Source organism: Polyodon spathula, chromosome 1 (assembly GCF_017654505.1).
Source record: "Polyodon spathula isolate WHYD16114869_AA chromosome 1, ASM1765450v1, whole genome shotgun sequence".
Lineage (NCBI taxonomy): Eukaryota > Metazoa > Chordata > Actinopteri > Acipenseriformes > Polyodontidae > Polyodon > Polyodon spathula.
In genome coordinates, this window is record NC_054534.1 from 64,966,459 (window position 1) to 65,038,377 (window position 71,919).

Here is a 71,919-nt window from a genome sequence, read left to right on the forward strand (position 1 = left end):
TTTTGATGCTAATGATAAACAAAATGGACAGCCTTCTAGGTACAGTGACCCATTATGTACTGTAAAGTTACTGCAACTGATTCAAATCCTTGCTTAGTTTGTGTTTCAGGATTGAAACACAGCATTATTCATGGCTGTGTTCTGCACTTACTTCAGCGGATGGGGTTAGTGGCCACAGACCTGGTCTGATTGCCTGAGATGATTTGTTAAATTGAATAATAAATATCAGTAATTGATGAGTTTTACTGTGCATGTTAGCCAGCATGTGGAAATGTGCAAACATTCTAGCTACACTTGCAAGTGTACCTTGTGCATGTTTACTTTAAATGCACTGCTACACACATACACTAAGGCAGTTCTGAGCACCAGTAAACAGTAACAGGACAGTTTCCATGGTTACGCCTGACATTCACAAGGTGATAGATAGTCACCACTATGGGGTTTAACCTTCACTACACTGGTGTTAAAGACAATGCACAACACAATTAGGAGTCTGCTATAATTGCGAGAGTTCACTGGCTTCAAATGATTGGGCATTTATGCAACTAATTCAAGTTTTAGACCTATAGCCACGGCCAAAAGTTTTGCATCACCCTATAGTATTAACAGATATTGCTTCATAAAGTTCAACGAAACCTGCTGAATAATGTTACATTAACATAATTAATTACATACCACTTTGTAGTCTTGCATATACTTAATGAAAAACTGACAATTGAAAAATTTAACATTTCAAAAACAAACACAAAATACTACAGCACTATTATGGAGTCCGGTAGACTTTTGCGATATCATTTTGTAGTTTATTTGATTATACAATGTTAAATAAAAGATCCAAGTTATGTTTATAGGTAGTTTTTTGTTTTGTTTTTTTTCTTTAAAATGTATGTCTTAATTCCCAAATTCTAGGTAATGCAGAACTTTTGGTCATAGCTGTACAGTTGTTTCACAGATGTTTGTTTCCAAAGATTATTTGTTTAAATGTGTTTGAAGAAAAATCTACATGGTATGTTACTTGTTTGTAGTTAAAGCACAGTGCAGAAAGCCTCAATAAAGCTTCAGAAACAGCATACAATCACAGAGGTTAACATCCAAACTGTGCCAAAAACTCTTTATTTAAATACATTTAACAATACAGACATTTCTTAGTTTTTTCACAATTCCCCTAGCAAAGGCATACCTCAGGTACAGAACACCCACATCACATTACTGATATACTCAGAATAGACAGCTCTAAGTGCAAAATAATCAATCACTCCACTTTTGTTACACCTCCACCATTAGACAACATCTTGGTTACTTAATTGTGATTATAAAACTTAAAAGGCAGAAGCACACTTAGTCATGTATGTACAGACACTCAGTTGTGACAAGGTTGACAGTACAATCAACATAACCCACGTTTTAAGGGAAGACTTGTCAGGGTTTTTTTTTTTTTTTTTTTAATTATTTAAATGCTACATACAGTATAATGAAATATCATTACAATATCAAAGCATAGTAATTATCCTGTATGACTGGTTTTATCTTGTTATTAAAATTAGGTTTTATGATTGCTATGATTGCTACATGCAATACCATGCAACTACAACCTGTAGTCTAAGAGATGGAGGTACAAAGCAATCTTTTAATCCAATCTACCTGCACAAAGATAAAAAAACACCACCTACCGTTTATAGCCAACTACATCCTGCTTATGTTAACTGTCATATACACTACAGCATACTGTCATTTAATCTTTTTTTCTATAGAAAACATTTCTAAAAATGTGTTAAAATGGTCCTGCCCCGATGACATCATTAGAGTTTAAAAGCCTCGCCATAGGCTGACCACAAATTCAAAATGTGCTAGGGAATTCCAACATGAATTTGAAACACGTTTTAGCCACATGTCAGCAATGGACAATGAAAATTAGATGCTGCAGCTGACCAGAGAAGCAATTTCTTTGTACAGGACCAGATTGCTTTATTTGCATTTGAGATCTTTAAGATTCTCATTTTGAGTGCGTCTGTCAACTGCTGAACTCATCTACCCCGGCTGGATGATGAGTTGGGAGGTTTGTAATGTAAAATGATAGCATAATAGTGCTTTTTCTTTTGTGCGTTTCTTTCCATACTTGTGTAATTTGTGTACAAGCAAATGACCCAAAGGATAGCCTTGTGACAGGAAAAGAAAATATTAATGAAAATTTAAAAGTGTGTATTTAACAAACCTCCCAATAAATGAACGCCTCCTGTTCAACAAAGTTTGATACAGGCAAGCATCACAATCACATTTAACATCCAGAAATATCTTAAATGTTTTTATTAAATTTTTTAAAGCTATTGTTTTTTTAAACTATCACGTAAGCATCTTATCAGGGTCCACAACTAGGGTGAAGAGATTAGGGTTGTGCTATGTAGAGCCAAAAAAAATGCAATACACACATCTGAAAACCGGCTTAACAATACAATCACATTTCTGTATTTACAGATTGCAAAAATAAAGATACATTGCAATGCAACTAATGAAACTAGAGAGATGTGGAAAGAGTCTCTTTCATCTCAGTCTTACCAAAGAAGAAATACAACACACGCACACTTTGTAACAGCTTCACGACAAAGGTATTAAACTCCTGCAGCCTGAAATTATTTTCAAATTTCCCTGTTAGAAACAGACAGACGTTTGCTTTTAAGCAATACGGCCACAAAAGGGTTAAGTATTTTTGGTCCCGGGCTTACAACTTTCACACTGTTTAACCTGTGACCACAGCTGCAGTAATGCTAGACATCACGAGACCAGCTTGAACTCAAGTTAAAAGCAATGCCATCTTAGTTATACCAGGTTAATGATATCACGGCCACACTGTGCTAGCACAACATTGCAAACTGAAAACTTCGACCAGCTTACCATTTAAAAGAATAATGTATTTACAGAAATAAATCTTGCACTAAAACAGCATCAATTTTTGCCAGTGACAGAAAATATATAAATATCAATATATACATATATACAAATATGAGTGGCCTGTATGCAAAGCACTTTTTTTTTTTTTTAATTACTACAGTCAGGTTGCCAAGCAACCTTTTTTAAACAACATTTCAATATTTTTACTGTACATACTAAAAATCCTTCTGGTGATCTATTTGTTAAACCCTGTATTTCCTCTATTTTATACCAGCTCAATTTCAAAATAACAAATCATACTCTCTTCAAGCACTGTTTTATTTGTCGAAGAACAACTTTAATCTTTAGATAAATAACTGTGGCACAGAATCAGCTGAACTAGGTCGATAAACACCACTGGTTTCAATACTACTCAGGGCATGACAGGGCATGGTAAAAAAGATTTGCGGAGGTACTGTACTGCATGTACAAATCTTCTCATTTAGAATACCTGATGCACTGGTAAGTAGCTAGATGAATCTGCTTGTTAAGCAAGCTTTAGGTTAATCTTTATAATAAGCTTCTAGTAAAAGGAGCCGACAACCTTTTTGTAAAAAAGGGTTTAGCTGGCATTAGATTCTACTTTGAATATTAAAATGAATGTCATTTACACATTTAAATTCCTATAACTGTGGTGTCCTTTCTTTTTAGCAACAATTTCTGAAAACAAACAATTCACAATATATTAAACGTTATTTCCTTAGTATTTTTTGTGGCTGTATTTGTTCCCTTGTCCTCCGAGTACCTTTACTCAATGTATCTGCTCACCAATATAGTTAGCAAACAATATATTTTTCCTAGAATTGCATTTAAGGTCAACTATGCCCCATGGTTTCTCCTTACAGCATGGTGCACTGCATACTGATCATATTGCACATTGGTTGTTAGTGGTAACAATGGAACTGTTTTCATGCCCATCTTCCACTGGAGACAAAGCTGCGGCTGAATGAGAAGCTGACATCGGCATTCTTGTGTTTTCCCCAGGCACCAAACGGGACTACAATGATTGTGCTGTTGTCTTCTGAACCATACTGAAGGGCCTGTAAATAAAAACACAAAAATTGCTTAAAATTCCTAAGAAGTCCCAAAGAGCTAGTTACGGATTTCAGATGATCAGTCATTGGACAAAAGAACAATGGGCTAGATTTTTACATACAATTGTCGGTAGATTTGAAATTTAGTGTGTTTATTTTTACTTTTAGAATTATAACAAAAAAAAAAAAAAGAGCGAATAAAACAGGAACCCAGTCGTAATAGGAGTTAAGACTAATGACTATTGGTCGTCACCGCGGCCACGGAAACCATGAATTTGGACATTTGTTTCCGCTCAGCATGAAAATAGGAAAGGAGCAGTTCACGTCTTTTGAATTGGTTTCAGTGTAAAGTTAAAGTGGTTAGCAAAAATCACATAAAGGTAAATACTTACACAGAACTACAAAAGTGGCCAAATTAAGTTCTAAGCAACGAGCAGAGCAATATCTCAAACAATTTAATGAAAGCGCAGGGAGCAGCTTTAAGTAGAAACAAACTTCAAATTAACAGAAGTCTTTTGTGCAGAAAATATACCTCTGTATACACCTGATAATGCAAAACTTAAAGCGAGGGCGGTTTACAGTTCTGCAGAAGCATGAACCCCGATTTGCAGCTCTTACAGTCGTTCCTGTGAGTTGCTTAACCTGTCAACAGTGTAAATGCAGAACCATCCTTCTAATCCTTTAATATACTTGTAATATCAAAACCACAGATGTGTTTAAATAGACATTAACGAAAAGGATATAGTAAAATTCTCAATTTACAACCAGAACATTTATTTTAATCTACATTTCGGACAAGGTATATATGTTAAAATTAAAAGGTAAGCATATTCCTATTATATATTTTTTTTGTTTGTTTGTTTTTAAAAGTACTGTTAAAATAAAAAAATAAAAAAAAACAATTGATGTTTTCTTTTGACTAGAAGCATGTGTTAAAGAAAACAATTATATACACATGCTAAATACATTAAATATGGTTTACTTTGCACAAATACTACAATATTACAAAATATTACATTCATAAATATATCTAAGTTCAAATCTTTGTAGCCATGACCATTCCATGAAATGGTCTATTTTTAGCTGTGACTGTACTGTGATTCCTACATATTTTTACTGTGAAAAAAATCACATCCTTACTAATGCCCACTAAATAGGGAATGGCAGCTCAGCCACTAGTACAGTGGATAGCACACAACAGATAACCATGCATCTTTTGTTAACAAGCACATTCACAGCTCAGATAATTTATTTAGAAAGTGAACTGAGAATGATTACTTACTGAGACAAAGTCTAATTTCCTCAGTGTACCAAACAACTTGATGAATGACTCACACAGTTTAAGCCAAGGATATGAAATGTTTTTTTTTTCATATTTAAAAAAAACAAACAAAACAAAACAGTAGATCTTACCAAAACAAGAGACTAGTAGATTAAATTTATCTGGCAAGAACTTCAAGAGACTAATCCAAGAAGCACATAAAAGAAAGAACTGTTCAGTTTGCATTCATTCTGGTGGTTAGACTACGCTAAAGTAACACCAAGACCTTGTGCACACGTACTGCCCAAAGACAAACATCTGCTAAACTTCAGTGTAGAACTGCAAATCCAAGGTCACCACCAAATTCCTGTGGAATCTCTATACTGCATCAATCCCCATCATCATCACTTTGAAAATGAATTACCTATAACTAAAGAGACTGAACGCTTTTAATTCTGTTTTTAAACTTGGAAGCTTTAATATCCAAACAAGCCACCAGCATTTAATATTTGGCCATCTATTATTTTCTGAGGTTTAACTATCGAGACAAGTTATATTTTTCAGAGTTATTTCCCCCCCCCACTAGAATTCCTAATTTAGATGCAAGTTGTTCCATATTATGTTAAGCATTATTGGTGCATTGCACAGTTTAATCAGTTAACTGTTTAACTTATATGCAGTACAAATAAACTGAATTAGTTTACTGAAATGCTAGTTTTTGTATTTTTTTTTTTTTTTTAATTAAATGTGGCTTAGTAAACCTGTTTCTTGAGAAATTTGAGAGTATATTTCTATTTCACAGACAGAAAGAAAAAACACAAAAGCAGACAAATTGATAAGCTAGATCTGGATAGCATCAGTCAGCCTTGTCTCATACCTGTTCAGAGATCACCTGAGCAGCTTCAAACGGATCATGGCACTGGTTGATGACATCACAGATCTCCTGACTGTTCATGATGAAATTGATCCCGTCTGTCGTCAGCGCCAGGAAAGAATCATAAGAATGATGCAGCTGAAATTACAGAAAAGTAAAGAACCAGGTGTAAATAACTAATTTTGTTGTACCTTCTTTTCCAAAGGCTAGAATAACTATTTCGTCCCTTGAGTGATATGTATTGCCCTACATATCTTCAAATACACTGTTCAAAGCATCCATTTTTTAATAGTCGCCCCTTATGTTTTGTATTTCCCCCCCCCCGATTCCGATTTGGTTCTGCCCAATTGTTGCGTTTTAGTGAACTGTAAGCTTTCGGGACATGCTGCATCAATTCTAACATAACACTGAGACGGTCGAAAAGACACAAGACGGTGGTTGTGGTGAGGGGGGTTGAGATCCAAGCACTGCTCTGTACCCTTTTTAAATAAAGAAAGATGTAGTTTACTTGTTTGATAAAAAAATTTGCTTAGCACTTGTGAATAGACAAAATGTATTTTGGTTTTTTACAATACATAAAGCATTCCCATTACTATTACAATACTGTTCAAACATTCAAGTGTTGGAATGTACGTTAAAACCTTCTCTTATCAGACAAACATTATATTTGACTTACTTAAGCCCACCAACTTAGCTTGTTGTGTGGTGTGGAGACTAAATATAGAAGAGCTGTCACACCTTATTAAAGTCAGGGCTCCCCCAGTAGTCCTTGATCAGTCTATATTCATTGTTTATTTTGTGTTGTTGCTGTACACACACTCATGATGAGGTACAGCTAACTTTAGACTGTGACTGAAGCCAGCAGCATTTCCTACCCCATTGCTGACCCAAGCGTCTGGTGATATACCACAATGCAGGACTGTTGTGTGTCCTGCCCTTTTACCAACAGTTCACATTGTCCAGACTTACATTAACCCTTTTTGTCTCCGGCTCAGCAATGACTCCTTTGTGCTTCAAGTCAAAATCTCCGATACTCCGTGTCATAGCAAGCCTGCCATTGACATTTGGCTGGCCAAGGCTGTTCCAGGCCACAAAACCACCACTTTTCTTTATCCTAGGAGACAAAAGAAGACAGCGACAGAAGTTAGAAATAGAAGTGAATAAAGCAATACTATATGACAAAAAAAAGAACTGAAGGGTGTGCTGGTTAGCCATTTCTCTACCTTTCATTAGCTTCAATACTGTTTTCAATTAATAAGACCCATATCATACCCTCTCAAGGAAGTCCCTGGTTCATTATTACGAACCATTTGCTCCGAGAATTTAAACCGCTTCCTTCCTCCACCAGATCTGTGAGCTTGTTCTGTGAGCAGCACAATACTGTTACCAGCAGTCCAGATAAGCTGCATACCTACAATTTTTACACTTTACACAATCTGAATTACGCACTAAATTAAAATGTAATGTGTAAAAATACACATAGCAATTCTGCTGTACAGCTTGCCTACCACCCCCCCCCCCCTGCCCTAAAACATCCACTGACTACATTTCCCAGAATACAATGTCTTCATTTACTAGGAATTTGTACACAAGAAAAACCAACACAACAAACATTATCCAATCTCTGGCTAGCCCTGTTGTCTTTGCAGCCAATCACAGTAAGAATAAAAAATGCGCTGAACCGATAAACACACACACGTGGTTGCACAGTAGTTCAAAGTAACACTGCAGTTAAAATGGAAGGTTCTTTTTTAATTTAAAAGGATGCACAGTATATAAAATTGAGAGCAATGTTACATTTTACCCCCAAAAAACACATTTTACTCTCTCAGTGTTAAAATTAGAGGGTAAGTTACTCCCAGACCCAAAACCTTATCTAGAGCGCTGACTGGAGCTGACCATTTTTTTCAATGGGCTTGACACAAACAAGATTGACAATATTGTTAAAAGTTTTTAGTAACTACAACTTCAGTTGTAAAATAGTCAAAGACTGAAAACAGGACCCATGCAAATCAAGTGGAAGCAATGACCACTATTTAAATTTTTCACAGTTCAGGAGCAAGGGCTGTGTGGAGGAGCACCTTGCGAAACTGATAGTAGGAGCGAAGTGCTTTGTGACTTAGAGATTGATTTGAGATTACATGGTTTTCTCCTTGGGTCGCGGAGAGCCAAGTTCACGGAGGTGATATCGAACCGATTGGCCTCCAAAACTGGGAAGCAATCTACACTTCCCCCAAGGGGAATCTAGAGGTGAGAGAATGGGAAAAAGAAAGCGAGTTAGGATAGGTTTGGCCGGGGGTCCTCTTGGGCGTGCGGATAACCTTACTGGCGGAGGAAGAGGTCAGCGCAGCTGGGTCTCTAAGGTTGGGAAGTGAGCTTCACTCCACCCTCCCAGAGGGAGAATGCTGCAGAGGTGGAGCAGCAAAATAGAAAATAGCAGACTGGAGGAGGAATGGAGAATGGTAGAAAACAAAAAACGCAAGACAGAGAGCAAGTGCATGACTTGGGGTTTAAATAGGGGTTTAGCAGATATTACTGGCAGGATGGAATTTAGCAAATATTATTGGCAGGACGTAATGGCCCCGAACCACAAAAAGGTTACAAGAACATCAGGCTTGTACTGACGTGATTATCAATGAGCAGGACAGCAGACCAACAGGGTGTGGCTGAACATGTGAAATTAAGTCCACTATATGATTTAGTAAGGCAGTAAATGTTTATTCACTACAGGAAAAATACAAATCCTAAACTGTATAGTATTTTACAAAACGTTTAACCCAAAATGTACTGTTTTGAGGGTGTTGCATTAATTATCTCATCATAATTTATAGTATATTAACGCTCTCATCCACTGCAATTGAGCACATTACTATGTGATATTTACAACACAACTAGAAGCCACATGAACAACTCCTGCACATGCTGTGGAAGTTTAGGAAAAACAGCTTGGATTTTCCACTTTAAATTAATAAGATTTGTTTAAAATTCTCCTTTGTTTAAATTATATACCCCAGGAACGTGCAGTATATAATATGAAGTGTGATCATTACAGCATAATGTTTTGAACATACTAAATTAGTCATCCTGCCTTATCATAATGCCACAGTGGAAGATATGAGCCTGGTTTGCCTACATACCTTTCCTTCTCATCTTTCCGCTCAGGAGTGTGGTCCACCGTCAGCTTGCTGGCCTTCCCCTTCCTGGACAGCATGGCCCGGCTGTCGCCCACACTGGCTACGACCAGCTCGATCCCGTCACGCAGCAGGGCCACCGTCGCTGTGGTGCCAGCGCACAGCAGGGAGGCTACAAGCACCAGGAAACACACATGCGTCAGTGTACCACCCATGCTCAGACAACCCATCGCATACAATAAAACCTGGCATAGACATTTTGGTTTATTTAAATAAAAAGGGACATTTGGTTTTAAATCAGAACACTACATCTGCATGATTTCTACTGCTAAATAATTCATTACACGGCATGCATGTCTTGGTTAGAAAAGACAGGTTTACAACAAGGTTAAATGCAGAACTTAGGATCAGGTAAAAGACAACAGCAGCAAGCATTTGATTTGAAAGTTCCGTTTCTTATTTCTTCAGGCTTAAGCCAACACATTTTCAGAATTGTTGTATTCATGTTCAATAAGAACTGTATGTCTAAAAGATAATGAAAATTACTGGGACATGCATATCTTTGAAAAGGACACAAGCAGAATATTTTTATCCTTTTAGCATTGAGTTAAAAGCAGGCACATGTTGAAAAGAGTGGTGGTTCAGTCCAGAAATACTACATACATAAATGCACGCCAGATATTTATTAACCTCTGGTGTTTTTATATAGGTCAAGGTGTTATAACACGGAAATCTATTTTAGAATTATATTTACCACTACAAACAGTAAATCAAGGAGGGGGAGAACAGAAATCCACTGCGGTCTGCTACTAAAATGAGGTCAGAAGTGGTAATATCCACATCTTGAGGATTTATCCCAAGGACAAATCCACCACAGAAGTGACTTGATTTGAGACGTGTGCAGAAATACATAAGAACTGAGAGAAATTAACTACATCCACAATCTAAGTGCAAAAAAGGTGTTTGCTTCTGTTTTTTGTGCCAATATGGATGAGACTTCACATAAATCTAAAGGCAGGTGCTTAAATAGAACAGAAGACAGTCAAACTGAAGTCCTAATGCTCAAATTATTACAGGAGGAACTTTTGTTACCTTCACTGCACAACATTCTTGCCCAAAGCCAAGTAAAAGATCAAGCTAACTGACATGAAGCCATCTTGTTAAGTGGACCTAGATTGAAATGAGCAATTAATAATCGAAACAGGGTTTCTTTTGAAATAAGCACCCATAGTAAGTACTATACAATGTTAACAATGGCAATAACAGCGACACTCTCACTCAATAAATAAGAGAGAAAGATGAACAGGAAATAAAACAGGCTATCATCCAAGGGTAGCTTGGTTCTTTTTATAAGAGCAACAAACGATTAAAAAAATAAAGTGGATTGATGTCATAGAAACTGCCAATTGCCAATACTTCATTGCTTATTCATAAAGCTTTATACTCATCCTTTAAGAAATCACATTCTTCAGACGTATTCAAAATGTATAAAATGTGTGGGCACCAGGAACTGGAAGTAAAACACTTCAGAAAACAAAGGACTTCTTGGTACTGGTCTAACAGGGAAGGCAAGAATGGTTTGTGTGAATGTGTGGATTTACATGGCCTCTAAACTGTAAGGTATATTAATAGCAACACTAAATCATTTATTATTATTATTATTATTATTATTATTATTATTATTATTATTTGTTTATTTAGCAGACACCTTTATCCAAGGAGACTTACAGAGACTAGGGTGTGTGAACTGTGCATTGGCTGCAGAATCACTTACAACAGTGCCTCACCTGAAAGACAGAGCACAAGGAGTAAGTGACTTGCTCAGGGTCACACACTGAGTCAGTGAGTGAGCCAGGATTTGAACTGGGGACCTCCTGGTTACAGGACCCTTTCTCTTTTTAAAAAAAAAAAAAATCATTAAAGTGGGCTCAGAAAAAATGTATAAATCTGATTCTTCATAGACCTTAATTCACTCTATTTGTATTGCATGCAGTAATTTATTAATATAGGGTTAAAGAGCAGCAGTATTTAAAATAGTTAATTAATAAATGATTACACAGAAGAGCCCACCTAACAGTTATGAGGTATCAAAATGAGAAGACCTCTTGTTGTATGAAGATAGAGTCAAATATCACACAGTTCTCAATCAACTTTTTAAAAATGTATTTCTGGGTGCCAAACGAAAATGTGGGAAGGGTTATATGTATTTATATGAATTCATACGTGTAAATAAAAGCACAGCACTTGCCCTTTTTTCAATGTATCAGCAAGCATCTTAAATACACTGCTTAACCCTTTTCCAAGAAATAGAACCAATCTTCTGTTGTTGCCAGTGGCAGCCCTGGAATAGAGCCATCAGGCACTAGAAAGAAATAGCCAGGGGTATTCTCATTCTAGATCTGGCCTGTATTCATGCCCAAGTATTTTTACGGGTTTTTATAATAATATTTAGTTATATATGTGGCATGCTTAATTTCTAAAGAGTATTTTGTTGTTGCCTTTTTAGAAGCGTGTATGTGTCTATCATTTAATGCAGGTGACCGCAGCCATGTGGCGTACTTTGCATTGCATTTGGTTGTCTCATATTTATTCTTGCAATAGATCTTTGACAGGATGTCTGTGCAGCACTAACCCTGTTCAAAGCAGATGAAACACAGGTAAAAGTTAAGTGCTGCAGTGTAAATTAAAACTAGGACAGCAGCAGCAGTTTCTGCAGCAAGAAATAAAAAACAGCTTTAAGGCAGTTTCTAGAAAACGTGATCAGCTCGTCAAAAGCGTATCTAAAAAGTGTTAAGTAAATTAACATGACTATTTTTTAATGCAAAAAAAAAAAAAAAATAAAATAAAATAATAAGAAACATATCATTCCCTGACAGTTGATACTACAAAACTAGTTGTTTTTCACTCACTGCACAGTTTTTAGTGTCATCTCAATTAAAGTGTGAGAGAGAGAGAGAGAGAAGATGAGGAACCTTCCAGGAACCGCTGGACTCCTTCACCTGGGATAAAATTAAGCAGGTCTCCTTCCACTGAATCCCAGCAAATAAGTGTCCAGGGCCTCCAGTGACTGTAAGCTGGTCAGCAGCTCTGCCACAAATAACACGTACACAGAGGCAAATAGGACATTTCACGAAGGAACAGCGGCCACACATTAAATCACCTGCAACACCAGGGCCTACACCAATAAGAGCTCCAAAATGGGTTTTCTAGAAGTGTTTAGCACTTTTGAATATTTCCCATACATAGCACTACCCAGTGTTGCAAGATAAAATGTATCATGGTAAATGCCACAGTAACATAAACGATGGGAGTGTTAGCTAAAGTACCAAGTGTAGCTTCTATTAATACTTCTAACAATAAAAAAAACTATTCCAGTGAAAAAATGGACATTGACTGTCGAGTTTAAAATGTTTTGGGCTGCTCCTTTGAATGCATCTCTTTTGTAATAAAGCTTTAGTAAGCTCAATTGTTGTATGTTATCAACAGGGATCGTAGGAATCCATTTGTTGCGGAAAACCACAGATTTTTTATTCTGTTAGAGAATTTTTATGTTTGCAAAAAAAAAAATGCAAGGCTTTCTTTGGTTGTTTATAACCAAATTAATACACTTATCATATACAATCATTGACACAGGCAATTTTGCTTTAAATTTAGTAAACATACTTGTTCAATAAAACTGCTTCTGGTGAAAGAGACACACTCCCGTCACATTCATGCTGAAACATAGCTGCATTTTACTTCAGTGTGTTTTTACTACAACAAGCTGTTTAAAGATGCCAAAACCAATAAAAATCACCCCTAAAGATCAGGTCAATGAGTTTGGCAATACCCATCCAGGTGATAAAGACTAACTCGAGATAAAGTGATATAAATACTGTTTTTTTTTTGTTAAACAAATAACTGTTATTCAATAGTATTGTTTCTGTAGCTTATAATGTGACATGGGGGGGGGGGGGGGGGGCACTCAATTTTAGCCTTTTATTTTAATTGTGGAATATAATTAGTTTAAGAAAAATTGTCTTTTACTGTTGTGTTAAGACAGACACTGCAAAATTCTGTGCCTTGAAATGCTTGTTAGCACAGTTTGGACTGGGACTACTGTGAAAATGTTAATAAAAACACATAATGACAACACCATGTAACAATTTTTTTTTTTTTTTTTTTTTTTGTTCCTGGGTAGTAAGTGTTATTTCCTAATTGCTTATGCCTCAAAAGTATAGAACATGGCTATTATTCCCCACAAACTTTGCTTTTGTGACCAGGACAGTGATATTTCAAAATATCACTATTTCCAGTGGGAAAACGGGCAAATTTGTGTCTTTTCGTTCACATAAAGTCAGAAAAAAACAACATATGAATCCAAATTAACAGTATAATCGTAAATCTTGAAAAACTACTCACTTCTAAGTCTTTTGTAGTCATTTTTGTATTACTTTAGTATAAATACATGTTAATTTGGATTCATATGTTGTTTTTTTCTGACTTTATGTGAACAAAAAGACACAAATTTGCCCGTTTTCCCTTTGGAAATAGTGATATTTTGAAATATCACTGTCCTGGTCACAAAAGCAAGGTTTGTGGGGAATAATAGCCATGTTCTATACTTCTGAGGCATAAGCAATTAGGAAATAACACTTACTACCCAGGAACAAAAATTGTGCTACATAGTGCAATCAGATTAACTGATAATCTAATATTACATATTATTTTACAAGAGAAATTGTGTAGAATTATGACAGAACTGGTAAATGTTGTAATAAGTTCAATGGTCTGATGTGGGAGGTCCATAACAATACTGTATTGTTTTTGCTTTGTGTAACATTGCCTCATAATCCGCTGCCTTGGTCTTTGCCTAGCAACACTGTTTATTAAACAGACTTTATATTGCTTGTGGAAACTGCATAGATCTACTCATATATTCTTAGCTGAATGTATTAGAGAGTCATAATTGCACGCTGTATTGAAAAATATATTTGAACGTGAATTAAAAATAAAATGTACCGTTTTTGTAAATATTAATACATTTTCATATAAATTGGGTAATACAATGATTCATTTTAACGTATTACCAATAAAACATATCGATTGTAGATAGAAAATGTCCTTACAAAACAATGCAAATCACAATGGCTCCAATACTGCACCATCTACAGAGTGTCCATGGAAGTAACAGCAGTGCTTTTTTAAAAAAAAAAAAAAAAAAACTGTTACAATTTTAAAAGCTTTTTTTTTTTCCATAAATGTTAAATAAGCGCTAGAAATCATGGGACAACATAATGACCCATTTTATCTGGAATAGCCTTTAACTTGTGCCAAGAAAAAAAAGCCGCTTTGCTAATTACAGAGCTAGTAGTTTACAGTGAAATCGACTGCTGTGTGTGTCACAGTTTGTGTCTCAGCACTGTAGGGGTTATTTTTTTTTATTTTGAAGAGGAAATAGCTTCTCATCATTATTCATGCCCACTATGAGTAGATTATCTCGTGGTTTTCTTGTCAGTGAAGCTAACAGAAAATGTGCAACGAGCAAAAGAAAGAAGCCTCTTCATGTACTGCTAGCAGCACGTTTATAATCAAACAATATGAAATTACTGTACAACAAATGCGATATTTCCATTGTTTTGACTATTCTTTTATAATTATGTACAAATGCAATGTTAACACTTAGTATGGCAGGGGTTATTTTTTGCCAATACTTCACTAAAATGGCATGCAAACCTACAACTAACACATGGTTTTCAATGTAAATGCAGTGTTTGTACAAAAATATGATCATTATATTGTTTTATTATTTATCCAAACAATCTCCAATGTGTTCATTATTATACCTACCATTCGCAGAGAGGTTTATATGCTTTGCCAATGCTTTGTCTATTTCCAGGAATGCTTTGGTCAGCACCAGCTCCAAGTTATCTTCTTCAGCTATGCAATCCCTACAGTAGAAATATTAGAAGATACCATTTTTTGTATTAATGATTACGATACAATCAGTAACTTGGAAGTGACATATGAATACTTAGGCAATGAATGCTAAGGTTTACAATATTAAATTGTTGCATTAAAAAAAGTTTAAGAAAAGTCAAAAGGAAGAAAGAAAACAACCCTATTAATAACAGGAGTCATGCACAATGACTGACCACCTTGCACATCATTAATAAATCCATTAACATACAAGAACACCATTAACTTTACAAGGCAACATTCTTAACTTTACAAGCCAGCCAGAAAGAAGCACTGCAAGCATTTACAGTTCACCCCCAGGGTATGAATGACAGGTTCAAGCTGGCTAGCAAACCTACACATTAAAATCACCTACACAATGTATTTCTCCATGTATTTGTCACAGAAGTCGGCCGCCGCTGGTCCGCCGTGCCCGTCGAAAACAGCAAAGTAGAGGATGTTGTCAGTCATCTGGGCCACTTTGAACCGGTCCTCATTCTCTTGCCGCTTACCAATTTGCGAGGCACAGCCCACCTTGGACAGGCTCACTTTGGGAATGGGCTTGCCATACTTAATGCTGGAGGGCAGGTGGATGGGCTCGTCGATGCGGTTGTCCCAGATGCCGAAGTTATCCCAGGTGGTGGGGCGGCCACTGCTGTCAGGATCAAACCTGGAGGAGCTGAGCTCAGGGGTGGAGCTGGTGCGGAACAGGCGCTTGTCGTCATTCAGAACTCGGGAGGTCAGCAGCACCCGTCTTCTCACTTGGAATCCACCAGACCGGACCAAGTTCAAAAGAGCAGCTGCTGACATAACTCAGCCCTGTGCAGGCACCCAGAGGAAAACACCTTGTGCACTTCTTGAAAATCAGCTATCTTACTACACTTTCTGAAAGACAAGTGGGAAAACAACAAAGGCAGTTAATAAAACAGTATGACATTCATTAATCTTATTGAGATGATTAAAAATGCTGGGGCTCTAATGTACAGTAAAGGAGCTGGAATTGTCCATCTGCTGCACTGAAAGGATTGTGAGAAGCAAGCCAGTTGTAATCTGTCAGATGATCTGTGAAGAAACAGGGGATTATTATTAGCCCCAATTCACCTTTGTTTATATAAAGAAACACAGACATAAACATCACTCTTATGCCCACTACCAGGAAACATCTTTTTTTAAAAAATGAAGCGCACATTCCCCCAACTCAATCCCAGTGAAGAACTAAAATTAATAATACAATTTTCTTCTTGATGGGCAACAGTCTCATTCGTCTTTAGATATGACAAACCCAGACCTTAGCTTCGTGTTAGTTCCTTTTGGGATTTATGAATGACCTGCTGCTTCTACCACTGACGCACAAAAACACACATATTGTGACGTCAGTGCCTGCTGGTCGCTGCCCGAACCATTCAATCAGTATTGCATTACCCGAATCAGTAACTTGAAGGTAACACAACGAAAACTTTTCAAGTATTACTAACAGTAAACAGTGCACCGATCTAGCCAGTCCCTCTTTTTCGCAACAACCGGTTTTTATTATTATTATTCCTTCAATTAACCATGAAATCTATCGTTTCTGTAAATTGCGTTCCTCAAATAAAAGTAAGGTTCCTTTATGCTTTTTGTTTTTTTAATTATTTTTTTACTAGACATCAAAAAACTTACTTTGTAAATATACAGGGTGCGAGATAGTTGCCTTGATAGATCAGGCGCCTGGGTGATACGACCACAACCTATCTTGCCCGCCTGTTTTGACTATTGCATTGAAAATACGGTTCAGATAAAAGGGTAAGGTTTTGACAGTCGAATCAGATGACAGCCTAATCAGCCAATCAGAATAATCCTTAAAACTGTAGCCAGCCAATCGTTGACATACTTTAACATGTAAGGTTGTCATGTAAATATACCGTAGGCGTCAATGATTGACAGACTATCAGTCCAGTGAAGAACGAATTCAGCCTCCATGACAAATCATTTTGTCCAATCAGATACCAATACGGCGGGGTTGCAAAGCCACGGGGGCGGTTATTGTAGCAGTAGTAATCACGAAATGTGACTATTTGTTTATTTTGATTCCGTGATTACAGAAAACTGTGATGAGGCTCATACATACAATGCGACATTATACTAACATCCAGTATCCTAAAAAGTAACAAGATAATAGAAACCCATTTACAAGTAGTAGGCCTATGGGATTGATATATATATATATATATATATATATATATATATATATATATATATATATATATATATATATATATATATATATATATATATTTTCATACTGTTCAGTTTTTCTAAACAGTTTTTCTGTTCTTTACAACCAGAAACTAAACAGACTAGGTTAAATTGAAAAATGGAAGCTAAGATAACGCGCTGAAACAATAAGAAGCAACTAACACTACTTCTAGTTCGTCTTACGAATTCATTCTCACTTACCACTACTAAAGTACCGTTTACAGCGGACAGTACAGATATTTCAGTCAGCGTCACAGCAGTGCGGATATTGATGTGGTCGGTTATGCTAAGCATAGACAGCCCTTCATATATTTAAGCCGAAAGCCAAGAGCGCCTATCTTCTGTATGAAACTTCCATATTTGATGCAAGAATGGCTTGCATATGTGTGGCACGCCTCCTTTTCTTGCAGCTCGAGCATGCTGGGTGCATGCTTGTGTGATGGGCGTTTGAGAGCTGATCGAGATGATATTCGTCAGTGACACCCAGTAACAACAAGGAGTCATATTACAGGTTTCATTAGGATTCTTCTTGCTCGAAAAGTGCGAAAGAGCTTTAAACGTTTGCACTGTACCTTTTGCACTGTAAAAAAAAGAGAAAAGAAATATATTTTGTTTTTAATAAAATAAAATAGTTGGTAATATTGGGAGCTATCCCTTTCCTTGGTAGAAATTGTCACAGTTACAGACTACATAATACTCAAAGGACTGATTTACTAAACTGGGTTGCTCAGCTACAGTGTAAGTCGTAAATTCCCCTAAAGGAGTCAGTAAAGTCTAAACATATAAACCAGTTCTACAGTGTAATGGTTTGCCTTTCCAAAAACTAACAGTTGAATTAGTCTACCTTTCTGTATTTCCCTGGAGTAAAGACCCACCTGATTGTGCAGTTGATACACATTTTACAGTGACCCAATAAGGACTGGGATTTTTATTTTATTTTTATTTTTTTTAATGTCATTTTTTCATATTTGTTTTTATTTATTGTATCGTTTTGCAAACTTCTAATTTTCTGACGGGGAAAATCTACAAACATCTGAAAAATTTCACCATAAAATAGTGTCTCAATAAAATGTATTTTTATGCTGTGGAACTGACAACAAATAGACCTCTTAGATTGACTAATTAAATAAAAAAAGAGTATGGTGAACAGAATCAATCTGAAACTGGTCTTGTCAGAACTGTTATCTAGTGAACTGGTCTGAGATCGGTTATGGTCTGAACACAGCTGTTGTGTCAGGTAAGGTCGGGGGTTCAAATCTGTACAAGCATAAGATTAGCAGAGTGGGATCTGGGCAGGTATCCATTTTAACAAGTTCTACAAGTGGATGGACTTCCTTCCTGCACAGGGCTCAGCCAGTGGAAATCACCACATTTGGTACAGTAGCTGGTAACTTGGGGCATATTGTCTGTTTTTTTTTTTTTTTGAAACAGCAAAGGATCAAAAAGGCATTGGTCCAGAAGGTCTAATAAGGGGACCAGAGACCATGTGAAACCCTGGTACCAACTCTTCGAAACAGAAAAAGGCCCTTCCCTTTATCAGATCTATCTTTCAATCAGTGAGGGACCCCTGAATCAGGTTGGTGTTTTATAAAATCCGACAAAAATCCTAACAAAACAATATCCGTTAGTTCGACAAAAAGAGAGAGGTTCAAATACCATGAACATGACAGTGGAGTTTGTCTCAATATACTGTATCAGCCATTTAATTTCACAAGTGTCAAATTGATATTGCCCCCTTTAAAGACTATTGACAGGTTTCACATACCCCTATTAGCTCTAATCTTGTACTACATTACCTATAATAACATTAGGTAATCCAATATTAGTGAAACCAGCCCTTTATTATTAAAATAGAGTCAACCAAGGTAGTGAAATCCTATGTAAGGAATACCAATTCTGTAATAAGGTATACAGTGCCCTCTAGTGGTACAGTACAAACCTTTCCCCTGTTGTAAGCAAATAATCTGTCTGTAATAATAAACTATCAACCGAATTTCCTCTTTTACACATAGGAAATCTAAAGCAGCTTCAGCTATTAAATATCTTTGCATTGATTGTTATAGAAATGTAACTGACACCTGTACATCACTGCTGAAAGGATAACTTTTGGTACATAATATGCTTTTTTTGAAAAAAAATAATGTAACATGGGGCCTCTTCATTTTCACACAAAGTGTATTATATTATACAAAAAAAATAGAATGAAGAAAAATGTAAGAAAACGTTCAAAATAATAGCGTGTTAAAATTATAGTTGAATTATGGAGTACAAGAATGCAAGCACACCTCTTAAGTTACTGTCACTGCCCCATTCACTGCTGTTTTCCAAAACATGAAGTATAAATTATCAGTTTAACCCTGAAGTCTGTACTAAAGTTGGGTATCAGCTATTTCCCAAACTATTTCATCCTTTGCTGGTTTGGGGAAAGAAGACAGCATGGGATACATGGCATCTATATAAGGTTATTGTATTTGTTGTTTGGCTGAAACTATGTCCCTGATTGAGCACCATGTTGTACTGCTGTACGACTAATACAGTATCCAGTAATTCTGCAAACTAAAAGAGCTGAGTACCAGGTAGTACTGGAGCTGCTCTCGTTTGTGAATCAATATCCATCTCCCAGTGGCTGGGGATGGGCAGGTATCTCCAAGTGTTTGGCAGTACTGTGGACAACACTCCCAGAAACTGCTACAGTGAAGGTGCAAGAAGGTGCAAACCACATTGCAAATATAAAAGGGCAGTACTAAAGTGTACTCCACTGTGTAACTGCAGTGGTAAATGTATGCTGCTCGGTTACCTGTAAATTGTATAGTGACTGGACTGTATGAGTATTCACTTCACTGTGTGTTTTCTTTACTTTCTAGCATGTGATGTCATGCTAGCATATACATTAATTTAAATCACAACTGTATCTCAGATAAATGCTTTTGGAAATCTGTGAATTAGGGGAAACTTCTCATTAAAACATGTGATGTGCGTTTAAAGTCACTTGCAATCATAAGATTTCTATGTCCATGTGTAATACATGACTAATGGGAAATTTAAAAATGTGCAGTGTTTATTTAAATACCATTAAAAAATAAATAAATAAATAAATTGGTTGTCCACCACCTTGTCTACAAATAATTAGATCTGACACTGTCTCTGTGTCTAAAATTGTTCAGTATAAAACACTAGCTATACCAAATGTTATGAAAAAGGCTTTTATTTTGTACACTTATCTACTGCACTGGAAGATATTGTACTATTGCAATGCTATTTGAGTTTGAAACAGAATTTAAATACTGTATTTATTTATTTTCTTTCTAATCAACTTGTGAGTTGTAGGCCTAACTGTCTTAAAAAAAACCAACAATACAGCTGGGTAGCCATAACGATTGTTTCTTGTTGTTGTTTTTTTTTTTTTTCCCAGCAGCAATGTGTTAAAAGGGGTTGGCTCAATATGCATTCTCCAATCATATTAGTTGTAGGAGGGAGCACTTTTTTGTTTAACTTAATATCAGGTTGAAGTAGCAGTAAAGTGGCAGTATATATCAGCTTTGAGTTTTATTTATTTTGTATAGGTCGTCAATCAGATAACGTAACACAACGTAGAGCTAACGTCTAAAGCGGTTACAAAAATATTACTTTACTACAGTGATCAGTAATGTATTGCTGGGGAAAGGCTTCCTGGACGGAGTTTGGTATAACACCGAAAGAATATGTCATTAACGGGGAAAACCAATATTTAAACCCATTTTTCTCACAGAAGAAAATAGTTCGAATTGCGTGCAAGTGCGGAATCGTTGCGCTTGTCAAGGAAAATGGGAAAGGCTGGGTCTGGATGGAAGATGAAAGTGGACGGCAACAGAAACCACAGAGAAAAATAAGTAATTATAAATCTATAAATGCTATTTAATACTCACAATTTTATGTATTTATTTAGCTAGCAGCAGCTCTGTTATCATGTTGAACTAAGGGAATCTGCTCATGGCGATGCGAAGCCAATCTTTTTTTTTGTGTTTGTGAATTGGAAACATACTGCACACTATGCGATTTGTGGAACTTTATGTATTATCTCTACTGCTACACGTAGACTGGTACATACACACAGCTTTTAGGGTTTATTTAAAGGACATATATTTGTCATCAAGGTGAGCTGCAAATATTTATGCGAAAAGGCATATAGGGCAGTAAGGAGAATCCTGATGTTCTGTAGTTTCATTTCTGCCGAAAATCTTTTAACAGTTTCAGTTTCGTTTTCTGTTTTCTGACATACTGATACTGTTTACTAAATAAAGTATTGTCGGTAAACATTTGAGCAGATAAACATACTGGCCCACCTGCTGCCAACAGTACAGTATAGTACCCATGGGCTGGCGAAGAAAGAAAAGTTTGGCAAAGAGAAAAGGACCTCAATGCGCCAAATAACATACACATCTACTTTTAATCTATGATCAATGAAATTGTTGAAGATTCAAGAAGATATATATATATATATATATATATATATATATATATATATATATATATATATATATATATATATAAATACACAATATTAAAAATGGACCAGACATTTTCTGATACAGTACCATTGCCGTTCTCGTCTTGTTTGTGCAGAAGAACTGATATTGGCGAATGAGGAAAAGGTTCATACTCTTGACTGTGGAAAGTCTTATATTTTGGTGCTTTCAACCACTGGAAAAATGTTTCAGTTGATACTACATTCAGAACTACCGGAAGTTGTGCGCCCCAAGTAAGCAGCATATACATTATTTTCAAAATCCATGATGTCATTTTCTGGCTAAGGTGTTTTCAAGCACGCACGCCCACACAACAGTTGACAGAATCAGCAAGCAGCACTGATATTAACAAAAAATAACTCAGTGATATAGGGAGATAGGGGTGTGTTTTCAAAATAAAGTTGCAATACTACTATATGTTTTCTGGTATAGTAATAGTACAGCGCTTACCTCCTTGTAACATTTTTTTTTTAATATATTGAAATGCACACCAGTCCAAAAAAATCTTGTTAGTTAATGCTGTGTTTAAAAAAAATATATATATATTTTTTTTTTTTAACAGATTAATACAGACTCTGTGTGCTACAGTTATAATTCAAGTTGCATGTGGAAACCAACATTCACTGGCTCTGTCTAAAGGTAATAACATCCAGAACACATTACAGTAATCAATGATGGGGAATGTAGTAGACATGTTTCTATGTATATATGTCGCACAGTTTTACCTATAGGAATTATTAGTGCCACTGTTTCCTGGTTCATTCTTTTCAGACGGGCAGCTCTTCACTTGGGGACAGAATTCAAATGGACAGCTTGGGCTGAGGAAAGGGGAACCAAGTAAACCATCCCCCCAACCTCTGAAGTCTCTGTCGGGGATCCCGTTGGCTCAGATTGCTGCAGGGGGAGACCACAGCTTTGCTGTCTCGCTGTCGGGGGCTGTTTTTGGCTGGGGGAGGAACCATGCAGGACAGTTAGGACTCGGCGACATCACCAGTATGACATTAATTTATTACAAACACAAGTAAAGGAACCTGTTTGGGTTACAGAAATCCCTTAGAATACACCTGGATTTCAAGTTTGGTATTTGTTTTTTTGGTTATAGATACAGTACACCTTCCAACTAGTATTGGAACACATAATTCATACAGAACAACTGAGGTGGGGAATTTGTTGCCTGTTTTCACCAGTACAGTGGCATCTCAAATATAATACATTTACTAACAATGTAACACAACTATGTAGGACAGTTGGCAATGTGAGGATACATTTTCTGGAAGAAAAAGTTGGTCATTGATATATCTTCCCAGCTTTGCCTCTGCATGAATAAGTCTGCTGCAGCTAGAGGTAGCAGTCTGTCTTGCCACCCTTGTTTCCAGGGAAGCTTTGTGTGCTGTCATTACTTTTCCTCTGCATGTTTTCCAGGTGTGCATGTAGCAAGTGAAAGAAGGTATTTTCTTTTTACAGACAGATACCAACCAGCCCATGTCAGGGCTCTAGAATTCAAGAAAACTGGGTTTATAGCTTGTGGAGAAGAACATACTTCCATTCTGACTAAGGTTGGTGTTTTAGCTACTAAGTTTTAGACAGCTGAACATTCATGGGTATGGTTTGTCATTTCCAAACTGGAACAAGATACAATGATATCATTTTCTTATTTGTTGTATGGGCTTTGGTTTCTTGCTGTTTAATCCCAACAATTATGCATTGTCTTGAATTCAATAGCTGCCCAAATCAGTACCCTTCAATATTAACCCCTTTTTGCCAATACTACTGACCATTTGCTGGTTTGTCACCTGCTTTTATTATTATTTCTGGGTGTATAGTAACAGTGGAGGGAAGACACATGGTAATGATTTCCATTACATGAGAGTAGATGTTGAACTTCATGCTGATTTGAACACGGCTCTCACCAAGATAAGCACCAACTAAGACGTAACTTTGCAGTAAACTAATGTGATCGATCTGCACCTCCATCCATTTGCGTTGTTTTCCATCTGATGATGTAGATATCCTTCTGTCTGGTGTTGATTGCTGAGGTGTAATGCTGGCTCTAGGGATCAGCTCATTTTGCCTCCCCGGCGCATCAGCACACACAACGGCTGCGATTCTGGCTCTGGGGATCAACCCAGTGCGGTCTCCCCAGCTCATCAGCATGACAACTGTCTGGATTGAGCTAAGTAGGGTATATCTCTAGGGTCTTCAAGTGGGCACCTTCCATCCTAGGTGTTTCGTTGACTAGCCCACGACACCTCAAGAGGGCTCAACAGTGATTCTGGGGTCCCAGCATCACCCTCCTCCATCCCCCACTCAGCTCAGCCCAGCTTACTTACCTGTACAAAAGCGTTGCTTTCTTTCTATTGTACCTGAGATCCCCATCCAGAATCTTTCCGTTTCAACGACAGCCAGTTGCTGCTCCTTTCTGCTGCTTCAGATAAGTTCTTCACTGTGCGACACAGCTCTTGGCCACTGAACCCGACATCTCTGAGAAACCGGTTTGTAGAGTGTGCCACAAATCCTCGACAACCCACCTCCACTGGGTAAACTCGGACTCTCCATCCTCGCTCTTCTACTTCAACAGCTAGTTGAACATATAGAAGTTTCTTCCTCTCATACACCTCATCCACAGCATCTTCCCATGACACTGTTAACTCTACCAGATGAACAACGCGTGCTGATCCAGACCACAAGACGATGTCCGGTCAAAGGTTATTGGTGGCAATCTCAGGTGGAAAAATAAGCCGTTGACCAACATCTGTCATCATCTTCCAGTCTCTAGCAGCTTCCAGTTGTCCTGGGCGAGGCCTGGTTTTAACACCTTTTCTTGGTGGTTGCTCTCCTGGACGGAGGAATATTGTCTTTTGTGTGTAATGCTTTGATGGAACTGGTGGCAACTTATTGGTCAGGATAGTTTCTATCGTGCTCTACCAATTCCAGTTATGTGTATATAATAGAACTGGACTTATTGTAGTGGCAACTGATAGAAATGCATATTTTTTGTGGTTTTCTTAAACTGGGGGTAGAAAACCTTCACACTTCTTGTCCATTTGAAAGAATATTGTTCCAACCTGATCCTTAAATATATAACTGAACCTGTTGAAGATCCATTAAATAATTAAAAGATTGGACTGAAAGAGTCAATGTTGCCTAACCCTGATCTAAGCATAACTGACATGGTCTGTTTTTTACATTCAGTCATGAATCCGGTTCATATTCATGTGGTGCAATCCATTGTTTCTTTAAAACATATTTCCTATTCAAAGGATTTTGCTGCTTGTGGTTCCCTGTAATATGTGGATTTTTTTTTTTCTCCTTTTTTCAAGGATGGGTTAGTGTATACTTTTGGAGCAGGATGTTTTGGACAGCTTGGACACAACTCAACAAGAAATGAAGTCCGACCTCGACTAGTTGCTGAGCTGTGGGGGAAGCAAGTATCTCAGATAGCATGTGGAAGGTAAAAATTAAATATGGTAAAAAATAGAACATGTACAATGTATACCATAATCGCCTTGTCTGGGCCAAATGGTGATCCTAAATATATTAATTCCACAGGCAAATATACACACAAATTAGCTGGAATCTGAACTTATACGGTTCTCTTTTTTTTAGTTACCATACACTTGCTTTTATTTCTTCATCTGGAAAAGTGTATTCTTTTGGGAGAGGAGAGCACGGGCAGCTGGGAAACAAGAAGACCATTAATCACATAATGCCAATCCCTGTGAAACTTCCATCAGGTACCTTACACTCCACTCTTAGTCAGATACGATTCTATATATAGATAACTTTTTATATAAGTAATAGTAACCCTTTATTGTACAAGAGTCAGCACCTCATTCACTTTGGGTGAGAGAAATGCTCCATAGTTTTTAGAGCTGAAAAAAATAGAAAATGATGATACTTTTTTTCCCCCATGTTATTAATTTTGTGCAAAAAGCACATACAAACAACAACAAAATCAGTTGCACTTAAAATTGCTCAAAATAGCAAAACAATGTACTTTAATGTTCAATACTTAATACAGACTGTGAACCTCTTTTACACAGAAAAACGCTACTCGCTGGTGGTGGACAGAATATTTGCTGGAGAAAGCCAATCATTTGTTCTGTGCTCTGAAAAGCAGGTGAGAATAATGTTGTCCTCTAAAGACACATCACAATAATACAGAATTTTAAAAATCTGCATACAAATGTGTGATTTTTGTTTTTTTCAGTGTGATTTTTTTATTTTATTACTTACGATAATAGATTTTCTTTTTTTAATGGGTGAAATTTCAATTTTAAAACAAGTAAGATACTGTATAACAATATCCAGGTTATTTATTTTTTGATTGGCAACTTCATTGGGTGCACTTTGAAGGTGTATGCCATTGGGATCAGGTTTGACTATTTTGTAAAAGGCCAACATGAGCTAGCAAAGAAATGAAAACCATGTCTAGTGTCAAGGAGTAGTTTTATTTTCTAAACATAAATAAATTACACTTGTCAAACTTTTCCATTAAGATGCTCTGTCGTGGAACTCACATAAAATATTCTTAATGAAGGCTCCAAAGTGGCGCATCCGGTAAAGGCGCTCTGCATGGAGTGCAGGATGCGCCCTATAGTCTGGACGTAGCCGGTTCGAGTCCAGGCTATTCTTTTGCCGACCAAGAACGGGAGCTCCCAGCGGGCAGCGCTTAATTGGCCGAGCACCACCCGGGGGGAGGGAGGGCTAGTTCAGCCAGGGTGTCCTTGGCTCACCAGCAACCCCTGTGGTCTGGCCAGGTATCTGCGGGATTGCCTGTAAGCTGCCCAGGGCTGCATTGTCCTCTGACACTGTTCCTCTGGGTGGCTGCATGGTGAGTGTGCAGTGTATAAGAAGCAGGTGGCTGGCAGCACACGTTTTGCGGGCCAGCGTGTGTTCACTTACATCGCTCCCGAGTCAGCGCAGGGGTGGTGAGCTGAGCCTAAAAATAATTGGATATTACTAAATTGAGGAGAAAACAATAAAAATAATTGGTGACCACTAAATAAAAAATAAAAAAAAAACTAATAAAACTAAAAATATTCTTAATGCAAAAAGTAATTGTGTTGTTTTAAATGATGTGACTGTTAGTTATAGAGTACATATGATAGTATAAAGTACATGTAATAGAGTACAGTACATGTGATTTAAAGATGTTTCTTTGTAGGACTCCAAGGCTTCTGAAATTGTTATCCCCTTGAGACCCGGCAAAAGGATTGCAAGAATAGACAATAGTTTAATGAATAAATGGATTGCCAGAAGTGATCCCAAATCAAAGAAGATTACTAAAACGTAAGTCACCTAAATTAGAAACACCTTAGAAACACAAAAGATTCACAGTCCTAAGTAGAACCTTTTAAGGGCTTATAAGGAGAAAGGTTAGACACAGTTACAGCAAAGGAGATATACTGCTGGAAGCAGCCAAACTTCTGCAACACAGCGTCCGATATAGCTAGAGAACCACTTATCAAAGTCAGTCTGTCTGTACATACAGTGCATGCCATGCTTACATTTCTACACATATGTACGGTGCACTACATTATAATGATAGCAATAGCTCATATTTTGTATTAATAGTCAGTGGTTGTATATTGCAATAAACAGTATATAAACAAAATATATTATGAGTAAAATGAAAATATATTCCAGTACACAGAACTTTTGGGATTTGTAACATTTATTTTATACAGTAATATATTAAGTATGTTCTAATGTGATCTGGGAATGCATGGCTAATTTGAAAGAGTGAAGTAGGTCACATGTTTCAATGTGTAAAGTACACATGTGAAAAATGTAATATTTTGTGTTTATTTTCCAGAGAAATCATAATGCTTTTTTCCTCCCCTGCCTGCCTGAATGCAAGTTTTCTGAGGTAAGAGCACAAGCCTTGTTCTGGCACACTACATGCTCCTCTGCCACAATAATGCTTGCAATCTTACTAACCGTTTCAGATGCTGGCTTTGCACTGTTAAGGGAACTGGATCAGGTTTGATGGATATGTTAAAGAAATGAACCCTGATTTAAAAATATTATGTTTTTTCCTTTTGACAATTTTATTTTGTGGTTGGGGGGGGGGGGTTATCAAAAGGAAATTATTTTTGCAGGATAAAGATGTCATTATAGGGAGCTCCTGAGTGGCGCATTCTAGTGAAAGCGCTCCGTGTGGATGTGCCCTGTAGCCTGGAGATTGGAAGTTCGACCATCTCACTGCTAACCATGACCGGGAGTTCCTAGGGGGTGGCGCTCAATTGGCCGAGCGCCACCCGGGGGGAGGGAGGGCTAGGTCGACCATGGTGTCCTCAGCTCACCGAGCACCAGTGACCCCTGTGGTCTGGCTGGGCGCCTGCAGGTCTGCCTGTAAGTCCTTCTATGCTGTAGTTCTGTGTGGTTGCATGGTTGGTCTGCAGTGTGTAAAGAAGCAGCTGGCTGACGGCACATGCTTCAGAGGACAGCGTGTCTTTGTCTTCGCCACTCCCGAGTCAGCGCAGGGGTGGTAGCGGTGAGCTGAGCCTAAAAATAATTGGACACGACTACATTTATTTAAAAAAAAATTTAAAAAAAGATGTCAAAATAGAATAGGTGTAGACTGAAGACATGTTACATAATTTGAATCCAAATCAGAATAGCTACTCATATTTTCTATATGTGTTTTACAATCTGAAGACTTACAGACTTAAAGATCGTAAACCATTCTCTCTCAGTTCATCCTGCTGTAAACACACCGCTTTTCCTCTGTATATGGTCTTCTTGTGCTGGCACTCTGTGTGATGAACGAGTCCTCGCTCGTTTCTAATATCTTCCTGACTGATGACAGCATTGTGTAGATCCAGCATAACCTGGGGTATACTAAAGCACCAGAATTCCAATGACAATTTGTGATACAAAAGCTTTTGTGCCCTGAACAGTTTAAGCTGAAGACTCAGTGGCACTCAGGGTATCCATGTCTGTTCTCATAACTTGGTTTTGATGCTGTTCAGGAAGTGCAACATTTTGAAGAAGGCTGCTGTTGGACAAGCACTTTGACGACCAAGACAGCTAACTATATTTTATTTATTTTTAATAGTAACAACGAACACTTCAGCTCAGCCAATGAGATTGCAGGCTTGAACATGTCATCAGTTCGCGAGATGTTTAAGACATTGTCAGAACATGGGTTGTTATTCCAGGTATCTATCATACTTTGAGGGTGGGGTCCAGGCTTCCCTGACAAAAATACAATAGAGCTTGGTAAATGTTTTTGTTTATGATTTTGGACTGATGTTCCTACTATAGGATATTCTCTTTTCTATGCCATAGACTTTTTTTTTTTTTTTTTTTTTTAATGCCTTGACTAAAGATAGCTGATATGTATGGGTAATCAAAAGAGTAATTACTCCAGGTTACACTCCTAGGTGTCTTTTGTAATCTGATCATTTCCCCTCAGGTTAATAAACAAAACCACTCACTGTGTTATTTGTTAAGCCTCTAAAATATATCAGCCAGCAAACTAAACCAGTTTTATTCCTTAAGTAACCTGAATCTTAATTTAAAATGTATTTGAAATCAGTAAACAGACAGCACAGTGGGTGTTTATATTCTTGTTTACACATTATTAGATAATATTTTGTTTGAAGAAACAAGTAGCTGTAATAATGTCTCTGTGTCTCTGAAACTGTGATTTTCTGTTGATTTTCCATTTACTAACTCAAAGCTTTTTTTTTCTATATACACCTTACTTAAGGAATTCAGCTTGCGTTTTAAACCTGATAAGCAATAATCAAGCAGTGCCAGCTCTAGACAGTCATAGAGAACACACAACACTGGATATTAAACTGCTAAAACATATTTATATTTAAAAAAATGTACAGAACCGAGTATAAAGAAACAAATGTGATAGAAAATGTATTCACAGAAAGCCAGATGTTGGTTACCTTGTATCACACAGTACTGTAGAAATACCGTTATCACTTGGACGTGATGCCAGAAACAGGAAATGAAACAAGATGAGTCTAAACAGCCAGAGAAATACAGTAGAACTACTAATTTATTCTGGTATTTCATTGCCATGTCAAGTTGGTCTTTAAGTGACACATTTAAAATGTCGTACTGATGGCTGTTTTCCCTTCTATGCAGGTAGCGACTGTTGTTCAGAAAAGCCTGCTGCCTTCTCTAAGCAAAGCCCAGGCTGTGGTAGAGGCCTTGAGGGTTTTTTTGATTCTACCTGAACTCATCGGAATATTTTATACCCTGGACTGGAGTATTGCTGATATAACAGCTTCTTTAGCACTTGCCATCATCAGACAAAAGCCACGCAGCCGCTCCCTCCTTAGTAAGCATTGTGAGGTTGTTGTCTTGTGTGTGGAGGATACAAATATGAACATAATTATGAGTTTTGAAACCCAACACACTGTCATGTTGAACCAAGTGGCTTTTAATAATATTTGGACAGGTGTTTTAGACCTTTCAATTATTTCAGTGCCTTGGGTCAGTCAGCTTCAATTAGTTGTGGGTTCAAAGAAATCATGTTAAGGCTTTAAATAAATGAATGAAGAGGAATCATGTTTGCTGGTGGTGTTCAAACTTACTTCAGATTGTGATTATACTAAAAACATGTATTATTATTATTATTATTATTATTATTATTATTATTATTTAAATCTTTAGCTACATTTCCTTTATTGCCTATTTTAGAGTCCTTGTGGATGAAGCTGCCTGCCACATTCTTCGAAAGAGTTGTCCAGATACACCATGATGCATCCAATCAATTCATTCTCAAGCATTCACGACTTTCACCTGCGGACAACAGCAAACTGCATATGACCTTATATGTCCTGCGATTACTTTACAATGTAATGTAGTACTGAATTACAATCCACACAAACACACATCATGTGAGATACTGGAAGTGTCCCCCTGCAACTGTGCTCCAGTGGAAACCTCTCCATTTAACTTTCAGTTGCTGGGGGAGACTTCTATAGTGAGCACCTCAATCACAAGTCTTGGAAGTATCAGGGTTATTGCTAGAGCCCAAGCTTGAATTCTATACTTCTAATCAGTCGAATTTGAACACCTGATTGAAAGAAATTAAAGAATACTGAAATACAGAAGGCAAATATTAGCAGCACTAGTAATGCTACAGTAGTACTATGTTAGAAATACTGACAATGTTATACAAGTGAACCACCAGAAAGTCTTAACTGCCTAGCTTGTAAGGAAAGTCAAATGTTTATGATTTGAAAACACTACAAACATTCCACTTTTATGAAGCAAACATGTTAAACATAATCTGAAACACCATTCGTGTCATATTTCATATGTCATTATTTTACAGAAGGTTCTGAGAATCTGTCATTCCTGTGTTTTCTGTGTACTTATTTTTTGGACCACTGTAACAATAAGTCAAGTAAATTAATGTGGCCCTTATGAGAAATTGTACAGATATTAATGTCTCACTCATTTTCTACAGGTTAACACCAAAGCTGGAGAGAAGATTCCAAGGAGTAAATTCTACATCCAAAACATTCCACTTGTAGGTATTTAAACTCAGCACTTCTATTGTGTGGGTTTCCATTGACCTTTGCGACTTTCAGTCATCTTTCACCCTCCTTTGTGGAGCTGTATTTTCTAACTGACCCTGCCTGCAAGCTGCCCAGAGCTGCGTGGTCCTCTGACGCTGTAGCTGTGAGGTGGCTGCATGGTGGGCCTGCAGAGTGAAAAGAAGCGGACGGCTGACGGGGCACGTTTCGGAGGACGCTTGTGTCCGTCTTCATCTCTCCAGAGTCAGCGCGGGGGTGGCAGCGGGGTTGAAACAAAAATAATTGGACATTTCAGAATTGGGGAGAAATTGCCCTATAATGCAATTACACTAGTACTTGCATTCATGTTCTAAGGCGCGGAACATAAATTGCATAGTGGCTTAGCTTTGGCTCCCAACTACAGCATTATAAAGGGAGAGCACTGTATTTATTTATTTACAGAAGCTGCACAATTGATATGAAGTTATTGACTTCTGTGCTTTTTTTTCAGGAGTGTGTGTACTCCTTGCTAATGTACCCCTGCATCCTTGATATGAAAACAAAACAGGATGCACTTCACGCTGACTGTGAAAAACAGTCACAAGTAGGTTATTTTTATGTTTCTTACAAGTCATTCAAACTTCAGTTCACCTTTAGCAGTATTGCCAGTAAAAATATGTTTTCTTTTTTATTACAGAGAAATCAGTTATTTGGTTTCGCAAACCATCTACATATCAACAGAGACACCATTCTGAGAGACACACTGCTGTTCTTAAAGCAAACCAATCCAAGCCAATACCAGTTCCCATTAAAGGTTATCTTTTATTACAAACAAATGTGTGCAATGACTCAGTAGGGTAATTCTAAGCAAGTCTTCCTGAAATGTACCAAAGATGTTCTGTTCTTTTCGCCACAGGTTAACTGTTCAGTTTGTTTCTGTTAGCTTTCTGTAGTGCTGCATGAACAGAGCATCTCAAAATGAGTTTGCTCGCATTAAGGCTTAGTAACTTACACTTAATATCCCAACTATTAATAATACATTTGTGGGTGGACAAACCTTTCATGATGACTAAATATAAATATTATTATTTTATATAGTAGAGCAAAATGTATTGTGTTCTTTCTGTTCACTTTACAGTGCGTTCACTTTACACTGCGTAAAATCAATCACTACCATCATTTTACCCAAACACTAATTCCGTTGTTTTTTTTGTTTTTTTTATCTTAACTAAGGCCATTTTTATTTTAAATTGAATTACAAATCTGGTAGTGCCCTGGATGATAACTTAATTTGCATTTGTTATATTTTGTTTTCTAAATTAGGTGACATTTCAGAATGAACCTGGTGAAGATGTAGGAGGGGTACAGAGGGAATTCTTCTCTGTAATCACAAGGGAATTGTACAAGTCGGCACAGGAGCAATTCAAACTTGATGAGAAGTCTGGGCTACTTTGGTTTATTTCTAAGGTGTGCATCCCGTTATTTCCTATTGCATTAATGTAACATGGGACTACAACAAAAAGTGCTCTGTAAGTTATTGGGAGTATCACATTGTGGAGATAGGTGTCTCTCTGTTTGTCCGTTTGCATGTCACATTTTGCATGTCACATTTATCTTGAGATTACAAGAAGTTGTTCAGTACATTAATATACTTCCATGATGAAATCTAGGTCTTAAATATCACTTGTCTAATTTTCATTAAACTGTTAATTTGCCAGTGCTTAGTCTATGCCATTTTGTATATACTGGTGCTATACATCAGGGCCATCAACTACAATACTGATTAGCTCTAATTTTGAATTGATATGTCGTGGCGGGGGGTCTGTTTACTATGATCTTTTCTACACAAGATATTATTTGTAGGTGTTAAAGTTATGATAAATAGTTAGTTCCTTGGAACACATCAGAAGTCTCAGAACTGTATGCAAAAGCAAAACAACCAGCATTACATTTCCCTTGACCAATTGACTCTTCAGTTGAGTTTTTCTTGATTGTACCATTTTGTAGAATCACAGTGAAGTATACCATTCTGTCGGAGTCCTTTGCGGAATGGCCTTGTACAATCGCTGTGTAGCAGACTTCCACTTCCCCCTGGCCTTGTTCAAGAAGCTGCTGAAAGAAAAGCCCACGCTGGAAGACCTGAAGGAGTTGTCTCCTACAGAAGGAGGGTAAGTAATAATGCGAATCTAAGATGAAATAACATATAATGTATTCTTTGTTTGTCTAATTGGTGGTGGTGGGGTGGGGGGGGTCTTTGCCAAGAAACGGAAAGACCCTGAAACACAGTGTCACGGGAATCTTTGTTTAGGAGCTAACTGACATTCGATTTACTTTTAGGAATCTCCAGAAAATTCTTGATGAAGATGAAGATTGTGTTGAGGATTTATATTTGGACTTCACGGTAGGTTTTAGTTACCTTCTTTGTTTCTTTGTTTTATTTACAATTATATCACAGTATAGCCTTTCCTATAACCAGAAACTGTATTACATGTTTTTTAGATTCAAGAGCATGAACTTGTACCAAATGGTAAAGACATACCAGTCACCAAATACAACAGGTAATGGACAACTTCTAGTCAATTGATTTGTTGCGTGAGTGTAATGCAAAGCTCAAGGAAACCATTAGTCTGCATTTGACTAGAGTAAGAAAGGAGATGTCTTCTGTTAGTGTTGTATATTTATAATAGCTGAGCACAGACAACTAAAGAACGCCTTCTGTTCCATGATGCCGACCAATCAGCTTATTATTTACTGTACTTTAAATTGGACAACATGTTTAAGTTCTAATTGGTCGCACTAATTTAAGGTAGATACATTTTGCATTTGTAAAATGTTGTTCACAAATATTGATTTTATTATAGTAATTGATATTAATAACTTGCTTTGTTAAACACATTATTGTCTCCCATGAAGAACATGTTACACATGCATTCTTATTTATTTGACTTGGTGCTGTTTGTAACTGCTGAAAACAGCCAGGAGGATATACTGTAGTGGTTTCATAGTTATCCCAGCCTGTGACTATCAGCAGGCTGCTTTACCCTTGTTTTGAAGTAACCCCTAAATCATCTGTGGTAGGTTCATTTGGGATGCTATGCAACATTAAAATAAACAACCCCAGTCTTATTTACGCTTTATAACATTTCTCTTCGTTTTCTAAGATTTATTTAGACGTTGTTGTTGTTGTTTGTTTTCCCAGAAAGCGGTATGTTGACGAGTATTTGAATTTTGTATTCAACACATCAGTTGAGAAGCAGTTTGAAGATTTCAAGGAAGGTTTTAGTAAAGGGTGCCCGAGTACCATGTGGAGACTATTCCTTCCCAATGAACTAATGGCTGTACTCTACGGAAGCCATATCTTTGACTGGGCAGAACTGGAAAAGGTAATCACATAGAGCTAACAAAAAAAAATGCCAGTAAATCGTACCTAATATGTTTTGCAGTCTCACATGTACCTGTATAAAAGAAACACACATTATGGTATTCATTTTTTTCAAAGCTATTATGAACAATATTAACGTATCATTTGACACATCTCCACATTCTACTTCAACTGCCCACATGAAGGCAACCAAAGACACTGAAAACAATGGAGTCATAGAGGGTCAATTGCAATGAACTGAAAGCAGCATACTAACTGGGGATGATCCTATGATTAGTACGGAGGATGGAACTAAACCACTACGCAAGTTAATACCAATTGCAACGAACTAAGCAGCTCAAGATAGTCCCCAGCTGAGTATTAAAATTTGTCTCAATTGCAACAAACCCAAAGTACCCGCTGTTGCCCTCTAGAGGATACTAAAACACAATACTAAGTTAGCCTAGCAATTTCTGTAGACTTGTGGCATCGTACTAACTGGAACAAATATGAAAAATCTCAAAATGTATTGCCAGCTTCTATGAAACTGAACTATCCATAAGCAAAAATTATATAAAATGGTTTGAAATCTTCTTGAGAAGATTTTTTAAATTAAAATAAAACGTGTCAAAAACGTTTAACCAGTTTCATCCTTATTCAACTTAACGTAGGCCTGTTTTATAAAATAATAATAATAATAATAATAATAATAATAATAGTAATAATAATAATAATAATTCCAATAAAACTTTCCAGTGCCTCTCTTTTCAGTCTCTTCCACAGGGAAGGCAACATTAAATCCGCTTACACGTGTATTCCATGCAGTTGTGCGCTGCAGAATTGCTGTGGAATCCTTTAGGCGATCCTCCACAGCTTCAATAACATATTTTATACACTCTGAGTTTTTGCTCCATTGTATAATTTTGCACACAACTACTGACCATGATTGCCTTTGTATGGATGTAGCGAGAAATTAAGCTTTTATCGGCTATACCTGAAATATGTTAGTAGCATTTCTGATTCGATTTACACCTTTTATAGTCTACAATACAAGTTGTGTTTATCATTTAATGCAGCTTGATTCATTTTGGTGGTGTTTTAGAAAAATTTAATTATACATGTGAATTTGGTTTAAGAAAATGGGAAAATATTCTTATGAAATTAATTTCCGTACATAAAAAAATAATAAAAATGTAATGTTTCTTAAAACAATAATAAAAAAAAAAAAAGGTTATGATCTTGTCATGAAAAATAACTCTTAAATATAATTAGCTGGAACCAATCACTCAGACTTTGACCCACCCCCCAGTTCCTGTTTGGTAGCACACTACAATAAAGAGCTTAATCCCGAGCTCCATACTATACTAAAGCTGGGGATCAGCTAGAACTCACCAGAAGTGGTTAAAAATACAAGAATGTTTTGAATGACAAATAGATGCGTCAATTATATGGTATAATTACAGTCACAATCATACAGGTATGCCATAAGCAATTAATTATTGCAATGCAAATTATTGCATTATAATTGTAATTGTCCCCAGGTCTGGTCACAGGAAAGGAAGTTATCAGTACAGTACTGAGAAAGATAGCTAAAGTTAAAGACTTCTGAGGGTTTGAGTTATTTTCCTAGAAGTAACCAGTCGCTGCTCTTTAAATGCAGGTAATTCTGTTAAGCTTAAACAAAACGGCAAGCCACATGCTACCTGTGCTTTAGCAAACTTTGCTAGATCGTAATGCTTTATTTGTTTTCTGTGAACAGAATGCAAGGTATGATGGCTATGAACCAACAGACCAGACAATCATGAATTTCTGGACAGTATTCTATGAACTTAATGAGGAGAAGAAGAAACACTTTCTTGGTAAGTAAATTCCAGCATCAACTTTTTCCTTAAAAAAATTAATAAATAAATAAATCCATAGCAGCATCAGTCCTAACTAATAGTGACTTTTTCTGAGCACATTTGCACAGTTCCACAGCCATGTACTTTATTTTCACAGCCTTTTTGACAGGAAGTGACAGAGTCTCAGTTGGGGGGTTGAGGACGTGCCGCATCATTATAAAGGACTATGGATATCTGAATCCTGATGACTTCTTCCCTGATCCAAGCACTTGTTTCCTGGTCTTGAACCTTCCTAATTACAGTAGCATAGACATTTTGAGAGAGAAGCTCTTGCAGGCAATCACTTGTCATGAAGGATTTGGTAATCTGTAAAATGTGTAGTTTTTCATTATGGAATATGTTGTATCTTGTGTTCTGGGTATTTAATTGTATTAGGTGACTATAGTGAAAGAACATGCACCCCAGCTGATTTACAGGGTCTAATCCTATTGGTCCTGCCAGAAGTGCACTCCACTTGAAGAAAACTGTTTGATCCTAGTGATGTACTACTAAATATTTTCTAGATTTTTGTAAGTTTTGTATCTAATGTGTGTGTGTGTATGTGTATGTGTATGTGTGTATGTGTGTATATATATATATATATATATATATATATATATATATATATATATATATATATATATATATATATATATATATATATATATATATAAGTATAGTTCAGTAAGTAATTAAGTCAGATTACAGATCTATGTCTAGATACTTTGAATGAAACTTATTAGTCAGTGTAAAATATAACCATTGGTAAAATTAAACATAACACAATTTTTAAAACAAACGAACTTAACTTGAATTGCACGTTGGGTTGTGCTTTGGCACAATGCATTAAAGAAAGATCATGACATTCAGAAAAGGTTTTATTATTATTATTATTATTATTATTATTATTATTATTATTTGTGCTACTGCTGACTAGCAATCTTTATGGATGTGTGTATTATATTCATGTGAAAAAAGTTATAATTCTACACAAAAATAAAATATATTCTAGAAACAATTGCACTGTATTTTATTGTTATGGTATTGAATGAATATTGGGGATCTGCTCTGTACCTTGATTAAAAAAATCTGCACTGCTGGCTGCCTGGCAAATAGGACTTACTGAAGCGCAATGCGGCTAGGTTCCCTTTCAAGTGGAATGACAGCCAGTACCGAATGGGAAGACCGGGTCTGACCCGTCAATCACTGAGTATATATAAAAAACAGCTGCCCTATCAGGGCCCTTATGTGAGGGGGAAGTCCCTCCCACCTCCTGCTGAGAAGGGACGACCTCACAGTAGCATATCGCCATTTTCTCTCTCACCTCACTGAGACAACACCTAGATTGCCTTGTGCTCTCTTTGTGCTGGAAATTGGCTCATTTGTACGTTTTTAAACTTCAAATTGGATTTGTTATGGTAAAATACACATTTTTTTTGAGAAATAGTTTTTCAGATTGCTAGTAGCCTTAGTCTCGCTTCGGTAGACTCTACTGATTAGAGTTGGTCTCAACCCCTCTACAGAGATTGGTGCTAAGCTTTATTCTCTCTCTTATTACCTTGTGTAGTTTATACTGTTTCTGAGTTGCGTGAGCTATTGTGGTGCTGTAGGGTGACCCCGCTGGCACACGGTGCTATCCCTGACGCCGATTGACTCGGCTCCAGCTACCTTCCAGCTCTGGCCTACACGCCCTTCTCAGCCTTGGGCTGTCTTAGTGCTTACCGCGGTCCTTGGTGCTGACGCCGATTGACTCGGCTTCTATAGCTCGGCACCGACCGCGCTTTTCCTGGCGCCGACCCCATTGCCGATTGACAGTCTCAGGGGAACTTTGGAACCCCGCTTACTGTAGTGGCTAGGGAGCTCCCCCATACCCCTGGTTCACCCTCCCCTACCCCACCACCAGTGCGGAGGTATAGGCGCCCCTCTGCGGAATCACGGTGGACACCGCCGAGGCGGCACCGCTTGAGAGGGCGCTCACCGGGAGGTAGGCGATCACCGAAGAGGTACCGCTCCCCTTCCCCTCGTGGACGCAGGCGCTCCCCTTCTGCATCCCTGGAGAAACACGAGAGCTCTATGGAGCGGCGTTTTGAGGAGCTGGCTCAGGCCGTGAGAGCCCAGCAGGCCATGCTGGATACTTTGCTGCAGGCCCAGGGGAGACTGCCCCCTGCTACCGGGCAGCCCAGCTCCCCCACTCCCGCTCTCTGTCCCCGGCCCCACCTAGACCCCCAAGCCCGGCGAGCTTTCGTTCACAGCTTCGAGGTCGGACGTGTCCTACCCCGCCACTTCGGTCGGGCAGGCTACAGCAGGGGGCTCCATACCTTCCCTCCCGCATACCTCTCAGAGGGAGGAGTTCCGTGCCCTGATGCAGCACGGAGCTCCTGCCATGGATATTCCCTGGCATGTGTAACAGGAGGGAAAGGGGAATGGGTTCCTCAAACAAAAAGGGAACCCACAATATGCCCTTCCTCTGTGAGGTCTTTTTGAAGCTGGTTTGCTCTTCCTGGAACCACGCAGCGCCTGCTGCCTCTGTCTCCAGAATAGCGGCGTCCCTGCTGTACACTGCCAGAGCCCAAGAAGCTGGCCTGGGCACGTTCCCTCCCATCGGCGACACGGTCATTGTGCTGGTGCAAGGGTCCACCTTCACCAGAGGGGATAAAGAACCTACCTGCACACCCAAGTCATGCAGGACGACTGATGCAATGCTAAAGAAAGCATATGTTTCAGTGCCGTTGTCTGTGAGAGTGGTGAATGACATGTCCATCTTGATGCTCTACCAGTCACAACTAGCGGCAAGACTGCAGGAGCGGGCAACAGAGACAGACATGGGGGAGCTTCAGGTGGTGACGGGAGTGATGACTGACCGGATGGGGGAGCTAGGTCAGGCATCAGGGAGGTCTCTGGCGGCGCTGGTGGCTGCCCACCGACATTTTTGGATGACCCAAGCCAAAGTGGTGGAGACAGAGAAGGTGGCGTTGCTGGATGCCCCTATAACACTGGGGCAGACATTCGGAGCGACTGCTGATGTGAGCCTTGAGAGGTCCCACAAGGCCACGGAGGTCGATTCAAAGTTTTTGCGCCTTCCTGCCTATTGCCAGCGTCCTAGGTGGCCTTCCCAGCCTGCCGTGGCAGCTGGGCCTGAATGCCGCCCCCCGCTCCAGGCCAAACAAGCAGGCAGAGGAAAAACTGGTGACAAGAGACCACCAGGGGCAACCGGTTCTCCGGCTGGAGACCGAGACCGGCGCCTAAAAAAGATGTGCTGCCTCCCAAGTCCAAGGGAGACCGCCCCTGAGGGGCTCCGACTGCCACCTTCCCCCCTCACAACCGGACTGACCACTGGACAAGACCCATGGCAAGGCTGCACCAAGGACTCCTGTGTGCTAACGACTATCTGACATGGTTACGCTCTGCAATTCCGCTTAGGCCCTCTACCCTTCAAGGGTGTGTTCTTTACCACCGTCGGACCAGCGTGCGCGATCCTCCTTCAACAGGAGATTGCCAATCTTCAAAAAAGGCACGCTGTGCGCTTGATAAACCCAAGCGATGCCCTCAGCGGGTTCTACTCCAGGTACTTCCTAGTGCCCAAGAGGTATGGCGGTTTCCGACCTATTCTGGACCTCGGGGTCCTCAACGTGTCCCTCAAACAAAGGAAGTTCAACATGTTGACCGCACAGTGTATCCTCCAATCCGTCCAGCCGGACGACTGGTTCACATCGATCGACCTGCAAGATGCCTACTTCTCATGTCCCGACCCATCCCGCGCACAGAAAATATCTATGCTTCGCCTTTCAAGGCAACGCATAAGCATTCTGCATGCTGCCATTTGGCCTCTCGCTGGCTCAACCCTATATTTTCCACGTGCATGGATGCAGCACTGGCTCCACTCAGCTGCAGGTATTCAGATCTTCAACTACTGGGACGATTGGCTAGTTTGCGCATGTTCCAAAGAACGCGCCGAGGCGCACACCAGACAGGTCATAGATCATGTGACGAAGTTAGGGCTATCCATACGTCAACAGAAGAGCAACTTCGTACCATCTCTGTCCACAGTGTTCCTGGGGATCAAACTGAACTCTGTGAGCATGCTTGCCTCACTGTCAGAAGACAGGATTCGGTAGATGGACGTCACACTCTCCCAATTCAGGGAGGATGCTCTTCTACAGGTCAGAATGTTTCAAAGGTTGTTGGGGCTGATGGCAGCCGCCTCAAGAATCCTTCCCTAGGGCTGCTGAGAATGCGTCCGCTTCAAGCGTGGGTGAATATGCTCAAGGTACACCCGGTCCACGATTGACACAGGCTGGTGCAAGTTTCCAGACAATGCCGGAAGACACTGGAGTGGTGGCTCTGCCCCGACAATCTGAGCCTCGAAACTCCCCTCGGCTCACCTCACAGAAGGAAAATTGTCACTACGGATGCCTCCAGCCGAGGTCAGTGGAAGGGACTTTGGCAGCAAGCGCATATAGATGCCCAAGAACTGCAAGCAGTAGCCCTGACGCTATCTCATTTTCGCCAACAGTTAGCGCATAAACACAGGCTGGTCCGGACAGACAACACGACAGTGGTAGCCTACATAAACCACCAAGGCAGTCTGCACTCACCTGGCCTTCATCATGCGGCGCACAGACTCCTGTCTTGGATGCACAGAATAGGATCACGGAGGTTCACCTCCCTGGTGTGGACAAAAGAGCAGCAGACCTCCTGTCCAGAGGAGCTCCAGACAGCTTGGAGTGGAGACTGCACCCTCAGGTTGTGAAACAAATTTGGGAGAGGTTTCATACAGCACAAGTCGACCTCTTTGCCACAGCCGAGTCCACTCATTTCCCCCTATGGTTCTCTATGGAGAGAGAATGGCCAAGATGCCCCTGGTTTGCTCTCCTCTCCAACATGTTGTTGGGCCAACCGTGGCAACTCCCGCTTCGCAAGGACCTCCTGAGCCAAGCAGAGAGGTTATTATGGCACCCGAACCCAGCCCAGCTCCAACCCTGGGTTTGGCCATTGACGGAGCCATCTATCCAGATGAGGTTTGCCAGACACAGTGGTAGAGACACTACAGTCAACTAGGGCGACTAGCACTAGAGTCCAGTCTTCGTATAAATGGAAGGTTTTCCAAAACTGGTGCATTGCTGGGGGTTACGACCCTCTGACCTGCCCTATTGAGACAATTCTAACCTTATTACAACACCTGTTTGATGCGGGAAAATCTGCATCTACTCTGAAGGTCTTTTTGGCAGCAAGGCTCAACATGGTCCCTAAGTGGGATCTGGAGCTGGTGCTGGGGGTCCTTACGGGTCCCCCATTTGATCCCATGAACTCAGCAGAGCTGCACCCTATTTCCCTCAAAGTGGCGTTTTTATTAGCCATTACGTCTGCCAGAAAAGTAAGTGAACTTCATCCGCTGTCCATCGATGACACATGTATGGCTTTCACTGGGATTGACTCACGAGTAATATTAAGAAATAATCCAGCCTTTTTGCCAAAGGTGGTATCTTCATTCCATATTAACCAACCATTGGTTTTGGTAGCTTTCAGACCTTCCCCGCATGAGTCAGAGAAGGATCACAGATAGCACACGCTTTGTCTGGTCCGGGCGCTGTGCTGTTACCTGGATAGGACAGCATCCTGGAGTCCAATCAGCTGTTTGTCTGCTATGGATCCCGCTCTAGAGGTCAAGCCCTGTCGAAGCAACATCTAGCGCACTGGGTGGCAGATGCCATACGCTTGCCATATGAACAGACTGACTCCCCCTTGCCATTCTACCAGGGGTCAAGCAACTTCGTGGGCTCTCTTTCATGGCGCCTCCTAGGATGAGCTCTGCAATGCTGCTACATGGACAGGTAGTCAGACATTTGCACGTTTTTACCGCCTTGATGTTGCAAACCAAGCAAGCCCCTTCCTGGGCTCTAGGGTATTGCAGGTGGCATGCCCTTAGGCATCATGTGGGCTCTGAGGCTATCGCTGCGAGGCTGTACAGCTGACTTTCAATTTCAAAAATGGCGATATGCTACATTGAGGTCTTCCCTCTTCTGCAGGAGGTGGGAGGGACATCCCCTCACAGCAGGACCCTGATAGGGCAACTGTTGTTTATATATGCTCCGTGATTGACGGGTCAGACCAGCTCTTCCCATTCGGTAATGGTTGTCTTTCTTTTCAGGGAATCAGAGTTATGGTAATAACCTAGGTAACCTTTTTTTCCCTAATCCTGCAGGAGGGTAAAAGGCCAATACACGGCAAATGGAAGTGAACAAGATTTACTTCATATGCCACAAGGGTTTTGTTTTCTTTCACTATTAAGGCAGTGTAAAAAGACCGGTGAGGGGGTTACTTTAAATGTATTACATATGTAATTTATTAAATACAATCTCAGTTATTTAACTGAAGACTTTCAAATGGATCAACTGTTCTCTTTGTTCCTTTTAGAGAAAGGCATTCTATTAAAATGATTTTATTTCTAGGTGATTAAGGCTGGTTTGATGAAGGCATGTGATTGGGAGTTGATCTCTTTGTTATTGTATTTTTATTCAATGTCTTGTATACCATAACTAGAGACTTCAACATTTGATACTATGGCACTGCTGTCAGGTGTGTTCCCAGGTTACGTTCTAATAGTAATAGCAAGACACAAGAAAGAATAGCTGTCTCAGCTGCTTTGACGTGTTGAATCTCAAGCTGTGATGTGGTCATCGCTTGCATTTTCACTTTTTCTAACGTCATCCTATTTAAAACCCGAAACTAAAGGCATGGCTATCAGCTGGCTGATATTCCGGTAATCAAAATCATAAACATATTTTTGTTTTAATAGCCTACTGATACCAACCTATAAGTAACATAATAATAATAATATGCTAATCACGGTGCGATTTGAAAGTGCACTGCACTTTCAGTTGTCAAATGGGGACATGGGGACATGGGGACGGGTGGGGGGGGATAAATTTATCCCCCCCAGAAGGCGCAGGTCAAGAAATATATGGATCAATCCGTGTAGTCTGGTGTCAGGGTTGTGTTGTTTTCACTTGCCTGAAAAACAAAACATGACCATGGCAACAAATAAACAAACACCGGCGTTTCAAATACTATTCTTATTCAGCATTCTCCAGTAGAAGTTGAACCCGATTCACGCTGTGCGTCTCAGCTGCTAGTCAGTAAGAGATTGCTTCTATGATGATGTACACCCGGGGAGAAGCGGACTGGACTGATGTAGGGTTGACGTCTCAGACAGAGGATGACATTAAGCTGGAGGACAACTTTTTCCATCAGCCAGACTCGAAAAACAGTATTATTGAAATTGCGTGTGGAAGCGGCGTTACTACGTTTGTTAAAGAAAATGGGGATGGCGTGATGTGGACGAGTGAAAAAAAGCGGTGAGCAACAGAAAAGAAAATCAGTTATTTTGTAGTTTTTAAATATTTTATATTGATGTTGCTGTTGAATAAGTTTTGTATTTGTTTATATTACTATGAGCTTTAAGTGTCTGGGTTGTGCTGTATTTGTCTTTAGTTATTTTAGCAAAACAACAACAACAACAATAATAATAATAATAATAATAATAATAATAATAATAATAATAATAATAATAATAATAATAATAATATCGAGTTGATTATTTATTGCTAAATATGCTGGGATGATCTAATACATTTCAGGTTCAGTCTTTGCTGATACAGTTGGGCAAATATGTATCTACTGAAAGGTTGTTCGATTTTGTAAATAATTGTAAAGCTCCGTAGTGGAATATTACCAAAGCACAGTGTCGTACATTCCATAACTTATTTGTTTCTCTTCTGATGAAATTGATCACATAGTGAAAGTTCCATTTTCGATTCTGTTCTCTGACAACATAATCACAAGATTAGAGCAGACAATGTACACTCAGCACCCTCTCCTGGAACATCCAGGAAACAAAAACATGACACTGACTAGGGCCACATCCATTTTACAACTCTTTACCAATACTTACACAATGCACTTACCTGTGTATTTTTTAAACTATTCTTTGCCAGACATGTCATGATTGATTTCCACAATGCTTTACTACACGTTTTTCCAAACGTTTATAGTGGTACAGTGTGGCACAGTAAACGTTAAAGTAAGGCCACATACAACTGAATTTGAAATGTAAAAGTTGCTAATTTCACCTTCATTATTACATTTCCTGCTAATGTCAAATCTGTCTTTACAGAAAGTGCTTCCCATTCTCCTTCCTTCCGTTAACTTCCCTAGAACTGTCTGTGTGTTTGGTTTGCTGTGTCTTGTGGGTTTAAGTTCTGAAATTGAATGAATGAAGATTAAATTGTCACACCTTAAATTTGTGTTGGTGCAGAGCCATTGTTGCTGAAAAATGAAAAGATCCTCATTGTGGACTGCGGGGCAACTCATGTTGTTCTGGTTTCTGAAACAGGACAGATTTTTGAGAGGAATTACCGAGAACAAGCTGAAGCGGCACATCCCAGGTGAGCTGCCTGGGTTTCATGTTCTGCGAATGCAACATTTTTGTTCAGTAAGTTTTAGTATTGTATTTGTACACATTTACACTTGTTATTCTAAAACACATGAAGTGTATTATTTTGTATTTTGCCACAGGTTGCTGTCAAGTTTAAGTGACAGAAAAATCATTCAAATTGCTTGTGGAAACCATCATTCACTGGCTCTTTCTAGAGGTAAGAGAATCTACCAAAATGTGTATATATACGGTATAATTATACTATATAATATACTATATTATATATATTATTATTATATTATTATTATTATTATTATATATTTTTTAATAGGCACATTAATGTAAATTAATGGTAATCTAAACTAGTTAGATGTTTGGACCAGTAAAACTTCATCTTGAATTTTCTGATGTCTCGGTATTGCCATAAATGACAACGGTCGAGACAAAGTTAAGTTACGAACAGAAGAAAGATAAAGGAATTGGTCTTTCTATTCCTTAAGGATATTATCTTTGTGTATTGCTTAAACAGCTTTTTGGGTCTCCCAGTCCTAGGTTTGTCAATTACAGATGATGTTTCTCTGTACCTGTTGATTATGCTTCGGGTACCACACCTTGAAAATCGATTTCAATGTTTTTCCTTCTTTATGTAAGTCAAGGTTGTTGAAACAGTAGAAAACACCAGTGGAGGCTTTGAGTAAATTTGTGATGCTCATAATGCATCAATGCATCAGAGTAGAAAATACAACATGTCTCAGACTTTTGCACAGCAGTGTGTGTGTGTGTGTGTGTGTGTGTGTGTGTGCGCGTGTGCCTAAGATAACATACTTCCACAGACTGTGCTTTGTTTTTCAGTTTTTTTCTGGAAAATCAATCAATCAATCTTTATTTTATATAGCACATTTCATAGTGGACCACCATCACAAAGCACTTTACAAAATGCAGTAACAAGAAAATCCATAATACTTTAAATACAGAAAAATGCATAATACGTGAAATACAGTAAAGAAAAAAAGCATAATATATTAAATACAGTGGAAAATTCATAATACATGATAGTAACATAATACATGAAATAGTAGCAGCAACACAGCAGCTAATAGCAGATGGTGGGTCTTGAGTGTTGATTTAAAGCGAGTGACTGTGGGAGCTGCACGCACCAAAGCGGGGAGAGAGTTCCAAAGAGTCGGAGCTATGAAGCTAAACGAGCATTCACCAAGTGTGATGCACTTTTGCTTGGGCATAACAAGCAGGCCAGAGTCGGAGGACCTCAGCTTGCGGGCAGGGATATAGCGGGTCAGCAGGTTGAGGAGGTACTCTGGACCTGTGTGATGAAGGGCATTGTAGGTGAGCAGGAGAGTTTTGAAAATAATCCTGAACCTTACAGGTAGCCACTGCAGCTGGGCAAGACGGGGGGAGATGTGATCATGTTTGTTACATTTGGTAAGGATCCTGGCAGCGGCATTCTGGACTAGCTACAGTCAGTTTATAGTGTGTGCCAGGAGACCACCATCTAGAGAAAACCATTAAGATGAGTCACTTTAGTGCAGCACTGCTTCATGCTAACTCCAGGTTCATTCTTTTCAGACGGGCAGCTCTTTACCTGGGGACAGAATACAAATGGACAGCTTGGCCTGGGGAAAGGGGAGCCCAGTAAACCATCCCCCCAATCTCTGAAGTCTCTGTCAGGGATCCCGCTGGCTCAGATTGCTGCAGGGGGAGACCACAGCTTCGCTGTCTCACTGTCGGGGGCTGTGTATACCTGGGGGAGGAACCATGCAGGGCAACTGGGACTCGGAAACACCACAGGTAAAAGCGTTTCATTGTCAATGACATAAGCATATTGTTTTGTAATAGAAAGAGAACTTAATTACTTTTATATTTTACTTTTAAAATTTTGATAATCGTGGAGTCTAGCCAACATATAATAAATAAGGTAATGTTCATAAATGTGTGAATGCAATTGGTCAATTTATATTTTCTTTAGTTAGAATTTGTGCAGTACTTCATTATTCCTACTAATCTGCATGGTTCACAAATTAAAAGGTAATGATTGATGCCTTTCTGGAGAAAGCTCCTGAAGTTTGAGATGAGAAAATCAAGCACAAATGAGACAGGGTTGTTGCTCTAAATTCAAATTCTCATTGTTTGTTTCCACCGTCTTTCACAAGATTCACTCTGAAACTCAAATGCATCGCAGAAACTGTGCAGCCCTGTTAGAGTGAATGTTTGCCATGATTTCCCTTCTACTGCAGAAAGATTTAGTCCAACCCTCGTAAAGTCTTTACAGCTCAAGAAGACTGTGTTTATTTCTTGTGGAGAGGAACATACAGCCATTCTTACTAAGGTTGGTGTGAAATGTTATTCATTTTTACTTACAGCACCTGCATTCTACAGAAGCATGACAAATCTGACCCACTAAGAAACAAATTGCTCCTATTTGTTTATTTCTGCTATTTTTTTTTTTTCCAAGGATGGGATAGTGTACACATTTGGTGCAGGAAGTTTCGGGCAACTCGGACACAACTCAACAAGAGATGAAGTCCGACCTCGACTAGTTGCTGAGCTGTGGGGGGAGAAAGTTTCTCAGATAGCCTGTGGAGGGTAACTTAATGGTGTTGAATATTCCCAGTAATTATTACAGTGATTGACCCGAGTCATCCCAAAATATTTGTATTGTTCTGTTTTATTGCCATAGGTTGTCCTGTTTGTGCTTAGCTGTCTATTGTATTTTTTTTTTCTTTTTGATTCTAGGCACCACACTGTTGCTTACATTTCCTCTACCAATAAGGTCTACTCGTTCGGGTGTGGAGAGCAAGGGCAGCTGGGAACTGGACAGAATATTAATCAAGAGGTTCCGGTTCCTCTAACACTATCAGCAGGTATTGCTGTTTGAGTGAGAATTAGTTCTTGTGTGTCTTTTTGTCATGTTTTCTATTAACAAAATTAACTAGAAGAAAACACATTGTTTTTATGACTCCTAAAAAAAAATAAAAATAAAAACGAGCACAGTAGTAACACCTTACACCAGTGGCCAGTTGTGAATATCAAAGGGGAGAGAGATCCAACCCACTCAGCCACCACCACTTCCTAATCCACAATACACAGTCATTTATATATATATATTTTCTAGAGATATTACATATTAATATTTTAATTATTTTGCATTCTGCCTTGTTTCTGTATAGCTAATGAAAACACCCTCACTGTTGACAAAATTGTTGCTGGAGGAAACCAGACATTTGTGTTATGCTCTCAAATTGAGGTAAACTCACTCTCTCATCCAAATAGCAACACCTGCTGATAGTGTAAGAGCGAGTGGAACGTCTTGTCTGTTTTATGGATGGCTACCAATGTGTACAAATAAGTATCTGACACAGGGGGCAATACCCAAACTCTGTAATCTATTTGTCTAGCATAAAAAAAAGCTATTTCCCCCATAACTATAAAACACTTAATAGTGATACATTTAGAAATACTAAAAAAAACTTGAGAAAGCTGAGAAAGCCAAACGTTTGTTTTAGAATTTACTACGTTGGAATTTAGTAAAACTGGGGCTTGCATTTAACAACTGAAGCCCATTTATGTTAGTGAAACCATTTGCAAATATATTACATTAGAATGTTGTCAAATGTTAAAACTATAACTTTCAAATATGTTTTGTTTGTAGAAGCTTGAGCCTTCAGCAAACATGTTCCCCTCAAGCACTGGTAAAGGGATTTTCAGTATCAATGATAATTTGCTGGACAAATGGATCTCAGAATGTGAGTCAAAATGGAAGAACACAAATAAGTAAGTAAATAGACCAGTGTTTCCCAAACCCGTTTCCCAACCCGGCACACCATGTCTGCTGGTTTTCATTCCAACGCAGCGCTCAATTGCTTAATCAAACTTTTCATTGAACTAATAAAGTGATTAACTGGGCATTTTCCCATTATTTTCAGGCTCTTCGTTTTTTGATACAGTCAATTAAGCAATTGAGCGCTGCGTTGGAACGAAACCCAACAGACACAGTGTGTCGGGTTGGGAAACACTGAAATAGACCACTGTTTTCCTCACATTACTTTATTTTCTGTAGCTTTTTCTGCCCCATAGTTTAGAGTGATTTCCAGTGGTATTTATGACCTTCGTGAGGAATATGAATGCTACCACTAATATGATCACGTAGGTAGAAAGGAATCACACAAAAAGGGAAGGGTTTTAGAACTATTTTTCAAGCGCACAATTAGGCAAAACAATAAAAAATCTAAATTCAGCATCACTCTTTGACATTAGGCTTTGACATGGAAGACACAGCTCTTCCCTCTCTGTCACTCCCCTAGATAGAGTCCTGTAACTAACATCTCTAATTGACTTCAAACACACAACTTGTTCCAACAGCCTACCACCAATGTCAAGTGATCCAACATCTCCCTAAATATCAATCAACTGCAATTCATACCAGTTATTTTCAATTGTATTTCATCATTTCACATGCATATTCAGAACTGTTTCAGAAATGAAGAAGAGGGAAAGGTTGGCCCTAAATTGGCAAGGCATTATTGTGCCTTGTCACAGCACACACACACAGTTTAAACAGATGTTTATTAGTAGGGGAGCAGTGGGTGCTGTGTGCTACTCTTTGTAAACCAGGCCTTGCAATTCAAAGGACTATGCTAACCCATAATGTAACAGGGGCCACTCACAGTTTCTGACAAATCATTACATTTCCTTCCTGTTTTTAAATTTTTCTTAGAAAAATTGCATGGGTTTTCTCATCTCCTTCTTGTCTTAATGGGAGTTTTCTGGAACAAAGGTAAGATAAACTATGAAGCAATGTAGTAGTTATGAAGCAATTGTTGATGGAGTTGATAGCTAAATGCATTCATGCTTTTCAATTATTTTATACAATCCTCTGTCCTCCCAGAAGGTAATGTTTCAAAAACTAGTGCTACTGTTTTAACTAACAAATTTACTTTTGCTCTCACAAGTTGTTAACTGGTCTCAGTACTGTTTAGAAGCATTAACTATGCAATTATGTTTTTTTATTATTTATTTTAGTAACGATAAACACTTTAAAACAACCACTGAGACTGCAGGCATGGACTTATCCCTTGTGCGTCTTGCTTTTGAAAAGTTAGCAAAGAATACGAAAGTGTTAATGCAGGTATGTTGTTATTTATTTTCAAACTAATGTCCCATCTATGCATTGTCACCTCTCACCTCTTTTACCTGTGTTTATATTCTAAACTTCTCCTTTGTGCTTCCAGGTTGAATCTGTGGTTCTGAACAAGCTGCTGCCTTCTCTAACTGGGGCTCCAGCTGGAGTGGAAGCCTTGAGGGTTTACCTGATTATACCTGAACTCTTCAGAGCCCTCAAAACACCACAGAGTATCAAGGAGGTAGCATCTTCTCTAGCTGAAGCCATTCTCAGACTACGGCCAAGCAGCATACAAATCCTTGGTAAGAATGGTAATGTTACTGTTTTGTAGGGCTGCAACGAAGGGTACATTTTGACCAAAGGTTCGGAACACATTACCGAAGGAAGGTTTGAACCTTCGATGGTACTAACTAATTTGCATAATTTGCTGGTGACGTTCATCATAGCTACTAGTTTATATTTGATTGAAAATCCTATTATTTTACAGGTAAGCCATATAAATTGATTTATGTAGTTTAAAAATACATTATATAGAACAATAATCATGTTTTTATAATTTAAATAAAAATAAAAATACATGTTGTTTATTTACATGTAATTGATGCTGCTGCGAGTAAGCTTGCATTGAAGCAGCACTAACTGCCTCGGACTTGGGCAAAACAAAGTTAATTTAACAGTCACTGTTCCAAGCAGGTTACCAGCCAGTCATATTTCACTACTATTACAACTACTACTACTACTATGAATTTATGCTTGTCAAGGATGTGCCTCCATGATACAGCAACAGTCACTCGCACAGTTTGCAGTCAACTTTTTTTTTTTGTCGTCTGAGCATTTAGCAAAAAAAATCCCAAACAGCAGAGGGGTTTTGAGACATTTCTATCAATACAGTTTAAACTATACAGCTCTTTGCTGTCGAGATGGAGAATGAAGAAATTTGTCTCTGGTTAACACCAGCTGCTATAACGATTCGGTAGCAGATTTTAATACAACAACCTTTGTTTAAGTAATATGCATTATGCAAATAAAAAGATCTGATTTTGCATGTGAGTGACATTTAATGTGTGATTTATAGTATTCACACACTGTCAAACGATTTCCGTTAACAGAAAGAAAAAAAAAAAACAGTGCGTGAATGGCGTTTCACGCACTGTCTTTTTCAAATCTTCAAATTCCTGGCTAGTGAACGAACCTTCGAACCTTCTAAAACAGCCCTACTGTTTTGTGTTTATTATATTAGAGAGCCCTTTGTAATAGTAGTTTGCTGCATTTGACTTAGACAGTTTATCTTGGGGCTTGATATATTCACACCACAATTATGAGCCTCACTATTTTAACTGGGATGAAACTTGGTGTTAATATTTTATTATAAGTTGGGAGTAACAGATATATGGAGGTGTTTCTCCGTCTGTTCATCTGCCTATTTGTGTCACACTTACATTATATTTTGAGAATACTTTGTTCTAACACCTAATTTGCTTACATAATGACATCTGTGTCTTAAATGCCATACAATATTCTCATTGCCATTTTTATTCTGTACTGTTCTGTGGATATACATCAAGGGATGTACTGTATGTTACTGACATATTTGTTTCTTTTCCTGTTTCTTAAATTTAGATGGAAGAAACATGAATGGAAAGATACATATCAGAGATACTTTATGCTTTTCCTACCATGCTGTGTTATATCCGATTCAAACTTGTTTTAGAGTCCTTGTGGTCAAAGCTACCCATTGCAATCTTCAGGTTGGTTGTGACGATATACCATTTTGTATCCAACCGGTACCTTCACAGGGCTAGAAAAGGTTCCCTTGCAAACGTGGATCAGCTGCATAACTCTTTGCGTGTCCTGCAAATACTATACAAGGTAATGTAGTAGTTCAAAAGACATAGTTCTTGAGAAATATTATTCATAACAATCTGCATTAACCCTATCCTCCTTCACACACACACACACAGACATGCTCACACACAAAACTTTACTTAAACTGCCATTCTCATGCCCATAATGATAATGCTTAACAAAGTTGTGTCTAAGTTACAGTCTGAGGTCAAGTTTTCTTAATTTTGGCTGACATTTTGGTTAAGACTGTTTTAGTCGGTGTGGTTAGATTATACTTTTATTATGTTATTTGTCTACAGGTGAACTCTAATGCTGGTAACAGGATTCAGGAGAATAAGTTCTACATAGCTGAAATTGGACTTTTTCAGTCAGTAAGTTTGTTTTTTCTTTTAACTTTTGTATTTAATTTGTTTCTACTTCAGAAATCCACTCTTATTAGTTATTGCATGGGAACTATAAACACTTTAAAACAAGTAGATAAAATGTATTTTTATTAAGAGGTAGTGGAACTACTGAGACTCTTCCATTATAAAAGTTGATATGAGTAGTAAAGATTAGTGGACATATAGTGAAAGCATGGGAAATTACAGGGCAAATTGTTATTATAGATTAGTAAGAAACATACCTGTAAGTCAATTTTTTTCATATAGATTCAAATTAATCCATCAGGCAAATCACCAAAAACCAAGGCACTCTTACACACTTATAGGTAAAATACCTTTATTAATGGGGCATATCCAAAAACGGAATATTAAAAATAACAACACAGAACCAGAATGTTCTAAAAAACAAAGAGGCTACCAACGCCTAGCAGCAGTCCTAGCCTTCATCAGGGTCAAGCATTGGTAATTGCTACAACTCTTTAAATAATGTACCTGTCATTTTTTTTTCATTGTTAAAATCCTGACAACTTTTTACACGTATAAGTTTTAAAGTGTGTTTCAAAGTTCTAGTGCACTGGGGTGCACGGGATCTCTCCTGTAAATCACTGCAGGAAGAGTGATTAAAAAAAAAAAAAACATTACAGTAAATGCTCTGGCTTTTCTGTTCCGTACCACATCATGGATCGTTCTTGCTTTGTTACCTGTTTGACAATGTGGGCAATAGTCCTTACACTGTCAGTGCACTAGAGTGGCCATTTTGAAAAGAGCTTTGAACAGACTTAAAGTTGTCAGGATGTTAACAGTGAAAACAAAAATTACAGGTACGTTATTTAAACGTGTGTAGCAACACGTGGGGATGTGTAACGCTGTATTTTTGCGGAACCCCGCCACCTACTCTTTAAGATCATAAGTGTGTTTATGTGTTTGTTATAATCTAACACAATTTGGTATAACTTTTATATCTCTGCAGGTTCAACAAAAGCATTAATTTAATTTGAAATTACTTTAAAAAAAAAAATCATTTATGGTACGTAGAACAAACATTTTATAGTTGCCATTTGAAGGGGGCATTCTGTTTTCAGAATCCATAGTCCAGTGTGGCTAAATGGATTTGTTTTCCTTTTGAATTTAGTGATTAATTACCCATCAAAAAGATTAACTGATTACATCTTGATAGAGCTCAATCTTTCATTGTTTTTTAGGAAATGATTCAAAACACTTGCAATAGCTTAAGAACACTCTTGCTAATAATAATAATTAATTGCTAATAATTTAAATGCATGTCACCAATAATAGATATTGTATATGTTTTAGATGTTATTGTACATATCTAATAAACACATATCAGAAAGGTACTTTCAGCCATGAAGGCTTTAATGTTTGTTATTGGGACCACATGCCGATGCGTTTCAGAAGGCAATGCCATGGGGATTCTTTCATTTTTGTTGAAAAATCTCTTGGGTTATAACAAGTTAAATAAACCACTCATTGTTTTCTTTGACATGCCCATTTTTTGAAAAAGATTAAACAGAAATGTGTCTTTTTTTTCAGATTCTCCTACTTTCATTGACCGTATACCCTTGCATCTTTGATTTCGATGCAAAGTGCTTTCTACTCAGGTTTGATTGTTTAACAACACTATTTGTAGGTTGTTTTTGAGTTTACAATGTTTTTTAAAATTTAGGTTTGTAAAGTTGTGTGCTACTTTCAGCTGTTCGTGTTTTGTTTGTGACAGACCGCTGCCCAGACCCATCCTTTTGGAGAATATAATCTGCTTGCCAACCGAAGAAATCTCTTACGTGATACCTTGCAGTACTTAAGAGACAACCACTGCTGTCCATTGAAGGTGATTCTACATTAAAACACTAAAATATATTTCCACAGCTTGATCTGCAATGAGGTAAAGAAAGTATGTACTCAGCTACTGTAGTTATTACAAAATATATAGTGGCAAACAGGACTCGGAAGCTCCGTAAGCAAACAAATGGTTTTCACTATTCTCGCTAGCCTGACTAGCCAATACCTCTGTGACCATTAAGGATGAAGCATTTGGCACCTTCTGGTTTGAATAGACCAGTGGGTAGCTCTATTGTAGTTCTGGTCAACTGCTTGGTGCATTTGTACTCATTATTGATTTTTTGTATTTATTTAAGGTGACATTTGTAGATGAAAACAGTGTTGATCATGGAGGACTATCTCAGGAGTTCTTCTCTGTCATCACCAGGGAGATGCATACATTGGAACCTGGAATATTTAAACTCTATGAAGACTGCAGACTAGTGTGGTTTATTCCAATGGTATTTGCAGTATAGTTTGATTTCGGGGGGGGGGGGGGGGGGGGGGGGGGGGGGGGTTAGCAGTAGGGGGGGGGGTGGGGGGGGGGGGGGGGTATTTTGTAATTAAATTTTTCTGCAAAAAACAGAAACAGAAACAGTGACATGTTCTTTCTGATTGGAGTCCTTTGTGGAATGGCCTTGTACAATCGCTGTGTAGCAGAATTCCACTTCCCTCTGGCCTTGTTCAAGAAGCTGCTGAAAGAAAAGCCCACACTGGAAGACCTGAGGGAGTTGTCTCCTACAGAAGCCAGGTAAGTGATGCACTAACTTCAAGTGGTTGTCGCTAACAAAATACTTCCATTTGTGACATAGATCTCAAATGTGCAGTTTTGGAAGAAACAGTCATGTATTTTCACCTTCAAACATAATTTCTGGTACTACACTTAGTTAGTTAGTCTTTGTTTGCAAACCTTGCTTTCAGATTGTGTTGCACTTCTAAGTTGAGACTTTAACCATGTGTAGTACATGCAGTAAAACTCCTGGTTCCTTTAAACATGCAAATTTGGGACCTAGATATCGACAAGATGTGTGACATTATTTTTTTTAGCTAAAACCCTATTAAGATTTAATGTTTCGAATGTTGCACCATGTTTGACAGTGACAATTGCATAAATATTTTTTCTGGGGGTTAAAATGTGGGTGAATGCTATATGGATGCAAAATCTGTTGACAGAGTCAATGTCCTTTTTTCTTTTCTTTTTAAGGAGCCTTCAAACTGTTCTTGATGAAGATGAAGATTCCGTAGACAGTTTATATTTGGACTTCACAGTAAGCATGTGCTCCCATTTAAAAAAAAAAAAAAAGTTGTTTCGTAACACAAGCATTTAATATTACCTTGTGGTTTCAGGTTCAAGGACGTGAACTTGTGCTGAATGGAAAAGACATACTTGTCACCAAATACAACAGGTATCACTTAAAATGTTTCTAAACATGAGTAAGGGAAAATAGATCATTCAGAATTAACACAGATCCATTGGCACTTGGACAATTTTTAAAGTGGGGTGCTGAAAGCCATTGAACAAAACTGTAACCCCTGTTAATTAAAGAAGCCATCCAAGCCAGCACCTGTAGTTACAGCGCTCTTGCGCAGATCACCTGCTTCACCTCACTGTGCTAAAGTGGCCACTGCTGGCCAGGTGCCTAGTAAGCTTAAGCTCCTGCAAGGATGGCCGTTGTTCTTCAGAGGCTGGTGGCTTGTCGACTTCTGCTGTCTAACAGAGCTGTTGTGGGGCAAAATGAGGAAACGTAAATAGTCATTCGAAATTGAGGAAAAAGTGGGGGTAAAACAATTGGACACTAAACATACAAACAAACAGAAACTTCAGCTTTTTGGGTTATACTGTATCAGGAAAAAAAACTTGCAGATTTTAAAAACCACATTAAATTAATTGCAATGCATCCATATTATTGTGATCACACTCCATATATTTTATTTGCAGATTTCAGTATGTTGAAGCATACGTGGATTTCGTGTTCAACAAATCGGTCAAGAAGCAATTTGATGGTTTTATGAAAGGTTTTAGAAAAGGATGCCCCAGTAAGATGTGGAAAATATTCCTGCCTGTTGAGCTTATGGCAATACTCAATGGAAACACCAAATACGAGTGGGAAGAACTAGAAAAGGTGAGCTTCCTGCAGCATTCGATGACCTGAAGTCATTTCTTTCTCGTAACATTGTTATATGAGTGATATATTCTAAAGTCTGTTCTTGTGGTACTGGTAACAGAAACACAACAGGCAGCAATATACACATGCAAAAGCAGCCTATAATATACAGTACAGACTATCTGTGCTTTATCAGACCTTAATATTTTCTGTTTTCTGAACACAGAATGTAAAATACAAAGGATATAAACCTACAGATGAGAACATCAGGAATTTCTGGAAGGTATTCCATGAACTTGATGAGGAGCAGAAGAAGCATTTCCTTGGTAAGTTTTTTTTCATGCGTCAACCACAACTGTCTGACCTGCGTATGAGACGTAACCCGAGGTCCTATTGTAAGTGACTCTGCAGCAGTCTGACTATAACTGTGATGCGTAGTTCACCCCCTAGGCTCTGTCATTCGCTTTAAATAATAATAATAATAATAATAACAACTGACAGAACTTCCTTTTTGAAGCTGGCAGAAATCAGACCTTTGGAGCTTCACAAAAGAATCACAAAAGGGCTGGTTTTATTTTTAATTCACAAATGTTGTACACTGAAGTTTACTGGATGCCACAATAAAGTTTCAAATGGTATTCATAGCCCACATTCTCTTAATAATCTTGTATTTTTACAGTAATTACCTGCCTAAAGAAGACATCATTTTGTGAGTCTCTCCTACTGAATTCAACATTTTGTCTTATCAGCCTTTTTGACAGCAAGTCAGGAAGAGGAGGGATGGCCAGTTTCAGCATCACCATAGCGAACAGAGAGAGAGAGGATCCAGACGAATACTACCCCGTTGCAAACACCTGTTATCGATTCTTGTACCTTCCCAATTACAGCAGTGTGGACATCTTGAAAGAAAAGTTCTTGCACGCAATCACTTTTTATGAAGGATTTGGTGACTATTAAAGCAATCCTTTTTTGTTATCCCTGCTACTAATGTTTGAAAATAACTTAGATTACTGGTTTGAAAATATTTAGATGGCCACTTTTGAGTTTACATTCTCGTTTCCAAATACTCCTTTTGAGACATAAAACTGATACTTATTTTTGAAATTGTATTTTTGTTTACTAATTACACGTCATTTTTGTACACAACCTGTTGCTTGTTACTTCCCAGAGCAGTCTCGTGCACCATGTGGAGCTGGTGGCTTCTGCCGCCCCTTCTAGAGATCAAGCAGCTTAAGTCAGTTGACTTGTACTGTCTTACAGGCTGCTAATAACTCTGGCTGGAGTTAAAATAAAAAATAGAAGTGTTTCGTTTACGAACGATATTGATATTTCCGAAATGTAACTGTTATTACTGTTTTTGGAGAAAAAATGTCTCTTGTTTGTGTGTTTTCTGTCCTGCACAGAAGACGAGCACAGCGGGCTCAGCAGGTCTGCATTAACTGATTAAAAATAAAACTTTGTTGTGTACGGGGTTGTTATTAATGGAAATTATATTATTGTGATTATTGTTTACTGTGAGAAAGTTTCTCTTTCTTGTGTGTGTATTTTTGGTTTACAATAAATAAATACAAAATAACACGGTTACAGCTGCTGTGCTCAGCAGCAGTGCGTTGATACACTTTAGGTAGATTGTTTCAGTCTGCCACAGTATATTTCTGCCGTCTTGGTGGCTGCTTACAGCACCGTTACGAAGGCTGTTTAGGCTAACAGCAGTCTTTCCTTAGTTGTTCCAACTGTGGGTTTGCCAGAAGCTATACAGTTCCTGTGCACTGCTTCTTGCGGTAACACAGGGCAAGGTCACCATCCCAACCCGGTGCAAGGTTCAATTTTCTGGACAGTTTTCAGTACTGTATATGTTTTGTACAGAGGTGCTGCTACTGAACAGTTTGAGACAGTACTGTACTAGATCATTACTGCACAGCGGTGCTTGAGTAGACAGATGCAACAGGTTTTCACTGCGTTGCTGTTGCATCATGCCAGTTCACTGTGACATATGCAAGGTCAGTCTCCCAGTAGAGGATAAGTATTTTCTAAGCGCACGCTGGAAAATCGCGTCTCTCAGCTCTGAAAATATGTCCATTCTTCTTGGGCAAGGCCCTTCCCCATGCCTGCTGAAGACGTGTCTGTGTCCTGTACAGATAGCTCAGTGCTAAGGCAGAGTAGGAAAACTGCCCGAGGCAAGAGCCCACGTAAGAAGAAGCTGGAGGAGCTGCACTTGCCGAATAAAAACCTGCTCCGTATCTCCAAACTGAACAGACAGGCTGAAGAGATGCTGCAGCGCTCTCACCATGCCCACAAAGGAACTGGTGCGTTTGTTTCCTAAGCCACCACCCCAGGAGCACAAACCAGCGGCAAACTGGCATCCAAGGCCCAAGCAGCCAATCACAGCCGGATGCTACTACAGCCAGAGGGGGTTTTTGTAACCGGCCTGTTGCTGTGTACCGTGGCAACTTTAACAAGTTCCGTCTCCAGCCGCAGAAGCAAAGACCTCAGGCTAAGCCACAAGCCCGGCAGCGGCCCTAGGGCCTTGCTGATACAAGCCTAGGGTTCCTTTGCAGGGAACCACCTGGAGTATTGGCGTCAGTGCACCACGGACATCTTGGTGTTTTCTACTGTACAGACAGGCTATTCTCTCCAATTCAAGCACAGTCCCTCTCCCTTTTGGGGCTCTGTTCTGCTACAAAAGCGAGCTATTTGCACGGTACAATCCCTCCACTTGATGGAAGGGTTCTACTCCAGGTAATTTCTGTATCTGAGTCAACGGATGTTCAAAATGTTGACCATCCGACAGCTGTTGCATTAAATCAGGCCAGGCGACTGGTTCACCATGTTGGACTTGAAGGACGCATATTTCCACATTCCCATAAAGCCAGGCCACAGGCGATACCTGCTGTTCGCTTTCCAAGTTCCGTGTACTGCCATTTGGCCGCTCTCTAGCTCCCTGTGTCTTCTCAAAGTGCATGGAAGCTATCCTGGCCCCATTGAGATTCAGAGGCATCAGAGTGCTCAATTACGTGGACGACTGGCTCATTTGTGTCCAGTCTCCAGCACAGGCAGAGGCCCATGCGCAACTCGACACTGGCCATCTTCATCGGTTGGGCCTGACAGTGAATCGTGCAAAGAGCCACCTCACACCTGTGCAGATAGCCTCCTACCTAGGATTGCAATTCCTGTTTGAAGCTTTCTCAGCTCAATAAAGCACTTACAGTAGTGATGTTCCAGAGACTTCTGGGCTTGATGGCAACAGCTTCCCAGACCCTTCCTTTGGGTTTCCTGCGCATGCGCCCTCTCCAAGCTTGGTTCAACAACATGGTTTTTCAGCCTGTGTTGAACCCAGGCTGCCTAGTGACAATGTCTCACCACTGTTTAAAGGCGCTCTCTTGGTGAACACAGCCTGCACATCTACGTCTAGGCGTAAAACTGGGCACCGTCGCCAGAAGAGAGGTCATCACCACGGACGTGTCCACCCATGGCTGAGGCACTGTGTGGAAAGGCAGGGGTGCACAGGGGTTATGGGTCGCCACATAAATCTTTTGGAGCTGCAGGCAGTTTCTGACCCTGCAGAATTTTTTACAGGAGGTTCAAGGGAGACATGTGCTGGTCCGGACAGACAACACTGCCATGGTGGCTTATATAAACCACCAGGGTGGCCTCAGGTCTCCCAGTCACCATCGAGTGGCCTGCAAGCTGTTGCTCTGGGCACACAAACACCTCCTCTCAATGGGGACAGTACACCTGCCCAGGGCGGTAAACTGGGCGGCGGACCTCCTTTCCAGGAGAGTTCCCAGCACCTCAGAGTGACGGCTTCACCAACGGTATACAACATTTGAAATGTGCACACATTTAACAGGGTGAAGGGGGGGTAACAGTTTATAATGTAATATACAGTACTCAAAAAGAGTCAAGAATAAACAGCTGGGGTTGGTGTCAGACATTATACCAGCAACAAGGAGAAAAACAATACGCATAGCCACCATACTGTCAGCTTTGCAAGGAACTGTGTCTTACCATGGTCTGTACTTTAATTTCTTTGGCATGTAAATTAAGAACTGGTTTGCAGAAATCCTAATGAATTTAAACAGCGGAAATCTAAAGCAGTTTTTATGAACTCTATGGACTTCAAGTAGTTGCCCTGCCTTAACCTTTGCAACAGCATATGCATTGGAAAATAAGTACATAGATACAGAGCTTAACGTGGTGCGATTCTAGATGCAGACTGAAGGGCATATATATGAAAAATATTTTAAAAATTGGCTTTATTTGGACATCCAGAAAAGGTTTAAATGCTTACAAAAAACACAGGTTTGCATATATTTCTTTTTTTTCTTTTCTCTTTATTATTTAATGCTCTCGCTCCTCCTGTACCTGCCTTTTTCCCCTCCCTCTCCCATACACATTTCTACTTCCTTTCCTACTTACTACTTTGAATATTGGAAAGTGTGATTCAGACAATTGACTTTATTGCAGTGAAGTGTGGCGTCTAATTGCAGACCAAGACAACACAAAATGGAACAAACACCCCATAGAAACCATGCATGCAAAGTTCTGTAAAACATACTCAAATTACAAAGAAAAACACCAAATAATACAGGGCTGTATTAGGCCATTACCCACTGATTATTAACAACCAAAAAAGAGCATTAAAATACTGGGTTCATCTAAAAACACAGTGGCCCAAACTCCTACCATCATAAAGCCCTGAAAAGCCAAGAGCTTAGCCCAGAAAAGAGTCCCCTCAGCCAACTGGTCCTGAAGCTCACTGCACTGAGCCACACTGACATCAGTCAGCTTCAAGACAGCACTGCTAAAACAATAACAATTAAAATCCACCAAATTGTAAAACACCTCAAACACTCCTATCTGGACCATTGGGATAAAACCACTAAAACGCAAAACAAACTGGATTGCTATCGGGCCCTAACCCATACCTGAGGCAGATCCCGATCAAGTACAGACTCAGTGACCACCACCTGGCCATTGAAACAGGATGACACAGCCCTGGCTGCCCAGAGACAGGAGGCTATGTGGTCACTGTGAATTGGGAAAAGTCGAGACAGAGTTGTACTTTCTATTACACTGCAGTAAACATACACAAATAAGGGACACGTTCTTTAAAAATAAAAAATAAAAAATAAAAATAAAAAAAAAGCAATTCCCACACGACCAGTCCAGAGAGAGTGGCAGTCCTACTGGGGAAGGGACACACAGCCCCACTGGCTGCCTCAGTATGCCTGTGCCTTTCAAAGCCTGAGCGCTCTGCACAACAGTACTGACGGGAGAGGGTGGGTGTTTGTTTATTTACCAGTGTTCCTTTTCACATTACTACCTCTTAATTATTTATTTTGTTGTTTATTTATTTTTTTGCATTTTTTATTTTTTATATTGATGCTCATAATGTTTCTCTGCTGTTTATATATTGTACTTTTATCTGCTGTGCCAATAATGCACCTCTGAATTTGAATTTGATTTTGATTTTGAGAGAGCGGGACTGCGCTGAATCAAAGATCATCTATATAGACAATGGTCAACTCCACTAATTTAACATCGGTACTTCCGTCGGTGCCTAAGCGGTGCATCATGGGAATTCAAAGAGTTCCGGTAGTGACTTTTCCCCTAGCTATATAGTGTAAAATCTGCCTCATTTCCTATTCCAATCCTTCCCTTTTTAAAACGATTGCATTTTTAATCACGATTAAATTAGATTTATTTAGAGACATCCCTCCTTAACACATACGTGTTATTATTTCTACAATCAATGTTTTCACCCGGCCTGACAAGAGCTCTTTATCACCAAAGTGCAGACAGACATTGCTACTGTCATGCATATTCATTTGCAGACATCAAAAAGTTGTCATTATCTGAAAGTTGTTAATAAGCAAAGAAACATAGTATATGCTTGGTTCCTGTAAAAATGTTAATAACTAAAAGTTGACTTTATCAAAGTTGCAAATAAGCAGCATCTATTGTATCAGTGCATAATTAAAAATGCATTGTCTATTTATTGTCTGTATCTATTAATTATAAGCAACTGCTTCATTTAAAAAGATGTATTTCTTTAAGAAGCTTGCCATAGTTTGAAGTCTGTTTCATATCCTTTCCCCTAAAAAGTGTCTATTATTAAAAATACAATGTCTATTATTGAAAATAGTGTAATTATTGAAAATATTTTGTAAATTTATGTGTTATTAATTAAACAACTGCTTCATTTAAAATATGTACATTTACGTCATTTTAAATTATCAGCTCGTCTTTATAGTCTCAACTCAGTTCTGTTTGGGTGCAATTCATGACGGAACAGTTTTGAATATTCTAACAATAGTAGTTCTTAATGTATTTTATGTATCTTTTACTTATATCCTCTTACACTGTATATTTGATTTACGGATATCAAAAGATCATACAGCGTAAAAATGAAAAAGGAGCTATTACTATTTTTTCCCCCAATATTGCCACAACCTCCGAGGCATTATACTCTAGTACTAGTTATTGTCTATCCTTGACATCCAAACCACGCCCCAGACTTGACTGCTCATAAATATGCATGACATTGGCAGTGTCTGTCTGCACTTCTTTAATAAAACATACATATTTGGTTTTATTCCTTTATGAGGACTCCCTCCTATTGTTCGAGTTAGGTCGCTCATTTGGAGGGGAGGGGCTAGTATTTACCAGACTAGTCTGAAAATCTCTGCTACGGGAGGCCCATTAATGGAGGTGGCTCTGATTTTCAAAACAAATGCTAGTAATAATTTATGCTGATTCTTTAGCATTTATCAGTAACATTTCCAGGCGTCACCATAATTTTGACCGCCAGTACATAGTCATATACGGAAAGTAAACAAGCAGTTAAGCATTGTGAAGAACCACACTATCTGTTCTCGATTATTTTCACCTGAAGGCAAGCTCATGTGACCTATGACGCGCAGTTCTTATCCGAATCATAACTTCCCTGCTATTGACAGGCTTAGCAGAACGAATAGGGGATGCGGATTTACAGGTAAGAAATGTGTTGTTATGAATGTTTTAAATTACCTTCGGTAATTGTGATGTTTAGTGGGTTAAATAATGGCTGATCTCACTGAGGATCAGTGCAAACAGGAATAAACAGGATGTTGACGACGGGTGTTAAACTTATGTTCTCTTTAGTGTTTTCACAGGTAATATTTCCGCTAAAGCGATAAACACTTACATGACTGTACTTGGGTATATATTATTTGGTTATTAATTGTGTAATATGTTTTTGCTTAACTGGTAATGGTTAACAGTATCTCACCTTTGCGATTTTGTGCTTCAAACATTTTCACACACGTCAGGTTGTTGACTTCTTAGTACAGGCACCGGAGAAGAGAGAGAGAGAGGAAGAAAAACAAGTGTTGAGTTAGTGCTAGAGTACAGCTGGGTTTTGTTTTGTTTTGTTTATTTTTATTTGTTGTGTGAAAATAAATAGTGCACAAGCACAGTCAAAATCAAACACCTGTGGTCTTGGTTCATAAAACAATGCTGAGAAAGAACCCGGAAGACAGCTATAGTCGATAGTAGGTTTTGTAATATATATATTATATATATATATAATATCTAATATATAGTATTCTATATTTTATAAGTTCCCTCATTTCACGATTCGATAAATTACAAATGTGGTTAATTAATGGATGGGCCGTGTCGCTAGTAAATTGTACAGTATTATACATTACCGTATTTATTTTTCTGTGCTCCTACCTCTTGAGAGATCTGCAGGGTTGGCTGCCACACATTATTTGAGTGAGTTTGTGGCCGTCACTTCCTGCTCCCCAGGAGAAGACCTGGCCCTGTTCTCTTGCAGCCAGAGTATAAAAATAGTGCTAGATTTTAAGGGATTTTTTTAAAAAAAATTTTCTGGTTGTCTTGAACACAAAATAATATACAATAGGCCTATATGAATTTCTACAGTTATGCCTACTTTCAAATATATATAGAATGGTGGAGTAAAAATCGACATAATTGTTGGTATGGATATATAGGTGTACACAACAGTCATGTAATGCATACATAGCCTAGTTCACATTTGCCTTAACCACCGTCTTTGAACAAACACCAAATTTAACTCTTCTGGTCAAAAATGGTACCAATCGCATTTGTTAAAAAAAAAATAAAAAAAAAAAAAAATAATAATAATAATCTTTGTAAAATGGTACACAATGGTAAAGCAGTGGAACATGCATTGTGAATATCGTAATGATCCTGTAGGACTTGTCTCATCAGGCTCTAGTCACAGAACTTCAACTTGTGAGTTAGTCAAAGAGTAAAGTGTGTTATTTCTCTTAATCTAGAAAAATTAGTTTGTATCTAAAACACTAGAGTGGGAAAAGGTGAAACTGAACATTTCTTATGGTTAAAAAGATATCTGAATTTTGATATGGAAGTCCCTGGAGTTTTGTTAGGTTATCCCTTAAAAATAGCCTACCAACACTGCTTCCTTTTTTTTTTTTTTGCTGTGAAGGGTTGAATCTAACTTGCGATAAAATAAGTCACATGAACAGCAAGAAATATTACAATCAAAGGTGACTTAAAAATATATATATATATATATATATATATAATAATATATATATATTATATATATATATTACACACATAACCTACAGTGCCTTCCAAAAGTATTCAGACCCTCACATTTTCACATTTCGTTGCTGTAAAGCTTGCAGTCATGACACTTTGAAGTAGGAATTAATGTGTTCTATACACAACCTACTCCACACATTCAAAGAAAAAACAAAAAGAAAGAAGTAAATAGATAATTAATATGAAATAAAAATGGAAAAGTCATGATTGCATAGGTATTCAAACCTAAATTAACTCAGGTGCACAAAATGACCTTAATGAGCCACACAATCAGTTGAATGGTCTCTGACTGTGTGCAATATTAGTGGTTCTCATGATTTCAGAATAAAAATACCTGTCTCTGCAAGGTTCCTTGGTCAGGTAGTGAATTTCAAACAGACTCAACCATGAAGACCAAGGAGCTTTCAAAGCAAGTCAGGGATAAAGTCATTGAAAACCACAGATCAGGAGAAGGGTACAAAACAATATCAAAGTCTCTGAATATTCCTGCGAGCACAGTCTACTCAATCATCAAGAAATGGAAGATGCATTGTACCACCCAGACACTGCCTAGATCAGGCTCTCCCTCCAAACTGAGCAGCCGGGCAAGGAGGAAACTGGTGAGGGATGCCACAATCAGGCGACGACAACTTTGAAAGAGCTACAGAGTTCAATGGCTGAGATGGGAGAAAATGTCAGTCAACAATATCCAGAACACTTCACAAAAGTAGCCTGTATGGTAGAGTAGCAAGAAGGAAGCTATTACTAAAAATAAGCCATCTCAAAGCCTGCATGAAATTTGCAACAAAGCACCTGAGTGATCCTGCAAAAATGTGGCCAAATGTGTTGTGGTCAGGTGAGACCAAACTTTTTTGGTCTAAATGCCAAGCATTACGATTGGCGCAGACCTAACACAGCACATCTCCCAGTCAACACCATCCCTACTGTGAAGCATGGTGGTGGCAGCATCATGCTATGGGGATGCTTCTCCTCAACAGGGACTGGAAAGCCTGTTAGGATTGAAGGAAAAATGGATGGAGCAAAGCACAGGCAAATACTAGAGGAAAACCTGTTTCAGTCTGCTGAAGACTTAAAACCAGGGTGAAAATTCACCTTTCAGCAGGACAGTGATCCAAAGCACAAGGCCAGACCTACACTGGAGTGTCTTAAGAATAAGAAAGTGAATGTCCTTGAGTGGACCAGTCAAAGTCCTGACTTGAATCCTATTGAGAATCTGTGGAAAGACTTGAAAACTGCAATTTCAGACCCTGGGCCACATCGAAATGGTGGCCAAAAACTAGGCCATCCCTGGGTTGCTTTTTCTTTTTTGGAGCGTTCACATGTGAGAAAGTGGCCCCGAAGTGGATCTGGGCCCCCTTAAATCACAAGTGTGAATGGGGTTAATGGAATGCTTGTAAAAAAAGTTCAGTGACTGATAGCACTAACTTTGAGTAATGTGCATGTTGAGTGGGAGCTTCCCCAAAAATACACAAAAGCATACCACAGAGGGTTCCCGAGTGGCGCACCCAGTAAAGGCACTCCACGTGGAGTGCAGGTTGCTCCCTATAGCCTGGAGATCGCTGTTTCGAGTCCATGCCATTGCCGATCGTGGCCTGGAGTTCAATCAGCCATTCGCCGCCTAGGTGAGGAGGGATCAGGTTGGCAAATTAATCCTCGGTTCACCGCGCATCAGCGACTCCTGTGGCCGATAGGGCGCCTGCGGGTCTGCTGTAGAAGCCACTCAGATCTGTGTTTTCCTCCGGCACTATGCGTTTGGTGGCTTCGCTGTAGACCTGCAGCATGAAAAAATACGGCTTGGCAGGACACGTTTCGGAGGACACTAGTGTCTGCTGCCGTTTCCCAAGTCAGTGTGGGAGTTGCAGCGGTGAACTGGGATAAAAATAATAATTGGGCATTCCAAATTGGGGGGAAAAACCGAGGGTAAAAACCATTGGCAACGACTACATTTTATAAAAAATAAATAAATAAAAAATTTAAAAAACCACAGCACAGTTTCTACAACATATGCCATTCAGGCTTGAGCCTCTTCCATGCTCTGCTACTGATAGTGTGCTGAATTGTGTGGTTGTAATGTCGACTAGACTGCTGTCCACTGACCTCTGCTTTAAAGGCCCTTACACACCAGACACGACAAAGCGACGCAAGAAAATCAATAAAACCTCTACTTTTCAGTAGCGCCCTTCACACCGAAGGCGACACGACAAACGTCGTGGCCGCGACACAAATTCGAGCAATGAAAAAAAAAAAAAAAAACTGACCCTATTTTTGCGAATTCGTCGAGCGACAAATACCGAACTGACCAATCAGAGAACAGCTTCATGTCATGTGGTTTGAAATCAAGCACTGTTTCACTTTGAGATGGAGTGCCCACCCCTTGTATGTATTTAATTTTTTTATGTAGGTATTCTTCATTATTATTATTATTATTATTATTATTATTATTATTATTATTATTATTATTATTGTTAATAACAAAACACAAACGCACTGCTTTTTGCCGTCATCTTAAATAATAAACAATCATGTCGGAGGGCTTTTATCCGTCCGCACATAAACACAATATATTTATATACTACTATGACAGCTACTACTACTACTACTAGTAATAATAATAATAATAAATGAATACCTACATAAATAATAAAATGTATACAAGGGGTGCACCCCGTCACACACTTTCACTGAAAATGGAGGTAAAGATCATACTTGCAGTACCTAAATTCCCTGACCTATTAATAATAATAATAATAATAATAATAATAATAATAATAATAATAATAATAAAAACCATTTTCTATTGCGTTTGTTAGTAATCAAACTTTCTGAACGATCTGACAGATTTCCAGTTGTTGCGTCGTTTCTGTGATCTCTTCTGGTGTGCACTGTGTTTTCGCAGCGAATTTGTCATGTCACCCCAGTAAAAATCGTGTCGCGTCTGGTGTGTACGGGCCTTAAGACTGGCCAGAACATTTGACATGGTAATTGCATTAACCACTGTGCCACTAAGTTCCAGTCTGTAGCTTTTGAATTGTTATGCTGAATATTTCTTATGCCTTTTTATATAATAATTGTAAAACTGTCTGGAAGAAAGCAGACTTGATGAGACCACCTTTTAAAACATGTTCTATTTTTTATGCCTATCCAGATTTTGAAATCCCTGACTGTTTATAAAGGTGTTAGTAAGGTTTAACTGTGATGTTGATTTTGGTGATGTGGACACTTGTCTAGTTGTTACTGAACTGAGCTTCACAGTTGATTGCAGATAGCCCATCTAGAAGTGTAAGTCTTCCAACCCAATTGCCTTTCCATTGAACCACCCAGCCCCAGGGTAAAAATGTAGACATGAACAAACTTTCAGGAGTACCATCTACAATTCGGTAAAAATACAATTTAAATGTTTGTTTCACATTTCATATAGTTTTCCTGAAGCTATTTCTGAGTAATGCTCATTCTGTGTTTATTGTAAATGTTTAAAATGACATTTTATGCAAATAGAATTGTATTGTGTTTCAGTCAGTATGTCTACTTTTTTTTTTCTTCCTTTTTTTGTAGTTTACTGACAGCAAAAAATACTTTAGCATGTACAGCACTTTTGAAGAACTGAAGGATCTCGCAGTGGTTTGCATGTCAAATTATACATATTAGAGTATGGTGCAGGGGCATTTCCATGGCACTTGCTCTGAGTCAGATTTTTACAGTGATTTAATCATTTTATTTATAGCAGGGCATAGTACCAATACAAACATATTTTACTGACTGTCTTTAATCTAACGTTTTGCCTCATGCTCCCGTGAAGTGACTGGACTGTGTGGGTTGCTTTAACATGACATGTGTCCCAGCTTGGCTTGCACTTTCAGCAGCAAGCTGGAGTTGCTCCATAGGATTGAGATCCGAGCCTGAGTCTAGCTGCATAAGCAGGATTAGAGCCACTGAGTGTTATTTAAACATCTTCCAGGTTTCTTATCTGTTTATGGCACCCTTATTCTGCAATTGGTTTGGGGGATATCGTGAGGGTGTCTGAGTATAGTAACTGCTGTGATTCTCCTCTTATTTTCAGACCTCTGTTTCTTTCGAAGATTACCAAAGAAAGCTGGCTTCTGTAGAGCTTTCTCGAGCTGAAATGCTGTGCTGGGGTAGCACGGCTGCTGGCCAGCTTGGATTAGGAGACACAGTTAGCACTGTTTCCGAGCCGAGGAGCTGCGAAGTGTTCAATGGAAGGGGGCTGAAGGATATTGCCTGCGGGGGACACCACTCTGTTTTCCTGTTAAGTGAAGGGAGCGTCTATACATGTGGCTCTAACAGCTGCGGTCAGCTGGGACACGAGAAGGGAGGCAGTAGACCAGGTAAGCAGCTTGTGTGTACCTTGATTGTCAGTCGGCACGTTTGCGTTTATTTATAATAATATATATGCATGTTATGAATACTCAGTATCCAGAATACTAATCAGAATTTAAAATGAGCTGAGTTAAAGAACACAGGAGACTTTCAATTTCTCATATGCAGTTCTTCATGATTGGAATGCTAAGGTCAGCCAACACAAGGATAAACACATTGCAATATTTATATAGCCTGGATTAAATTTTTTTAAGCAGGGTTCAGTGCAGTAAGGGTGCATATCTTGGGAATCTGTCCCTGCTGTGAGGGACAGGTTTTTGTAGAGCACATTTAAGGTAACAGAAATCTGCAGGGAATCTGTAAAATTGTTTTACAGGCATCTATTTGTTTATTTATTTTTTATAACATTTTTAATCTTCTTACCAGCTACTGGAAATCGGTTGTCTGAGAAGCCTCTAACAAGTGGAGGTTTATTGGAAGTTTCCCAACGTGGATTAATTCTAGGGGACTCGCTGGAGTGTTTGAAAATTAGATTGCTTGCTATAAATAAGTCTAATGTCCTTTGCAGTTTCACTGAATAATGAGATGTGCTCTACATAACTGATTTCCGAGTGGTATTTTATTGTCTGCATCTCAAGTACATTTTAGATTTGCTGTATACTGCGATACATTATAACTTATTGTCCTCATTTAAAGTTTCTGTTTTTGTCTTGTTTTACTGTACCTCTAAAGCCATGTGAATCTACTCAAGTAACATTTTCAGTTACGTTTACTTTTCTTTTCACTTGTATACTGGTTTTTATTAACTGTTTCCATATTAATATATACAGTAACCATACTGGACGAGTTGATCCCTTGTTCTTTCAGTATAATAGTACAGTATTTTACTTCATACAGTACAGTATCTGTCACTTCTTCTGTGTCTCATCAAATTTCATATTTTAATTGTTATGGAACCTCTGCAGGCAAAATGGAAGGGTGCATTCACTTTGACCTGTGATCTAATTTAGCTGCCGTACTGTGGTCATTTGATTTGTTGGTTCAGGATAATAAACACCATGCTTTGCAATATTGGTACACAACTATATCCTAAGTTTCTTTAATATTCTGCTGCACTGTTGAAACATCAACAAGACCATTTGACTTAATAACTTTGTAGGGTTTGATAAATACTACAGGTAAAATGTGTCCATGACTTGACATTGGCCTCTGGCACAATGTGGCGGGTCTTACTGTTTTCATGTGACTTGTTAGGTTCCAACATGATGGCAACAGCACATTTTGGGATATAGCGTTCATAGTTGGTACAGAGCTGTAGTCTGAAGTACTGAACAGTTTTGCTGCCAATATTTTGCCATTAACCAGTGGCCATATTGATGATCTAGACCATTGTGATTCACATTGTCAAGTAAAAAGGTACTATTTTGCAAAGACATTTATGAAATATCCAAATTTACTGTGGTAATGAGACACGAGGGACAGTGAGGAACTGTCATAGTTCCATGACCCTCTTTAGCTGTTTCCTGAGACGGTCATGTAGTGCTTGGCCTCTGCCATGTGATTGTCCTATTTTAAAGGTTAAAGTGTGATGAGTCCAGCATTATGGTAGCCTCAACATTTGCAATGTACATGTAGGATGCAGACATTATTCTATGGTCACATTATTTTAAAAGTCACATTGTTTTGTAAATTAAGTGATGTTTGGTCACAGTAGTAAACATTTTTTTAATCATTAAAGTCACCCTTCATTTTGCCATGCTGATTGGTGGTGATTTGCAGCTGGAACAGTTGGTTTGTTAGCTAGCGTCAGGTTATATCAGCAACTGTTGGGCTGATCTCCAGCTTTCAGTTCAATCAAGTAGGGGAATTTCTGTGAAGGGAGTGTTAGTGATGGGGTCAGCGATAGAGACATTGTTAATGCTTCAGTATGACGCATGGTTTTAGTTTCCTTTCTGATCATTGAAGTGATTCAGCATCTAATCATCTTACTGAAGGTTGTCTGGTGATGATACAACACCTTATTGTGAATACATTCAAGGGCTGCCTTCTCAAAGCTTTGTATGCATGAAACTACTCTAAACTGTTGTCAGATAAGCCAACAGTGGTCTTGAATAGTTTCATGAATGTCAAACTATTTACAGTAATTCAACATACCAAACTCTGAGAACACTTGTGAGTTAAAGCATTGTGAATAGTGCCCTATGTCTGATAACATTTAAAATGGAGATAGTTAAGAACTGTAAAGAATGCTTTTTGTATCCTTAAAACCAAAGATAAAATACGAAAATACAGCCTATAAAATCACTCTTAAAATCAGTTGAAGGAAAACCTACACACTATTACACATTGTCTTTGTCAGTGAATAATAAAACCTGAATGGCATTAGTGGAAGTTGAGTTTCACAAAAGGCAGTGTGGTTAGCGTCACCAGCCTATTGTCTAATTTTACATGTAGTGCCCGTTTACAGTATTCTGCTATATCTTTCAGTGCAGCTCAGTGTTTTCTGAACTGTTGGCATTCTTTATGCAGTGATGTATGCAAAGATTAAAGAAATTTAGTTGTGCAATTAAAGCAAGTTTGGAGCACAGTAATGCAGTGTTTGCAAT

General features: G+C 38.7%; 4 protein-coding genes across 9 annotated transcripts in view; 3 read left to right on the forward strand and 1 right to left on the reverse strand.

The window, feature by feature from the left end:
• Positions 1-1,102: 1,102 nt before the first annotated feature.
• On the reverse strand, positions 1,103-17,767 carry LOC121320892 (protein phosphatase 1K, mitochondrial-like). 2 transcript variants are annotated; one of them, XM_041259667.1, is made up of 7 exons: positions 17,599-17,767; positions 15,539-16,047; positions 15,055-15,155; positions 9,232-9,397; positions 7,064-7,208; positions 6,098-6,232; positions 1,103-3,965 (listed from the first exon to the last, which is right to left on the reverse strand). In XM_041259667.1, the coding sequence occupies exons 2-7, from the start codon at positions 15,970-15,972 to the stop codon at positions 3,834-3,836; spliced, it is 1,113 nt and encodes a 370-aa protein (XP_041115601.1). In that variant the 5' UTR covers positions 15,973-16,047; positions 17,599-17,767; the 3' UTR covers positions 1,103-3,833. The 2 variants fall into 2 exon arrangements, with proteins under 2 accessions (XP_041115601.1, XP_041115593.1); XM_041259659.1 differs by lacking the exon at positions 17,599-17,767 and adding an exon at positions 16,822-16,924.
• A 3,115-nt stretch (positions 17,768-20,882) lies between these two features.
• On the forward strand, positions 20,883-37,211 carry LOC121320928 (probable E3 ubiquitin-protein ligase HERC4). Of its 2 annotated transcripts, XM_041259717.1 has the most exons (23): positions 20,883-21,266; positions 22,000-22,135; positions 22,465-22,541; positions 22,674-22,895; positions 23,367-23,458; positions 25,223-25,353; positions 25,509-25,636; positions 25,946-26,022; positions 27,070-27,194; positions 27,721-27,774; positions 28,966-29,068; positions 30,015-30,210; positions 30,573-30,730; positions 31,348-31,410; positions 31,908-32,000; positions 32,094-32,210; positions 32,720-32,863; positions 33,404-33,564; positions 33,734-33,797; positions 33,896-33,954; positions 34,596-34,779; positions 36,517-36,616; positions 36,756-37,211. In XM_041259717.1, exons 1-23 carry the CDS (start codon positions 21,044-21,046, stop codon positions 36,968-36,970), a joined length of 2,922 nt encoding a protein of 973 aa, XP_041115651.1. In that variant the 5' UTR covers positions 20,883-21,043; the 3' UTR covers positions 36,971-37,211. The 2 variants fall into 2 exon arrangements, with proteins under 2 accessions (XP_041115651.1, XP_041115662.1); XM_041259728.1 differs by lacking the exons at positions 22,000-22,135; positions 22,465-22,541.
• A 6,584-nt stretch (positions 37,212-43,795) lies between these two features.
• On the forward strand, positions 43,796-57,844 carry LOC121322666 (probable E3 ubiquitin-protein ligase HERC3). The gene is made up of 21 exons (XM_041262899.1): positions 43,796-43,904; positions 44,952-45,081; positions 45,212-45,288; positions 46,656-46,877; positions 47,324-47,415; positions 47,542-47,672; positions 47,823-47,950; positions 48,257-48,333; positions 48,739-48,860; positions 49,804-49,863; positions 50,109-50,214; positions 50,318-50,510; positions 51,829-52,007; positions 52,353-52,424; positions 54,590-54,733; positions 54,845-55,023; positions 55,477-55,540; positions 55,620-55,678; positions 56,212-56,395; positions 56,604-56,703; positions 57,127-57,844. Exons 1-21 carry the CDS (start codon positions 43,796-43,798, stop codon positions 57,180-57,182), a joined length of 2,484 nt encoding a protein of 827 aa, XP_041118833.1. The 3' UTR covers positions 57,183-57,844.
• A 5,200-nt stretch (positions 57,845-63,044) lies between these two features.
• herc3 (HECT and RLD domain containing E3 ubiquitin protein ligase 3) overlaps positions 63,045-71,919 on the forward strand; it is a 62,131-nt gene continuing 53,256 nt past the window's right edge. For 2 of the 4 annotated variants that reach the window (XM_041259696.1, XM_041259702.1), the window contains exons 1-2: positions 63,045-63,374; positions 69,036-69,321. In XM_041259696.1, the coding sequence (XP_041115630.1) occupies positions 69,099-69,321 (223 nt within the window). In that variant the 5' untranslated portion in view covers positions 63,045-63,374; positions 69,036-69,098. The remainder of the gene's footprint in view (positions 63,375-69,035; positions 69,322-71,919) is intronic. The other 2 variants (XM_041259681.1, XM_041259689.1) reach the window with 1 other exon arrangement.

Excerpts from the sequence above, each read along its gene's own strand:
- LOC121320892 (XM_041259667.1), bottom strand. The coding sequence starts at position 15,972 with ATGTCAGCAGCTGCTCTTTTGAACTTGGTCCGGTCTGGTGGATTCCAA. Across the intron at positions 15,156-15,538 it reads TACATGGAGAAATACATTGT|GGATTGCATAGCTGAAGAAG; the intron begins GTAGGTGATTTT and ends TTTCTACTGTAG. Across the intron at positions 7,209-9,231 it reads CGGAAAGATGAGAAGGAAAG|GATAAAGAAAAGTGGTGGTT; the intron begins GTATGTAGGCAA and ends TTTGTCTCCTAG.
- LOC121320928 (XM_041259717.1), top strand. The coding sequence starts at position 21,044 with ATGTATTGCTGGGGAAAGGCTTCCTGGACGGAGTTTGGTATAACACCG. Across the intron at positions 22,896-23,366 it reads AGGACTCGGCGACATCACCA|ACAGATACCAACCAGCCCAT; the intron begins GTATGACATTAA and ends TTCTTTTTACAG. Across the intron at positions 32,864-33,403 it reads TACTTTGGTTTATTTCTAAG|AATCACAGTGAAGTATACCA; the intron begins GTGTGCATCCCG and ends ACCATTTTGTAG.
- LOC121322666 (XM_041262899.1), top strand. The coding sequence starts at position 43,796 with ATGTACACCCGGGGAGAAGCGGACTGGACTGATGTAGGGTTGACGTCT. Across the intron at positions 46,878-47,323 it reads GGGACTCGGAAACACCACAG|AAAGATTTAGTCCAACCCTC; the intron begins GTAAAAGCGTTT and ends CTTCTACTGCAG. Across the intron at positions 56,396-56,603 it reads AGTGGGAAGAACTAGAAAAG|AATGTAAAATACAAAGGATA; the intron begins GTGAGCTTCCTG and ends TTCTGAACACAG.